Source organism: Mustela nigripes, chromosome 6, assembly GCF_022355385.1.
Source record: "Mustela nigripes isolate SB6536 chromosome 6, MUSNIG.SB6536, whole genome shotgun sequence".
Classification (NCBI taxonomy): domain Eukaryota; kingdom Metazoa; phylum Chordata; class Mammalia; order Carnivora; family Mustelidae; genus Mustela; species Mustela nigripes.
In genome coordinates, this window is record NC_081562.1 from 64069969 (window position 1) to 64142057 (window position 72089).

Here is a 72089-nt window from a genome sequence, read left to right on the forward strand (position 1 = left end):
AACAGTCCTCAACCCTTGGTGTGAACCAAAATGACCTCTGCAGGTTTTTAAATATTTGGCTAATCAGGCATTGACTGCAGAAATTCCAATTCCATCAGTTGAAGGTATGAACATTTTTTAAAAGTTCACAGGTATGTTGATACCAAAGTCAGGCAAAGGCACTATAAGTAAAGAAAACTATAGCACAGCATCCCTTATGAACATTGATGCAAAAATCCTCAACAAAATTATAGAAAACCGGGGCACCTGGGTGGCTCAGCGGGTTAAATCCTCTGCCTTCGGCTCAGGTAATGATCTCAGGGTGCTGAGATGGAGCCCTGCATCAGGCTTTCTGTTCAGCGGGGAGCCTGGTTCCCCCTCTCTCTCTGCCTGCCTCTCTGCCTACTTGTGATTTCTGTCTGTCAAATAAATAAATAAAATCTTTAAAAAAAATTATAGAAAACCAAATTCAGCAGCATATTAAAAAGTATTACACACCATGACCCAGGGGGAGTTATTCCTGGAATTCAAAGATAGTTCAACATTTTAAAAAACAAAACAATATACATGATTATCTCAATTGATGCACCAAAAGCATCTGATAAAATTCAACACTTTTTTATGATAAAAACAATCAATTAACTAGGAATAGAAGGAAACTACCTCAACATAATAAAAGTCATATATGAAAAACCCACAGTAAACATCATACTCAATGGTGAAAGACCGAAAGTTTTTCTTCTAAGATCAGGAATAAGGCAAGGATGCCTACTTTGCGATTTCCATTCAACATAGCACTGGAAGGTCTAACCAGAACAAAGGGGCAAGAGAAAGCAATAAAAAGTATCCATACTGGAAAGGAAGAAGTACAATTATCTCTATCTGCAAGATACAGGGGAGAAAAAGGTTTCCTTTTGGTCCTCTTAGGGTCCCTAGCGGCATCTGAAAATTAAAAGGACAAAGATTAAGGGGAGACAAATTTATTTAAGTCTTATGTAACATAAGAGTTTCATAAGAAGACTCAAACAGTTAAACCTGAGTATTTTTCTGCTAAAAAGTGTGAACAGTCTTGAAGATATAGGGTAGGTCAGAGAGTATGAAGTAAGTGTAATAAACTGAGGGAAACTTGTTATGGTCTGCTTGTTCAGATCCTTCTTAGCATCTCTTTATCTCTGAAAATAAGGGTGCTCCTTTCCTCTAGGTAAGGAAGGACATCTTTCACATGAGAGTTCTATGATCTGTTTCAGGGGAGAAGGATGAGAAGGTCAGAATAAACTTCCTGTTTCTGCCATTCTGTCAACCTCCTTTACCTTAAAATACTCAATATGCCAAAGTGCCATATTTGGGGTAGTATTCCTTAAATCTCATCATAGATGATATGAACTTTCAAGTAGAAAATTCTAAAGATTCCACGAAAAGAATTATTTGTTAGTTAGACTTAGGAAATGAACTTGGCAAAATAGCAGCATACAAAGTCAATGTGCAAAAATCAGTTGCATTTCTATACACTAACAATAAGCAATCTGAAAAGGAAATCATGAAAATAATTCTGTTTATAATAGCATCAAAAAGAATAAAATACTTATAAACTAAGTTAATCAGTGAAATGAAAAATCTGTACAATAAAAACTGTAGAATATTAGGGAAAAAATTAAGGAAAATATAAATAAATGGAAATACATCCCATGTACATGGATGTACGTTCATGGATATTCATGGATGGATAGTTGGTTGAGAGTCAAAGCCTTGGGTTTGGGCTCAGGTCATGATCTCATGGGCTGTGCGATCGAACCCCACCTCTGGCGCTCAGCAGGGAGATTGCTTGAGGATTCTATCCTTCTGCCACACCACCAACTCGTATGTGCATGTGTGTGCATGTGTGAGTGCACATTCTTTCTCTCTCTCAAATAAATCTTTAAAAAGATGCCAATACTATCCAAAGTGATCTACAAATTCAATAAATCCCTATTAAAATCCCAATTTTTCAGATATAGAAAACTTCATCCTAAAAATCATATGAAATCATAAAGGACACTGAATAGGTAAAATAATCTTGAAACAAAGCTGAAGGACTCATATTCCTTGATTCAAAAATTTACTACAAAACTCCAGTAATCAAAACAGTGCAACACTGGCATAAAAACAGACATATAGGGGCGCCTGGGTGGCTCAGTGGGTTAAGCCGCTGCCTTCGGCTCAGGTCATGATCTCAGGGTCCTGGGATCGAGTCCCGCATCGGGCTCTCTGCTCAGCAGGGAGCCTGTTTCCTCCTCTCTCTCTCTCTGCCTACTTGTGATCTCTCTCTGTCAAATAAATAAATAAAATCTTAAAAAAAAAAAAAAAAAAACCAGACATATAGACCAGTGAAATAGAACTGACAGCCCAGAAAATAAACCCTCACATATTTGGTCAAACGATTTTTGACAGCAGTGCCAAGACTATTCAAGGGAAAAGGACAATCTTTGTAACAAATGGTGCTTGGAAGACTCTGTATCCACATGCAAGAGAATGAAGTTGGTTCCTTTCCTAACACCATATGCAAAAAGTTAACTCAAAATGAATCAAGGACTTAAATGTAAGACTTACACTTATAGAACTCTTGCAATAAAACCAAGGACAAATCTTCACGATATTTGGTTTAGTAGTGATTTCTTGGATATGACAACAAAGACATAGTTAATAGAAGAAGACAGGCAAATTGGACTTCATAAAAATTTAAACACTTTCTATATCAAAAGACAATTTTTTAAAAAAAGATTTTATTTATTTATTTGACAGACAGAGATCACAAGTAGGCAGAGAGGCAGGCAGTGAGAGAGGAGGAAGCAGGATCCCTGCCAAGCAGAGAGTCTGATGCAGGGCTCGATCCCAGGGCCCTGGGATCATGACAGGAGCTGAAGGCAGAGGCTTTAACCCACTGAGCCACCCAGGCGCCCCTCAAAAGACAATTTCAACAGCAAAAGGCAACCTAAAGAATGGGAGAAAATATTTGCAAATCATATATCTAATAAAGAGTAATATCTATAATATATTAAGAATTTCTAAAACTCAGTAACAAACACCAAACAACCTGATTCAAAAATGGGTAAAGAACTTAAACAGTTATTTTTCCAAAGAAGATACACAAATGGCCAATAAGCACATGAAAAGATGCTTAGTCTTACAATTTTCAGGGAAATGCAAATCAAAACTACAATGAGATACCAGTTCACACCCATTACAATGGCTACTATCAAAAGACAGAAAATAGGGTGCCTGGGTGGCTCAGTTCATTGCCTGCCTTGGGCTCAGGTCATGATCCCAGGGTCCTGGGATCCAGCCCCAGTTGGGCCCCTACTCAATAAGGAGCCCTTCTTCTCCCTCTCCTCCTGGCTCATTCTCTCTGTGGCTATCTCTGTCTCTCTCAAATAAATAAATAAATAAATAAATAAATAAAATCTTTAAAAATAAAAAAAATTTAAAAACTGGATAATTAAAAAAGAAAGACAGAAGACAACAAATGTTGGTGAGGATGTAGAGAAATTGGAACCCTTGTGCACTGTTGTTGAGAATGCAAAATAATATAGTTCCTGTGGCTAACAGTATGGTAGTTCCTCAAAAAAATTAAAAATAGAATTACCACATGATCTAGCAATTCTACTTTTGAGTATATACCCCCCCAAAATTGAAAACAGTTTTTTTTAAAGATAGATTTATTTATTTATTTGACATATATATAGAGAGAGAGACAAGGAAAGAGGGAACACAAGCAGGGGGAGTGGGAGAGGGAGAAGCAGGCTTTCTGCTGAGCAGGAAGTGGGATGTAGGGCTGGATCCTAGGACTCTGGGATCATCACCTGAGCCAAAGGCAGATGCTTAATGACTAAGCCACCCAGGCACCCCCAAAAACAGGTTCTTTTTTTTTTTTTATTTATTTTTAAAGATTTTATTTATTTATTTGACAGAGAGAGATCACAAGTAGGCAGAGAGAGAGAGAGAGGAGGAAACAGGCTCCCTGCTGAGCAGAGAGCCCGATGCGGGACTCCATCCCAGGACCCTGAGATCATGACCTGAGCCGAAGGCAGCGGCTTAACCCACTGAGCCACGCAGGCGCCCCTGAAAACAGGTTCTTGAAGAGAGATTTGTATATCAGGCATCCATTATTCCCAATTACTAAAACATTGAAGTAATATGAATGTCAACTGATAAGCTAAATGTGGAATATACTACAATGGAATATTATTTGGCCTTAAAAAGGAAGAAAAACTTCATATATTCTATGACATGAATGAACCATGAGGATATTATGCATGTCAAATAAGCCAGCTGCAAAAAAAAAAATACTTCATGATTCCACTTATATGAGGTGGTTAGAGTAGTCAATATAGTAGAAACAGAAAATAGAATGGTGGTTGCCACGGCTGGGAGGAGGGGAGAATAGAATGTTATTTTTTAATGGGTAGAGTGTTAGTTTTACAAGATGAAAAGAATTATGGAGATACATGGTGATAATTTGCATAACATTATAAATGTATTTAAAATCACTGAATTTTACACTTAAAATCATTAGGATGATAAATTTTTTATGTCATATGTATTTTACCACACTAAAAAAGGTTGGAAAAAAGAAGTTCACAGATGATTTTCATGTCCTTCAAGGATTGAAACTATTAGGTTCTCATTGTCATATAGAGATACAAGGCTGCATATGAATAATTGAAATAAACTGAAACAAAGCAGAAATTGATGGGTGTCTTAAGATACACTGACAACATGTTAGAAGGGTTTGAGGGGAAGGAAACACTACTTTCTGTTTGAGAAGTCAGTGCAAAGTCCGTGTAAGAGTAAGGAGAATGAATCTGGAATTTGAACTCAAGAGACCTGGTTTCCCTGTACCTCTACCACTTCCTATGATACTGATTAAGCCCCATTAGGGCTAAGGACTATTATTTCTTATGTAAATGAGAAGGACTCACATCTATGTCACAGGATTATCACTAGGATTTTAAACAATGAAGAGAAGAAATAAAACATGTACATAGCATAATGCTATATCCAGAGCTGGAAATCAATAAATGATAAATATGTCTAAATCTGAACTGGCATTTGAGTCAAGCCTTGAAGCATGAGTAGGATTTAAACATTCAGGGATGAAGGGAAAGAGAATTCAGGTAGAAGAAAGGAGTGTTTATAGGTTGTATGGTTTTATACCTATTTATATGCACACATCATACAAAGTATTTTGGAAACTTTAAAGCCAAATTGGATATAGATCTTGGGTTCAAGAAGCTAATAGTTACCTCAGTGATTTGTCAAACTAATACAGACACTTTTCTTTTTTGTATTCCTAATATGCTCCGTGTGTTTTATTTATTTATTTTTTTTAAAAGATTTTATTCGGGGTGCCTGGGTGGCTCAGTGGGTTAAAGCCTCTGCCTTCGGCTCATGTCATGATCCCAGGGTCCTGGGATCGAGTCCCGCATCGGGCTCTCTGCTCAGCAGGGAGCCTGTTTCCTCCTCTCTCTCTCTCTCTGCCTGCCTCTCTGCCTACTTGTGATCTCTCTATCAAATAAATAAATAAAATCTTTTTTAAAAATTTAAAAAATAAAAAGATTTTATTCATTTATTCGACAGAGAGAGAGCGATCACAAATAGACAGAGAGGCAGGCAGAGAGAGAGGGGGAAGCAGGCTCCCTGCCGAGCAGAGAGCCCGATGTGAGGCTCAATCCCAGGACCCCGAGATCATGACCTGTGTGGAAGGTAGAGGCTTAAACCACTGAGCCACCCAGGCACCTCTTTCCATGTGTTTTATTTTTTATTTATTTTTTTATTTTTTTAAGATTTTATTTATTTATTTGACAGAGAGATCACAGGTAGGTAGAGAGGCTGGCAGAGAGAGAGAGAGAGAGAGAGAGAGAGAGAGAAGCAGGCTCTCCGCCAAGCAGAGAGCCCGATGCGGGACTCGATCCCAGGACCCTGAGATCATGACCTGAGCCGAAGGCAGCGGCTTAACCCACTGAGCCACCCAGGCGCCCCCTTCCATGTGTTTTAATAGATGTTTTTCTACTTTAACCTTTTATATTATAAAACTAATTGATGCTCATAAAAGTTCAAAGAGGAAAAATTATATAAAAATTATTTAAGGGGCATCTGGGTGGCTCAGTGGGTTGAGCTGCTGCCTTCGGCTCAGGTCATGATCTCAGGGTCCTGGGATCGAGTCCCGCATCGGGCTCTCTGCTCAGCAGGGAGCATGCTTCCTCCTCTCTCTGCCTGCCTCTCTGCCTACTTGTGATCTCTCTCTGTCAAATAAATAAATAAAATCTTAATACAAAAACAAAAACACCTGTTAAAAAAAATTATTTAAAATAAAAATCACTACTCCCACTTGCTTTCTGACTTCTATCCTCAGAGGTAATTGTGATTAACATAGTAGTAAGTCTCCTTGCAATCACTTTTTATGCACACACAAAAACATGTGAGATATATATATATATACGTATATATATACATAAATATGTACACTTTCTCCATATATTTTTCTTTTCTCCTCAAATGAAATCATACTTTACCTACTATTTTGAAAAGTTTCTTTTTCTCCACAAACCTGTGTGTCCTGTGTGAATATGTCTTAGGGAAAGTTCCTAGGAATGGAACCAAACAAAAGGTTTTATGTTTCAATAGATAATGTTTAAACTGGTGTCTTATTTTTATTTTATTTATTTATTTATTTTCTTTAAACTGGTGTCTTAATGGAATGAATATTTTATAGTCCCAATAAAAGAGTATGAAATTATTTTTTCCTACACAGTCATCAACCCTGGATATTATCAAACAAATTTGTTTACAGTCAAATCTAGATAAAAAATGGTAGATTCCATTTACATTAAAATTATTAATAAAGTTTTTATTATAAAATTTATTTTTAAAATAGTTTATTTATCTGAGAGAGAGAGAGCATGCACCAGAATGAGGGAGAGGTAGACGGAGAAGGAGAAGCAGGCTCCCCGCTGAGCAGGGAGACCTATATGGGGCTTCTCCCTCTCCCTTTGTTCCTCCCTGCCCTGCTCTTTCTCTCTCTCAAATAAATAAATAAAATCCTCCTTTTTAAAAGATATTATTTATTTATTTGAGAGAGAGAAGGAAATAGTAAGAGAGAGCATGAGTTCATGGCCTGAGCCTAAGGCAGATGCTTAACCAACTGAGCCACCCAGGCGTTCCATTGATACAAATTTTTAATTCCATCTTTTATTTGCAATATTCTTTCTTTTCTTCTTTTCTTTTTCTTTCTTTTTTTTTAGATTTTATTTAATTGATAGGGACACAGTAAGAGAGGGAACACAAGCAGCGTAAGTAGGAGAGGGAGAAGCAGGCTTCCTGCAGAGCAGGGAGCCTGATGCAGGGTTCAATCCCAGGACCCTGGGATCATGACCTGAGCTGAAGGCAGACACTTAACGACTAAGCCACCCAGGTGCCCTCCTCCTTTTTAAAGATTCTATTTATTAGCTTGAGAGAGAGACAGAGAGAATGAGCTGGGTGCAGGGGAGAAGGAGAAGCAGACTCCCCACAGAGCAAGGAGCCCAATGTGGAGCTTGATTCCAGGACCCCGAGATCATGACCCAAGCCGAAGGCAGATGCCCAACTGTCTGAGCCACCTGCAATATTCTTTTTTTTTTTTTTTCGTCAGAGAGAGAGGGAGAGAGGGCGAGCACAGGCGGACAGAATGGCAGGCAGAGGCAGAGGGAGAAGCAGGCTCCCTGCCGAGCAAGGAGCCCGATGTGGGACTCGATCCCAGGATGCTGGGATCATGACCTGAGCAGAAGGCAGCTGCTTAACCAACTGAGCCACCCAGACGTCCCTGCAATATCCTTTTAAAGTAATATTTATGACATGCCCAAAAGAGAAAAATGTTTATAAATTTTCTCTTTTGACATTATATCAGTGTAGAAGTTAATAGGAATACTTTTATTTTTTATTTTTTTTTTTAAAGATTTTATTTATTTATTTGACAGAGAGAAATTACAAGTACACTGAGAGGCAGGCAGAGAGAGAGAGGAAGGGAAGCAGGCTCCCTGCTGAGCAGAGAGCCCGATGCGGGACTCGATCCCAGGACCCTGAGATCATGACCTGAGCCGAAGGCAGCGGCTTAACCCACTGAGCCACCCAGGCGCCCCAGGAATACTTTTATTTTTAAGATTTTATTTACTCGACAGAGAGAGACCTAGCTAGGGAGGGAACACAGGAGGAGGGGTTGCGGAAGAGGGAGAAGCAGGCTTCCCAGTGTGGAGCAGGGAGTCCGATGCAGAGCTCAATTCCAGGACCCTGGGATCATGACCTGAGCTAAGGCAGATGCTTAAGGACTGAGCCACCCAGGGGCCCCACTGGATACTTGTGATGAGCACTGGGTGTGGCATGTAAATGATAAATCACAAAATTCTACTACTGAAACTAATATAACACTATTAGCTAATATAACACTGTTAGCTAACTGGAATTTAAATAAAAACTTAAAAAAGAAAAAAGTTCATAAGAATGTTTTGTTTATGTTCAGTTTTCCAAATCAAGAATTTGAATAAAAATTAATTAATTAATACCTGAAACTCATTCTAGCATAACTGGCCAATGTTCTGATTTGAAGAAATGAGAGGGGGCACTTGGGTGGCTTAGTCATTAAGTGTCTGCCTTCAGCTCAGGTCATGATCCCAGGGTCCTGGGATGGAGCCCTGCAAGGGGCTCCCTGCTCTGCAGGAAGCCTGCTTCTCCCTCTACCACTTCCCTTGCTTGTGTTCCCTCTCTCACCATGTCTCTGTCAAATAAATAAAATCTAAAAAAAAAAAAAAAGAATATTGCAAATAAAAGATGGGATTAAAAATTTATATCAATGGACCCCTGGGCTCCCTGCTCCGTGGGAAGCCTGCTCCCTCTCGCACTGTCCCTGCTTGTATTCCCTCTCTTGCTGTGTCTCTGACAAATGAACAAAATCTTAAAAAAAAAAAAAAAAAAAGAGGAAGGAAAGAAAAGAAAGAAGGAATGAGAGAAGGTAAAATTTTTAAAAATGAATTTTTTCAGAAAAAAATTTTTTTTAAAGTGGGCTCCACATGGAGCCCAGCATGTGCTTGAACTCACAACCCTGAGATCAAGAACTGGGCTGAAATAAACAGCTGCCCACTTAACCAACTGAGCCACCCAGGTCCCCCCAGCAATTACTTTATTTTTTATTTTTTAAAGTGTGTGGTTTTTTTTTTTTTTTTTTTTTTTTTAGTCAGAGAGAGAGTGAGAGAGCACAGGCAGGGTGAGCTACAAGCTGAGGGAGAAGCATTCTCCCTGCTGAGCAAGGAGCCTGATCTGGGGACTGGACACCAGGACTCCAGGATCATGACATGAGCGAAGGCCAAAGCTTCACTAACTGAGCCACCCAGGTGTCCAAATGGCTTTAAATATCTTAGAATTCTCTATTCTCCTCCATAAAATCTTATTTTTGTAAATTATTAGTTTAAGTGTAAATTACATTATTGACATTATATTAGCACTTAAGTTTTCAACAAACTGAGTACCGGTACCCTTCCCTATTTTTAACACACCCAAGGATGTTTCCCAATTTTATTCCTTAAAAAAATTTAAATTATGTTCATATACTAAATTTTGCCTGCTAAGAAGATAGTATGCAGTATGTTTTACTCTCTGATGATACCATCTTCTCTAATCACTGCCATAAGTGCAGTGTGGTACATTAATTACTTATTTCATCTGCTTTGTATTTCCATTTCTGGAACACTACAGCACTACTAAATTAACAATATATCTAGATAAACTATTTTTTAAGTTTGTTTTTTTTTTTAGTAATCTCTATACCCAACATGGGGCTTGAACTCACAACCCTGAGATCAAGAGTGATATGCTCTCACCACTGAGCCAGCCAGGAACCTCTAGATAAACTATTAATGTTTGTACCATCTAAGCTATGAGATTGCATTTTATTTTTTTAATTAATGTATAAGCATTCAAATTCTTAAAATATAGATTTATACATTTTTTAAAATAACTAGAAACAAAATATTAAATTCTTCTATATTCCTGGATATTTTATTCCCAAGGCTCTTAGAAATGGCAATCCAGCATGTTTCTTTGACTTTCTGCATCATGCGTCTGCTTGTTCACTTGTTTATCTGTTGATGGTGTGGAATGCTAACCTTCAGGAATGATTTGAATAATTAGAACAAGGATTCTTCCAGGAAATGGACTCTATGGGGGGGGGATCAATATCTTATTGACATTTAGAAAAATAAATTTTCATAGAAGAAAAATACAGTGATTAAACCAACTGTAATCCAATCATACAGGGTTTGATTCTAGAATACTTTTGCACGTATCTACTTCTGACTCAATGTACATACTTCCAAATGCAGAGGGCTTAAATCCTGATTTCTCTGGGTCTGCAACACCTGACACCAATTTTTCCCTGAAACAGGATTCATATATGACTTTTATCAATCACAGACATGAGTCTTCTTCTAGTCATATCTTTCCCACCACCCCAAGTACCATGGCTAAGAATTTGTTCTTGATGTTGCCACTTCAAATTCTCCATCTGCTCCTCCTAATAATTCAACTTTACTTTCTCTAAGATGATTTTTCTTACTTCCAATTTAGATCAGATTCCCTTGCTATCCATAATTAGGCTCACAGTACTTTTTTCCCCTTCTATTCTCACAGTTCATAATTATATTTGCATGGTGATTTGGAATGCCTGCGTCCCACAGTCCATAAGAGACTGTTTCTGTATTTCATATCATTTTATTGTCAGAGACTGGCAATTAGTAGAAACTCAGGAAGTATTTATTTAATGAATTAGTGAATGAATGAATGAAGTTCAAGCTCAAATCCCATCCTCTCTAAAAAGACATTCCTAACCTCTTCAGCCACAGTGATAAATCCCTCTCTTGAACTTTAGGCACTTATTGATGGTACCACTCGTTTATCCCATGGAATCATAGATCCATAGACTTCTATAGGAGTTTAGAGATAGCAGGCTTTATTTTGTAAATAATGTATGTAATTCACTGAAATAAAATTTTTGCTTTTACTTCTGTGAATACTGTCATTAGTGCTGGGGAGTTAACCTATGAAGTATTTTGAACAATCTTTGGACTATTTGTATGTGTGGAGATTTTTCTGATGTTTCATAGAAGTCTACATTCTTACGATTTTCAAAACAATTTGGTTCCTGGGCATAAAAGAATAAGCCTATTGGTTCTACTAATGATGGTCCCTCAGATTGTCAGATTATTCTCTTGCACAATCAAAACACAGTCCCTCCTTCAATTACTGCCTTTATGATGTGGTTTTCAGCTCTTTCATCATCCTGATTCATTCTCTTGTGAACTGACTCTAGTTTGCCAATGTTATTTTTAAAAAAATATTTTATTTATGTATTTGACAGAAAGAGAGAACACAAGCGGGGGGAGCTGGAGAGGGAGAAACAGGCTCCCCACTGAGCAGGGAGCCCCCCACTTGATCCCAGCATCCTGGGATCATGACCTGAGCCAATGGCAGATGCTTACTGACTGAGCCACCCAGGCACCCCTGTCAATGTCCTTCTTAAAATAAAATTACTTTTGTAACCAGTAATTTTATTTTTTAAATTATGCTATTCAAATGTCACAAGATAGTATAAGACTTAAAATTTCTATAAATTTAGAGGTTCCTCTAAGAATAAATTTGTGACAATTCTTCAAATATTTAAGTTCAAAAAATTTAAAAAGCTAACTTTAAGTAATAGCTATCTTTTTCTGGTAGCTGTCTAACCGTTGTTGGAGGATTGCTTAGATTACAAAGCCAATTCTATTCATTATATCTTAAAATTTTCTGGCTTGCTCTGACCACTTGCTATTTGAACTTCAAAAGGATTTGAACAAATAAGTAACAAAATACCATGCTTGTTTTGGTGTGAGAAAAAATTTTAGTTCTATGGCTATTACCTGCTAGGAACTAAACCAAATGTTTAATAATAATAATCAGCCCTTTCCTGGGCTCAACAAATTGTTTTGATGTGGTTGGTACCAGCGTCTGATGAGAGTATTAGCCTTCATTTAAAAAATGATCACTGGGGCGCCTGGGTGGCTCAGATGGTTAAGCGTCTGCCTTGGACTCAGGTCATGATCCCAGGGTCCTAGGATTGAGCCCTGTGTTGGGCTCCCTGCTTAATAAAGAGGCTGCTTCTCCTTCTCCCTCTGCCATTCTTTCCACTTGGGCTCTCTGGCTCTATCTCTCTCTCGAATAAATAAATAAGATTTTAAGAAATAACAAAAATAGCGGCGCCTGGGTGGCTCAGTGGGTTAAAGCCTCTGCCTTCGGCTCAGGTCATGATCCCAGGGTCCTGGGATAGAGCCCAGGGTCCTGGGATCCAGCCCCGCATCAGGTTCTCTGCTCAGCAGGGAGCCTGCTTCCTCCTCTCTCTTCTCTGCCTGCCTCTCTGCCTACTTGTGATGTCTGTCAAATAAATAAATAAATAAATTGTAAAAAAAAAAACCCAATAATAAAATAAATAAAAAATGATCATTAGTTTGAGTTGATATTACAAACATTACTAAATTGCTAATAATATAATATCCTTCATTACCAGGCAAGAATTGTCCTTTTCAGTCCTCTATATATAATTTACCATCCATGCCAAGAATGTTATAAGAAATTGTAAAGTAGTTTAATCGTTCAGTCTTAAAAGAAGGCAATGAATGCTACAGAAGAAAAAGTTAACAAATAAAATAGAATTATATAGAAATAAGTTAGAAGATGTAAGGAGGGCTTGAGCTCCTCTACTTCTGAAATAGTTTTACTATCTGACACATAGTTATGACCATTAAACGTTTGCTAAATGAATAAAAATGTTTAAGCACTAGGGATAATTCTACAGTGGGGAAAACAAATTATAAGAAGGTAGTTGGCTTAACCAGAATATCTTGTAATTTATTTTCAATTTCAATTTCTGTATTTTTTATTTTTTGCTGTATTTTTACACTGTATTTTTAACTTCAATATTTTTGAGAACTCAGTATGAGTTCAACATAGTATTATAGTCATTAAAAATACTCAAATAGTTTTTTTTTTTAAGATTTTATTTATTTATTTGACAGAGAGAGACACAGAGAGGGAGCACAAGCAGGGAGAGTGGGAGAGGGAGAAGAAGGCTTCCCACCAAGCAGGGAGCCAGACGTGGGGCTCCATCCCAGGACCCTAGGATCATGACTGGAGCCTAAGGCAGATGCCTAATGACTGAGCCACCCAGGTGCCCCAAAATACTCAAATAGTTTAAACATTGTGTAATTCAATCTCCTATTATCCAAATTTATGTATTATAAATTACTTCTTTCTTTCCCTTTCTTTCTTTCTCTTTCCCTTTCCTTTTCTCTCTCTCCCTTTCTCTCTCCCTCTCTCTTTCTCTTCCTTCTTCCTTCCTTCCTTCCTTCCTTCCTTCCTTCCTTCCTTCCTTCCTCTCTCTCTCCCCTCCTCCCTTCTCCTTCCCTCCCTCCTTCCCTTCCTTCCTTCCATGAAAAATTCACTTGGGATATTTAGGTAATAGTATTTTAAAGTAGCCCGTAAATGAGCTATAGCACCTGAATAGAGACGGCCATACAACATGTTAAAGAAACAGAATAAACAAAAGAACCTTTGGCATGCATCTAGTTGTTCAAAACTAGGAGGGTTTTTTTTTGTTGTTGTTTTTTGCTGTTTTTTTTTTTTTTTTTTAATGACTCTAAGAAACTCAAATTCCTCTTTAAGGATTTTGTTGCTACCTTTCCTACAAAAATTACCCAGATTACTTCTTGACTTCTACTTTGAGAGCACAGGAAGTCTTGCCATGCAATATTAGGTAACTCTAGCTCTGAAGCTTACAGGTACTTTTTTATCTGAACAGTATATCCTAAATACTATATGTAATTTCTACATAGCTTGTTCGTTGAACCTATTCCATCCTTGGATTACATTATATATATATTCTTTATATAAACTTTCTAGAGAAAAGGCATTCAAGGCACATTTTTATTTTTATATAATATATAATATGTAGATAGATAGATCCTGTAAGCAATAATTGAAGTTTGAAAAATATTATCACACTTGCAACTTTCATATTTGTAAAAGTATATGTCAATTTGAAATTATTTTTGGAAGATCTGTCATAAACCAAATAAGTACATGAGACAATCCAGGACAACTTATAAAAATTTTCTTCAAAAAGAAGGTAGGGGCGCCTGGGTGGCTCAGTGGGTTAAAGCCTCTGCTTTCCACTCAGGTCATGATCCCAGGGTCCTGGGATCGAGCCCCACATCGGGCTCTCTGCTTAGCAGGGAGCCTGCTTCCTCCTCTCTCTCTGCCTGCCTCTCTGCCTACTTGTGATTTCTGTCTGTCAAATAAATAAATAAAATCTTAAAAAAAACCCCAAAAAACCAAAAAGAAGGTAGGTGTTTGTTACCAATGAAAGTCCAGAAACAGCTAGGAAGCCTACTCCATCCACTTTATTATGCTAAGAACTGTTTGAGCATCATAGGCATCATATTAATTGAGGTGATCACTATAACTTCCAAAATCATTTTAGGTTACATACAAAAATTCTACACTAAAGTAAAGCTGCTGACTTGAGGTAAGTCTTATAAATAACTTTGAAAATGTCCATCAATTTATTATTTTACAAGCAATTTTTCAATTTTTCTGCTATGTACTATTTTAGGCACTGAAGTACAAAAATGAATACAATATAAAATTCTTGCCCTGAGGGAGTTCACATTTTAGTGAGAGGTGTCTTTTTTTTTCTCTTTTTTTGCGGGTATTTAATATGTGGTTTTCATATACAGTTAGGGAAACAGTATGTTATAGGATCCAAAGAAAAAAAGAAACATTACTTGAAAGAGGTTGGAAGTGGGTTTGTCTTGACTGTACTATGAATTGTTTGTTGAATTAAATTAGTGTTTCAGAAGTATCTATTTAATTCCATATTGTTGACATTACAGTGAAAGCAGTGAAACTTGTCAGCAGATGATTAAGTTTTATGGTTGATGTCCACACTTTTGTAGCTTGGGAACAATATCAAGTTTCTGGGAAAAACATCCTTCCTCTCTCCCCACCCTCCCTCTATCATTTCATCAGGGGCTCAATCTGCTGGTGTTAGGTGTGTTCTGCAAACAAAGGTGTATCACAGTTCTTCTTTTTTCATTTTTTACTTAACATGAGAAGAGTTACTGCAATTTTTCAGTTGTTTTTTTTTTTTTCTTTCCTCCTGGGACAGGAAGCTTTTAAATTGTTGGTTTATTATACATTAGGGAAAGTCTGCACTTGATGGCTACTTTTTCCATTACCAGGACCACCAGTTAGTGATATTAGTTCTGGGTGAGTCGAACACCATTTACAAGCAGCTGGAGGAGGTATGCATGTTTCTAGATTACTGACTTCCACCGACTAGTCGTTTAGGAAAGCTACACTGTTCCCACGGAAGTTAACTATTCAATCAGACAGGGTTGAAATCTTAAGGTCGAAGTGGGGGAAAAATTGGATAGTTATTGGTTGGGTTACTGCTTGAGGAAGGCGGGCGGGAGTTAATGAATGGATAGAGTGTCAAAATGGGACTTTATTAAACGACTCATTAAAACTGCACGAAAAACGAAAACGAATCTCTCCTGGTTCCAGAGGACTAAAAAAACAAAACAAAACAAAAAACCTTCAAAAACCCAACTCCAAACAAAATTTAGGAAATATAGGAGGGATAAGTCCAGTCTGGTTGTCTGGAAGACCACCCCTCCTGTCGCGTCCGGTCTGAACGTGGGCACAGGTGTGACAATTTTGCAAAAACATCTTCCAAAACTATCTTTCCACGAGAGAAGGTGCGCCCCAAGAACTTCAAGGTGGAAAGCACGTCACGCAGTCGAACGTCCGCCCTCCCTCGCTAACCTTTCCGCCTTTCCCACCCAGCCACTCCCTCTCCGCTGCAGCCTCCAGCCAGGGGGCGTTTGTTTACGTGACGTCAGCCGTAGTAAGCAGTCCCCGCCCCCGTTTCCCTCTGGCCGCCTCGTTTCCCGCGCCGCGGAGCTTCTCCCCTTAAAAGGACAATAGAGGCCTCGGGAGCGCGCGCGGCCGCCAGGCCTTCTCCCCTCCCAGCCCTCGACGCGCGCGCGCCCGTATGCAAATAAGTTCGATTCAGGAGAATTTTGTACCGGGAGACGCGCGTGCGCAGAGGGAAAGCGGAATCTACACCTTCCCGGCCAGCGGTAGCAACTGCAGAACTGCAGGAGACAATCTTTCTAGACAAGGCAGTTGAGGAGGAGGGAGCGATCGGAAGGGGGGGTTGCCTTGGTGTGCACTCCGCACCTCGGGAACGTTATTGCGCGTGGAACGGCTGCCTTTGGAAGGTGAGTGACTCTGACCATTACTCTGGTGCAAAACTCTCTCACGAGGCTTTGATTTTAGAGTGGGGTTTTTTTTTTTTTCATCTTTTCACCTCCCCCACCTCCCCCGGTCCATCCACACAAATACGCACGCACAGGAAGTTTTGTCTTGGAGATGGCATCGCTGGGAGCAGTGTTCTCGTAATCTTCAAGCCCCGGGCTCTTTTGTATACACATGTTTAGTGTGTCTTTTTTAATTGGGGAGGGTACTGGAGGCAAACCGAAAGTCTTGGGGTTGGGGGAAGTGAGTGGAGGCTGCAGACGACTGAGGAGTCGCCGGAGTTGAGGGATCCACGTTGAAGGTGACAATGACTTTTCTCAGCCGTAGTGTTGTGTGGCGGAAAGGAGCTGGTGGCTGGAAGGCCCGAGAGAAAAACGACTTGCTGGCAACTGCGGAGGGGCCCCGGGCTGGTGCATCCGCGTGGGCGCGCGCCCCGGGAGTGGTCGGGCGCCGCGGTTGAACCTCGTGGTTTAGTTTCGTTGCAGCCCCCGGCGAGTGTTTGAGAAGGGTGGACAATAAACGCCATTCGCTCGGAAACTTAAGTTGCCGTCTGCTTGCGAGCTGGCGGGCGTGAGGGGGTTTAAATCGGCCTTTTGGGTCAGCGCCCGGTGGCCGGAGTGCACGCGGCGTGGCGTTGTTTGCCGAACTCCGGAGGGATGCGGATGCGACAATGAGAGCAACACGCGGCCGCTTGAAGCAGCCCGGCTCCCCAACGCCTCTTCCCCCCGACCGCGCCCAGGCAGCGCGGGGGGCCATGTGTCTGTGGAGCCTCAAGTTTTGCTCGCAATTTATTCACCTGTAGCGTAGATGTGGGCGCCACGGCGAGGGCTTTCTGGGGCAGCCGAGTGCGGCTTAAGATGGCTAGTCAGAGCCAAGTTGACTTGGGGATGGAGGCAGCGGCGTTGTGTGCGCCGAAGGAGTGAGGGAACTCCGGAGGGCACTGCTTTTTGTGCTGAACATGACAGACCACGTGCTTGGGGCTGCGACCCCGATTTTCGCCGGAGGTCGGTGTGAGTGTCCGGCTCCGGGCCGGCAGTGAGATGCGGGTGCTGTTGGGGCCGGCCGGCCGGCAGGACAATGTGATTTGCTGATGATGGCGTCTTGCCAGTTTAAAAAGCAGAGTGAAAGTCGCCAAGTCTCCGCTGGTGCGGGGCGGGTAATCGGGCGTTTCTCATCAAGGGCACTGAAAAACTTTGATTAAATGGGCTTGCTGCTGAGGGGAGGACGGGGGGTACAGGCTCCGAGCTCTCGGGGCGCGGGGTCCGGACCCTAACTCGGGGTGATCGTCAAGTGTCTCTCGTCTCTGAGAAACAATCCGACATCTCTGATGCTGCACGTAGGCAGCGCCCGGCTGGACAGAAAACAAAGAGCTGCATGTGCCCGTGCGGGCCCCGCCGGCGCTGGGGCGGCCGCCCGGCGAAGGGCCGTGCGGGCCCGGCCCCCCGAACTTTGGGCGAGTTTCGAGAGGGGCTTTTGTCCCTCAGCTCCTCGCTGGGAAACTTTGGCGGCGCTGCTGGCGTGAGGTGCCATGCTGGTGCGCGGGGAGGCGGCGTGCTCCGCGCTCGGGGCGGGCAGAGAGGCGGCGGTCTCGGGGCCCCGGCGCTTCAGCACGGGCGCCGAGTGCCGCGACGGCCGAGGGGCCGGGAGAGCGTGGCCCCGAGTTCTTGGCCCGTTACCCGTGGCCCGGAGTCTGTGTCTGGGAGGTCTGTGGATTCGCCTTTGAAGTCGAACTGTTGCCATGTTTGAATTACGTCAGGGCAAAGCCATGAGGAGGAACAAGCCCCGGCAGCGCGGCGTGCGGGAGGCGCGGCCTGCGGGAGGCGCCGGGCGGGCGGGCGTGCGTGGGGGCCCGTTGTTCCGGCGCAGGTGAGGGAGGAGGCGGCAAGGGACGCGGGTCACCTCCTGCCGCCCTCGCCCCGGCGAGCAGCTTTCCGCAGGAACTTTCTTCCCGACCCAAGTTGTTCTATTTACCAACAAACCCACCGGGGAGCGTTTCTATTTGCTGCCCGGGTGCCTCTCTCTCGGCCGTCACCGCGTGCCCGAGGGGGAAGCGCGTTTGGAGGGGTGCCGAGGGCCACAGGAGGACTGGGGAGGCATCTTGCTGCTTTCTGGGAAGCGGGTACGTTGCGGCGAGCACCCCAACCCCCCCGCAGTCGAGTCGTGGCCCGCATGTTGAGGGCGCCCAGCCCCGACGACACCCGAAAAAACCACCGTGGGGAAGTTTCGGGGCTCCCCGTTGTCGTACAAAGGGAAGTGAGGACTGTGGCTGAATTGTGCGTGCCGCTGTTTTCTTTGTGTGTTTACGTGTGGGAGGGGGCTCCGGGAGGGGCGAGGTTTGTTTTGGTTGCGGGTGGGGTTGGTTTCTTGGGGTGGCAGGGCGGTGCAGTTTGTTCTGGTAACTAGACCTAGTAGGTTTCTTTGTTTTTATTTTCTTCGTCTAACCTTGGCTAACTACAGACACTGGGAAGACTAGGAACTACTGATTACGCCAATACTGACCCTGTGTGAGGGAGTTTTACCCAAGCAGTACTCCCCCAGTTCCCACGCCTCCCGTAGTCCTGAGGAAGGTTAAAAAAAACCCTTTATTCTTCTAGTAATTAAAAATATGAATTTGACCTTGTCATTAAAAGTACCTTGAAAGCACCTGTTTTTGAGCTGGAGTTTGCCAGACTTGGAAAGCCTTTTAATAATGTAGGTCGCAAAACCGAACACGTTTATTTAGGTGGTCAATCTAAATTAAATTAAAGTCTAGGAGTTTGTTTCTGATGGAATTGGAGAAAAGCCTGATGGCATCTAAAGTATTTATATAACGATTTGGGGAAGGGGGAAAGTCTCTCTTAGCCCTAAAGGTATGCGTGGCTCAATGTTTGGTGATTGTTCGTTGCGTTATCTTAGGATGACCTTGAAGAAGCTAGCTCCTGGTGTGTTGGGCCTTTCTTGGAGATTTTATGTGGTGGTTGGGGAGGAAGCTGCTAAGGGGGTTGACAGGGTAAAAGGCTATAGCTATCCCTGCTAGCTGCTTCCTAGTTCCTGTGAACTGGGTTTGACCTTTTGGTTACCCCTCTTAGATTTTCTTTTGGAGCCAACTTTTTTTTTTTTTTTTTTTTTTTTGTTATGTGGCCCCAGGCATAGCTCAAAAATTATGCTAGTTTGACACATGGATGCTTCTTTGGTATTTGGGGTTTGCCTGCAGTCTAGACAACCGATAAGCAGCACCGGATCTGCAGCTTCTTTCCTGATTTCTCCCACATTTGGATAATGTTTAAGGGTTAGGATCTAAAAGTGGTTGTTACCAAAAAATAATATCCTTAGATGCCACGCCCAAACAAAAAACCTACAAATTGCTCTTTTCATTGTTCTGATATTAAATAGACCTGTTTCTCCCAGGTTTTGGTTGACCAAACTACAAATACTTAAGGGCAGCCAATTAAGTAACAATACATTTCTGAAGTGGGTAGAAGGAACATGTCAAGAATATGAAAAACTTTGTATTTAGTAACTTTATGAGTTTCTTTTGTGCAGTTACTTCTTTGGGCTATTATTAAAATGTGTAAGATGTTTTTTAAGTACACTAAGATTCTTTGATTTGTTTATCTTCATTAGTATTTTATACCTGGGATGAAGCCAGAATTTCAGAGTTCTTGGAGATTTCAAGTACAATAGAGCTTAATAGTTTCTGTTTTAAGCATCACATCATATGTGCAGCAGATTTGATTTATCAAGGTGAATGAATGGAGAATGGGAAAGACCACCTTCCTTTTTGCACAACTTTTTTCAGGAGTTTGGAAATGAAAAGTTCAATAGGTTGTGTATTCTGGAACTTTGGTGGGCAGCAGGCCTTAAAGCTGCTGTCCCACAGTATTCTTAACTGGATGGTGAGTTTATTTTCCCACTTGTAATCAGGGCCTGGAAAAATCTGGCTCTTGCGGCTCAGACTCCTGCAGATTTATGTCAGAAAAGCAATTTGAGAATGATTTTCTATGTAAAATCAGTTTTTCACTGGGGCAAGTTAAGCTTATTTGAAATCTAGACCAACTTTGTATGCTGTGATGAGGACAAATTAATTTAACATGCTAACACGTAGTAGGTTGCTTTAAAAATGCAACATTTTTTTTTTCCACTTAAAGGGAATGTAATTGGCCGAGAGAGAAGGGAACCCATTTGTTGAGGCATTAGGTTTGTTGTTTGGAAGTCTCAGGTTAAAATGCCTAGGTTTCAAAGCTGTGCTCGTGTTAAATAAGTCACTTGGTTGTCCCAGTTTTCTCCTCTGCAAAACAGTAATAATAATACCTACTACTTCACAAGACTGTAAATAATTAAGCTAGTGATATGCTTGGTAAATACTGGCTGTTCTCACATATTTGGGAAGTAGACATTTTACAGGAGACAAAACTGAGGCCTGGGGCCAGTTACATTGCTGGAGGAAATAATTCAGTAAATGTTGAGTGGAAAGTATGAGTGTCTTTGGCCCTCTCCCCTACTTTCAGAAACTGGTTCTGGGAAGACACTGTCTTCTACACCAGGTTGCCTGTCCAATTTTGATTGAACCATTTTACAGCAAAAACTTGTGGGAATCGAGAAAACGCCATTCTCTTTCTTCCTGATTTCTCTTGTCCACAGAGTCTTGGATTTTCCACACTTAGTTTTGACTCTGGGAGGTTACAGATTGAAAACGTTTTGTTGTCTTTTGGCTCTTCAGTTTCTCTTTTAATTGAGTCTGTAACTAAGGTTTTCTGTATTATGGAAATGATCTGGAAATGCATCTAGTCTAAGAGAAGGCAGTTTGTTTTCACGGAAGGTTTTCTTTTTGCACCAGAAGTATGAGAGTTGCAACTGAACTAAAATAATTCATTTCTAGCTTTATATTGAGTTGTTTCCACCTATTACATAAGTTCGATTTGTCTTAATGTAATTTTAGTTTGGTTCATGTTAATATATGCTGAGTTTAAATAGCTCTCGTTTTGAGATTTCATTTTGTTCCACACTATTCTCCTAACCTTTCCTTCCTCCCCCATGCCTGCTTCAAATATGCAAGAAATATTTTTCTGATTATTATGAAAGCATTGAATTATTTTCTATTAGTCTTTTCTAATTAAAGTGATTCACTTGGTTTACATTCCCTGAAAATCTTTGAACCTTTTTTTCTACAAAAGTCTACAGACTAAATGTTAAAAATGACTCCATTCAAAGTATCAGTTTTTCAATACACCTTTTTGTTGTGGACCCCTTTCCCATTCTGTGCGCCTAAGTATACTGTTCAGATCTGTTTTGCCTATCCCATTCTTTAGGTGTTAGCAAATTCTGCATGTATCTGTGTATCATGTACAGGTAGCACCTGGTTGTAATATAAGACTGACAGTTCCTGCTCTGCAACAGTTTACTATTGAGAGGAGGAGGTATAGAGCAAACAAGTGTGTAAAAATCCCGTGTTAGGTATTACAATACAGGTATAGACAGCTTTTGTTTTAAAAAAAAAAAAAAAAAAATCATTCCCCAAGTTTAGAGGATGGAGGTAAAACCATCCCAAGACAGAGAGAACAACTTGGGTAGAGATGTAGCTGTTATTAAAGTTGGTTTGACACTCCTGGAATATCAGGATTCCAAGTTGGGAGCAGCTGGTAAGCAGGACCAGATCGTGAAAAGCTTTGCATTTCTTGCCAGGGAGTTTAGATATTATCCTGAAGTACATATTGATACCTTGAAAGAGATGATTAATGTTTGAGCTTTAGGAAGGGACCACCTGTTTGAAGATTCTAAGGAAATTATTTACAAGGCTCCAGCACCATAATGAGGAACAAATAGGCAGTGAGGACAGAAGGGACATGAACCAGACAAGTGAAGGAAGAAATAGAATCTTTAAGGACTTAATAGTAGAAACATGTTGGGGTCCATGCAGAGCCTGAGAAGGGAGAGCCCGGTTGACTTCCAGACTTTTTATGTGACTATATAGGTGATAACTAAGGTAGGTGAATACCAGAAGAACATGTTTGGAAGAGATTATAGAATTAGTGTAGAGTATTTAAAGGTTAGGGCTTTCCAGCCCTTGGTTGATGCTTTATAGGTACCATTCAGAAATGGAAGGGTCAGAGAGCTCAAAAAATTTTCCCAGGTTTGGGTCAGACCAGACATATGCTACCATATCCCATTTCTTAACATTTTTCATAAGTTTGGAAACACAACAGCTTCACAGAAAAGAATATGGTTTAGTTTCATGACTTAAAATCTCCCTGAAATGACCAGATTCTTCTTTTCCCACACACCTGGCCTTAAAACCGTCAGAAATCAGGGTTCTGTCCTCAGTTTAATCTGTTGTATATGTCCTGGGATAAATAGAGTTTATATTTCTATAATATGCAAGTCTTTTTTTTTTTTTAAGATTTTATTTATTTGACAGATCACAAGCAGGCAGAGAGAGAGAGAGATAGAGAGAGAGAGAAGGAGGAGGAAGCAGGCTCTCTGCTGAGCAGAGAGCCCGATGTGGGGCTCCATCCCAGGACCCTGAGATCATGACCTGAGCTGAAGGCAGAGGCTTTAACCCACTGAGCCACCCAGGCGCCCCTAATATGCAAGTCTTATAAATTTAAGGAAATAAATGGTATACAGACACTGGTATTTTCATACTCTTGCTTCCCCAGCATCCCTGGAAAGTAGAAAAAAGATTTCAGTCTAATATTGCTGAGGGCAAATGAAGTTAGAAGTGACTTCCCATTCAGTTGTAAAGAGAAAAGCAGAAATAGACTCCAACTTGACTATTACAGTGCCTTTTTTTTTTTTTTAAGCAGACTCAACGGTAGTTACATTTCTTAAATGATGATAATCACCCCTTAGAAGCAGATAAATCCTATCTCCCTAACCTTTATAATTTTCTCATCCACTGGAGTCAGTCCTAATCTAGAATTGGGATACCCAGTGTTTTTTCACACTGTTAAAAATGGGAGGACCTAGTATTTTCTTTTTTAATACTGTCTAAAACTCAGAGACCTGGATTTTTGATTTTTATTTTTAACTTAGGCTATTTCAGTTGAAGATTTTATTTCTGAGTTTGACCTCTTTCCTGTATGATGAGTTCTAGGTTCTTCTGCTAAGTGTGAATTTCACAGGCAACCATAATAAATACTTTACCACATAATTCAGAGACTGGGTACATGTGTGAAGAAGCCATTGGCAAAGAAGTGGGGTCCATAACCCTTCCTCGGTTTTTTTTCAGCCAAGTTAAAATTCGTCCCTTAAAAGTGAACAGGTAAAGTAAATTCAAAATTTTTGGTGTTGTTGCGATATGGATTGGTAACAAGGGGATAAGAGGGAATAATGTTCAATGGCTCCATGGCTTTCCTTAATCAAGGCTGATGAAACAGGTCTCATTGTGGGGGAACATTGCAACCAAGTGGCCTGGCAGCATGAGAACACAAAACACTCTTAGTCCTGTTTGACTCTGAAGTGTTGCTCCAGTTACGCTGTTAGTGTTTACTGGATCCTGTACTTAGGTGATTAAAGATAGCATACCACTGACTAAAAATGGTGTCGAGGGTGACATTAACAATTAATTACAGCAACTAAAGGTTGCTCATAACTTTTGATCACGGGTATTTTTTCAGTGTTTATATCTCTTCCTTTCCCATCATCCTGTCATTTTAAAGTTCAACTCTAAAGAAGTGCCATCTCCTTCACTTCAAAGTTGTCTTTGGTTGCTGGGTTCCCTTTGTCTTTATTCAACACTGCTTCCTTCCCACTTTACAAATCTTTTGCTTGTCTCTTCTCTGCAGCTTCCTTCCCATCCTGCTCCATGTCTGTTCTGTACTCTCTTTTCTGTGGAGTGTATTTCCTAATGTGTATCTCTCCATCTTGTGTCTTTGAGGAAGTTTGTTTAAGCTCTCTGGGCTCTCTCAGATCCCTCTTTAGTTAAGTCAAGGTGTATGATGAGAACTGAGGTTTTGGGGGCGTGGTGCTGGAAAGAGGAAAGTGAAAGTAAGCTTCCTTCATCCCTGCTCCCCTCAGAGGCACTAGTTTTTAGTTTTTAGAAAACGATTTTAAAAAGCCAGTTAAGGTCCCATTTCAAAAACACACAATGGGATTGTACTGTGTAACTGTTACTCAGTTTGTTTATTTTACAGAACAAGGTATCCTGGATAGTTCCACGCTGTACATGTCACAAATCTGCATTCTTTTTAGGGGCTAGAACTGTATCCTGTAGTATGAAGACATCATAATTTAACCAGTCTAAGAATCCATGGGCATATAGGATGCTTCTAGTGTCTTGTGTATTTTTTTTTTAGGTCTGTGTCAATTGGTTTTTAATAAAAGTGGTGATTAGAAGCTGTAGAATTTTGGTCTTTTGGAAATGAAAAACACGTTAGGAATATTTTTTTGGGAGGTTGCATTTGTAATTATAATTACATGTTGCAATTGTAATTGTAATCAGAATTTCATCTCCCAAAGTGGCATGGACAAATTGTAACATTAACTATAAAGCTGACTTATCACCTTGGCATACATACTTCTCTTTTAGTTTTCTTCTATCCAGTCCATCCAGTGGCATTTTGTAGTTCTGAAAGGTATTTTTGGAAATTAAAAAAACCCTTTACTTCCTAAAAGGAATCTAGAAAGTGGAATTGGGGAAGTTATATTTAGAGGAACTGTTGGTGTTCTTCAAAGTGTACCAAAAAAAGTGATCCTATTAGATGTTGCATTTATCATAAGAAGATAAATCTCTTTTCCTAAATGTTAAATTAATACCCTTGCAAGAGATAAAAGACAAGAATACTCTGTAGAATTAAGTTCTTCACCTCACTGTCTCCAATTCCATATTAAAAAGCATACTAAAAGCTTTGAAATTTGCATTTCACTATTCTTCATACTGTTTCCTGATTAAAGTCAAGTTTAAAATGAGTTTAGTATTGTTAAAAGACCCTCTTTAAGGCTTGAATTATTTATCAGAAAACTTTTTCTTAAATAGCATCCCTTCAGTATTAGCTGTTGTTGTAAAGCTTCCTTTTCTTTCCCATTTATATTGTGTTGTACTCAGTGTACTTACCTTCTGCATGTTGAATTAAGTACAAAATAGATACCATCCCTGCTCTTTGGCTTTGTAATCATGTTAGATTAGATTATAATTGGTCCTTTTGATGGGGCTCCAGGCTGACTCAGTCAGTTAGTTGAGTATTGGACTCTTGCTCTCTGGGTTGACTTTGGGCCCCAGGTAGGGCACAGAGATTACTTGATAAATAAAGAAAGAATAGAATTGGTTCTTTTGTATTCTTGACATGCAGCATTGACCCCGCCCTTTCCTTGTGTTAACACTAAGGTTACATTCCCCATCTTTTAATTAATTTGATCATTAGATTTATATGAATTGTGCAGCTTTAAAGTGGAAAAAAAAACCCAGAAATTAATCAGATGTTTAGAATTAATTGTTGCATTTTTAAAAATTCACTTTTTGTTGCCCATGATATTTTGCCTACATAGTTACACTTATTTCTCTTACGGTTTTTGCTGACTTAACTGATAACTTTAATCTTTTTAACTTTGGGAGATTGAATTAAGTTGGACAGAACAGTAAAAATTTGTGGCTGTTTGGCTGACAGCAGCCAAAGAAATAATGTTTATGAAAGTGCCTTATAAAACATGAGATGCTGTATAAACAACAACTTTAAAAAGAAACACTACAGGGGCGCCTGGGTGGCTCAGTGGGTTAAGCCGCTGCCTTCGGCTCAGGTCATGATCTCAGAGTCCTGGGATCGAGTCCCGCATCGGGCTCTCTGCTCAGCGGAGAGCCTGCTTCTCTCTCTCTCTCTCTCTCTGCCTGCCTCTCCATCTACTTGTGATTTCTCTCTGTCAAATAAATAAATAAAATCTTTAAAAAAAAAAAAATAAAAAATAAAAAGAAACACTACAACTTGTTAAAAAAGTTTAATCACATTTATTGAGTACCTATTAAGTGACGGGGATTATTTAATGGCTGAGGTTACAAAGATATACAAAGACAGAATTCCTAACCCAGTCTGTTTTCATTTTTAAAAAAAGCTTTTTGAGATATAATTCACACACCATAAAATTCACTCTTTAAAAGTGAACAAGTCAGTGGTTTTTAGTATGTTTACAGAGTTCTGCAACCATCACCACTGTTCTAATTTTAGAAGACAAATGGCAGCTTTTAATAAGCATTTTAAATCTTTCCTGATTTTTGGCTTTATCTCAAAGCTTAATTTTCTTCTGCTTTCCCCACACACTTAAGAGCAAGATTGTATGGTGTCCACTCTCTCCTGTAGTTATTCATCAATTAGGAAGCAGATGGTATTAGCTTCTGTCTGTGAAAACAGTGTGGAATGATGTGACTCCTGTGAGAATAGATGCAAAAGTCACAAATAGTTTAATAGCTTACAGTGTCATTTGAACAAAAAATAAATTGTTCTGGAGGAATCATTTAATATTGATTGCCCAAATGTGGGACTAGGAAAGAATATCCTAGGAAATTTCTAGGAATATTCTAGGAAATAAATACTCTAAAGAACCACCAGGTTTGTTGAAATAACAGAAATTCCAGGTTTAAAATCTGGTTGTGTTACACCTACCTATCACCTTCTCTATAAATACAAAAAATAAGTTGGTTTTAGAGCCATTTTGTGTCCTCTTCCTCCAGACAGTGGGTAGGTTTTATAGGATTGTTTTTTTGTTTTGTTCTTTTTTAAAATTTTTAAATTAATTAATTATTTTTAAAATATTTTATTTATTTATTTGACAGAGATCACAAGTAGGCAGAGAGGCAGGCAGAGAGAGAGGAGGAAGCAGGTTCCCTGCTGAGCAGAGAGCCCGATGTGGGGCTCGATCCCATGACCCTGGGATCATGACCTGAGCTGAAGGCAGGGGCTTTAACCCACTGAGCCACCCAGTCGCCCTGTTTTGTTTTTTAAAACATTAGTGGGTCTCTAGATTCTGTGAAAATGCTTTCATTAATTTTTGGGCTCCCCAAAGCGCAAAATGGTTAAACACCAACCACTGCTTAACTGAGTTGCTGTAAACAAAGCCCAAAATGAAACCCCTGTGTATTTGCTGCAGATTCCAGGTGCCTCCCAAGTGCAGGAATAAGCTCAGAAAAGGTTTAATAAGTTTAAGTAATCCATTAAAAGGTTCACACCTCTTGTGTGTTGCGGCAGGCGGGTACCTTGCACCTTACTGCATTTAGCACTGCCCAGAAAAGCAGGGACACCCCTCTCACACACTGAAGCAGAATTTTATCAGGATGAACATAAGATCTCAGAGCTGTGTAAAGGATTGTCAGTCAGAAGATATCAGGCTATTTCATTTTCCCCAATTCCTAAAAAAATTACTCAGTCTGAAGAATGGGATGTCTTGTGGGGACTGTTGGGTAAGTTTTGTGGAGATCCCCACCAACAAAAAAATCATATTGAAGATGAACACTTGATTCACAATAGCTGCTTATAAAACGGAAGGCCTCAGTATTTAGCTATAACCCTAACATTCCTTAAAAGCTTGCCCATGCAGTAACTGGCACAAACTGTGTTTCTTGGTTAAATCCAGCCTTGGTGAAGGTAGTTGCTATCTTGGAGATGATCCAAATGCTATATGGTTTTGATGGCATGTTTATTTGTGGAGAGGGAAGGGGATTGTGAGTGGAGAGATAGGAATCTGTCTGTTGTAATAGGATTTGGTCTGTGTATTAAGGGAATGAACTAGCCTTTCTTGCTGTACTTCCTTTGTCCTTGCTGAGAAGGGAGGCTGAAGTTTCCTAGAGCTATTGATGAAGCTGGCTACTGTAAGAGGAAGTGTGGACTTTTGACCTTCTTGATGGTAATGGAGAATGTTAGGGGAGTTTGGAGAGCCCCACAGGTTAGTTGTGAGAACTGGAAAGAGTCACGTAACATTTTTGTCTCAGAACCGAGGAATATACCATAATTTTCTTTAGGACATTTTATTTATTCATTTATTCTTTCTTTTCTTCTCTCTCTCTCTGTCTTTCCTTTTTTTTTTTTAAGAAAGATTTTTATTTATTTACAGATCACAAGTAGGCAGAGAGGCAGACAGAGAAAGAGAGAGGAGGAAGCAGGCTCCCCGCTGTGCAGAGAGCCCGATGCGGGGCTCGATCCCAGGACCCTGAGATCATGACCTGAGCCAAAGGCAGAGGCTCCAACCTGCTGAACCACCCAGGCGCCCCTCTCTCTTTCTTTTGACGGTTTTATTTATTTGACAGAGCAAGAGAGCACAAGCATGGGGAGTAAGAGAGGGAGAAAAAGGCTCTCCTCTGAGCTGAGCAGAGCAGAGAGCCCAGTGCTGGGCTCAATCCCAGGACCCTGGGAGGTGAAGGCAGAGCCTAACTGACAGCCACCCAGACACCCCTCAGGACATTTCTTTTCATTTATCATTTGGGCTTGTTATTTGGAGAAAAATCTGTATCTCATTTCACAGGCCTTACTACATACACTTCTTCCTACTGTGTAGAGTATTTTCCTCTAAAAAAAAAATTCCCAAGTGCTTCATTTAACAAAAATAATCAACTAAGAATATTTTGTTTTCTTGTTTTAATAATTCTTAAATTGAAATAATTGTGTTTTTTTTTTCCCAAAGATTTTATTTATTTATTTGATAGAGATCACAAGTAGGCAGAGAGGCAGGCAGAGAGAGGGGAGGAAGCAGGCTTTCTGCTGAGCAGAGAGCTCGATGTGGGGCTCTATCCCAGGACCCTGGGATCAGGACCCGAGCTGAAGGCAGAGGCTTTAACCCACTGAGCTACCCAGCCACCCTGAAATAACTCTTCAGGCTTAATTATTGAAGTGCATCAGTGGCCTTCCACCTGGCCTCCATCTCCCTTCTTTGCCTGCCTCCCCCACCAACAAAAACATTTCAGAAGAACACTTGATAAATGATAGACCCTTTTTAAAAGGAAAGCTTGAGTGTTTAGTTGTTTGCTAATAAAACTTTTTAAAAAAATAAATCCTAAATCCTCGGTCCATATTTCAGAATCCCTCAATCTCAGACACATAACACAGCTTGGGTATTTGGTTATTTCTGTGAATTGCTTTTGTAACTAACCAGAATTGAGATGGAATGGGGATCAGACAGATCATCCAAAGACATACCAAAGTTTTTGTTTACTCCTATTTATTTCAGTGTGTATCTAAAAGAGCTTTAAAAGGAGCTGGTTATGTGGTTATGACTCCTAAAACTATGGGTACCAGTCTACTTGGTATTAATAATGTTTTTCTTATTGATACTGTTTGTGATGCTTTTGTGATGATTTGTAGTTGGATTCTTAACACTTGCCCATTGGGATTTAGTTTCTATATTCATTGACTTTTTAGTCTCTCTCTAATGGGACACCATAAAAGAATACCAGATGTTCTGGTGAAACTGTCTCTTGGTTTGGATATTTTAAATTTCTTCTAAGGTGGGTATTTACTGCCAGCTACATTTTTGCTACATGTAAGCTCTAGAACTGTTCCTTTATTGAGATGTTTTTCATCATGAGAATCAAAATTTATCTCACCTGCATTTATTGGACTTCTGCCTCTCAGTATTTATTACTGCTCTCAGGGATGGGTCTTCATAGAAGAGCTGTCAGGAAATATGAGCTTGTTTTTAATTAATCTTAATGATTTACAAAATTATTATTCTTGAATCCTGACCCTGGATTTTTGTGAAATTTACATCTTCTTTGCAGTAGTTTGAATTCAAAGTCAACTTGCTGGCTTAGAACTTCCCATTTATCACAGAAGAAATCCCCTTTAACTTCCCATAGGGCAGAGTATTGTGGGTTGATGCATATTGAGCTACTTGTGTTCTTAGTATTAAATAGTGGTCATGGTAAATGCTCGAAACTTCCCCAGCAGGGAAACATATACCTGTAAAGGCGCAAAACAGAAGGGCGGGTGCCTTACCTTAAATTTTAGGATGTGTCCTTCATTGTGTAGGATTCCATCATTTTATAGTGGGGAGAGTTTGTTATATTTTCTACTTAAAAGTTGATTTAAAAAAAATGCTTCCCTCCCCTCAATTTTGGAATGAGTGTTGCCAAGAGGGTAAAAGGAGGTGTTGTAGAGGCCTTGTTAAATAACTGAGCTATTTTGTGTGTGTGTTTTTTTTTCCATTTTCTTTTTTCTAATTAACATATAATGTATTCTATGTGTTTTTTACACTTGAAATGCATGCTAGTGCCAAGAATGGAGGTAGATCGAGGAGGTCTTCCCCAGAGCCCTCCTGTCTGGCTTGATCATGTACTATCAAGTTGTTGGGGGTGGGGTGGAGCAGAGAATTCTGTTTTAATGGTTCCTTGTTACAGCCCTAAACAAAGCTGTGTCAATTCCCTTGGCTTTACAGACTATTGCCCAGAAGAAAAGATGTTTGGTTTTCACAAGCCAAAGATGTACCGAAGTATAGAGGGCTGCTGTATTTGCAGAGCGAAGTCCTCCAGTTCTCGATTCACTGACAGTAAACGCTATGAAAAGGACTTCCAGAGCTGTTTTGGGTAAGATCATCTGATGTTTTTACCATTCTTAAGTTGAAAAAGATAACAGCTTACGAAATATTTCCAAGCAAGGCAGGCAGTTGGAGTAATGTGCTAATAAATTAAATCACTGCATTCTCATCTAGGCTGTTTTAAGGTTCTTGCTTTGAAAACGGATCAAACAATACCACTTACTCTTTTCCAGATTATAAGGAACTACTAAATTGGAAGCCCCTTAGTTATACCAAACTAACTCTTGTATTTAACTTCAATATATAGAGAGAGACTTTAGTCTTATTTTCTCTTACTAGTGGTTGTTCTCCGAGTTTTCTGTTCTTTGCGTTGTTTTTCTAAATTATGGAAATGGATTTTAACTCAGCCTCCTGAGGATAATAATAGGACTTAATGTTCTGCCCTGAAGTCTGTCAGGGTATGTTTCATTTTATGATTCTGTTCTTCATTTATCTTTTTTTTTTTTTTTTTTTTTAAAGATTTCTTCATTTATTTTGAGGGAGGGTAAGAGAGGATCTCTCTAGGAGACTCCCCACTGAGCGCACGCAGTTGGTGGGACTCCCATCTTGCGGCCCTGAGATCATGACCTGAGCTGAAATTAAGAGTTGGATTTCAGGGGCGTCTGGATGGCTTAGTCATTAGGTATCTGCCTTCTGCTCAGGTCATGGTCCTGAGGTCCTGGGATTGAGCCCTGCATCAGGCTCTCTGCTCAGCATGGAGCCTGCTTCTCCCTCTCCTGTTCCCCCTGCCTGTATTCCCTCTCCCTCTCTCACTCCATCAAATAAATAAATAAAATCTTTAAAAAAAAAAAAAAAGAAGAAGAGTTGGATTTCAACTGACTGAGCCATTGGGGTGCCCCTCATTTATCTCTTGAAAATAAACCTCTGGTTAATAAAATGGAATTTACTTTCTGACAAGTGCTTGGATAAAATACTCACTGTTGAACCATTTCCCACGTTAGAAGTTATTTTTACCACTTCTCTTTTTTTATCAAAATATTTACTGAATTTTTATTTGTTAATCCTGAATTTTGTAATATTTTCAAGGTTGTCAAAGAGTTTCTCCTGACCTTGCCTTTTTAAATTACATTTTTCTCCTAATGTTTCTAACGGTATACAAGATAAACGTTACCGGTATTTTTTGGGTATGTATTTATAATAGTGCACTAAATGAAAGTTGTTCAAAGACAGAATTTTAAAAGAGCTTGGTGGCTAGTCCTATAGATTCCGCCCCCCTCATGCAGATACAGTCATTTTTGAAAAAATTACAGTGCCTCCAGTTATGTGTCTAAAACTAGAATATCGTGATACATTAGTTTACTTAAAAGGTGGCATTTTGTTTTTTCTGGAAGTACCTACACACTTGAAAAAGATTAATTGGACTACATTGTTTGAAGCCATGGTGACCAGGATCTCCTCTAGGTCTTAAATTTTACTATTACTTAACTATTAAAATGTTATTTTAGAATGACTAAATTGCAGTACATAGAATGAATGGTTCCTTGGATCAAGGAGTTAATTATATTTATACAATGTAACAATGGAACTGGATCACCCAGGACAATTAGAAATTACATCTGTAAAGTATAATTTGGTGTATTTTTTTCTAAAAGAAGTGTAATTGCATGTATTCTTCCTTCCCTCCCCAACATTTTGTTTTTTAAGTAATCTCTCTACCCATTGTGGGGCTCGAACTTATAACCTTGAGAGCAAAAGTTCTGTGCTCTACCAACTGAGCCAGCCAGGTGCTCCTGCATGACTTCTTTAATGTAAATGATGAAATTAACAAAGGTTTGGTTGTTTTCTTATCAGGTTGCATGAGACTCGTTCAGGAGACATCTGTAATGCCTGTGTCCTGCTTGTGAAAAGATGGAAGAAATTGCCAGCAGGATCAAAAAAAAACTGGAATCATGTTAGTTCATCTTTTCTCTTTCTGTTATACCTTTAAAGTAACATTAGTTTTTCCCCAATTTAGGAAATAGTATGTCCCTCAGATGGAAAGTGGAAAAACTAAAGAAAAACACCAGTTACTGCTCAGATATAATTACTTAACATTTTGTCATTTTTAGAAGCAGAATAGCTTGGTGTAACATTTCTCTAAGGCTATATCCAGTATCCTCATTTTGGACATTCGCTGTGTACGTTCTCGTGTTTTAGGTTTAATACATTCCTCCAGTTAATTAGACACAGGTTGTTTTTTAAACTCTTAGGATAACATTTATCCTAACTCACTGTGGTACCATCATGAGCACAGTAGGGTTTAGAATTACTGGATTTGAATCCTGCCATTACCACTTACTAATTGTGAACTCTGGGCAAGTTACATTTACTTATAAAGTGCAAGGATAATAGCTATCTTATAGCTCTTGTGAGAACCGAATGAGATTATATGTATAAAGTCTAACACATAGTGATTAATTATGGGGAAGCTGTTATTCTCTGTACTTAGATCTGGTTGAGATCATACTGGTATGTAAATGTGTGTTGTATTTGCTCATTGTCACTGGTTTTCAATGACCAGAACGACACTGTTAAGTCTTATTTAATTCTCTCTCTTTTTAAAAAAATATTTTATCTATTTATTTGACACAGAGAGAGAGAGAGATCACAAGTAGGCAGAGAGGCGCAGGCAGTGGGATGGGGAGAAGCAGGCTCCTCGCTGAGCAGAGAGCCCGATGTGGGGCTTCATTCCAGGACCCTGAGACCATGATCTGAGCTGAAGGCAAAGGCTTAACCCACTGAGCCACCCAGGTGCCCCTAATTCTTCTATATGCTAGCTTTCAGAACATTTATGGCATTTATACAAAATCTTTTTTTAAGGAGGCGTTTATTCTTTATCTTTTTTCCTGACACTAGCCTTACATTGTCGTTTGGTGACCATGTTACATTATTAGGTTTTTGTGAGTCTTAAATTTTATAAAAAAGTGAGTTTTCTTTAGCTTTATTTAGAGATGATCCAAATTGTGATTTTGAAGGTGATGGCAAACTTTTTAAGGGTAGAAATGTGCAAATAGCAAGTGTGACTCAATTCATGAGAAGTGATACCATGCAGGGCTGAACCAGCGACCGTGCTAGGTGGTGTAAGAATATACCATTGCCATCCTGTAAGTGACCTCAGGGATTAAAGCATGTAATGGAAAAAAGGATAAAGCATAGGTGTGAAAACCTTGATTTGAGTCTTGTACCCCTCCTTACCCATTTTTTTCCCATTTACTTACTAGCTTAGTGAAATATAAGAAAAGATAATTTCTCCTGTTTTCCTTCACCCTAAATTGGAGTAACAAAAATAGTCCCCTTACTACTATGTAGTGAGGGTAAAATCAAAAGTGTATGAAAGTTTTTTAAACCATAAAACACTGTCTCATAGGAATGTTAGTTGTTACTAGGCTTGATTTTCTTTAACCTCCTAGGTCATTCTTGCTGTATATAAATCTATTTCAATTTTTTGTACATGGTATTTTTTAATACCATGTGATGATTAAAAATCCATGTGGACTCTCAAATACTCTGAATAGAAAGCTGGTTCTCAATTTTGGCTCCTTCAAATAGGCATTTATCTGAACTGAAGGAATAAAAGAGGTATCGTTTTTTTTAAATGGTATTAAATATTCAGTATTTTCTTCCAGGTGGTAGATGCAAGGGCAGGACCCAGTCTGAAGACTACATTGAAACCAAAGAAAGTGAAAACTCTATCTGGAAACAGGATAAAAAGCAACCAGATCAGTAAACTACAGAAGGAATTTAAACGTCACAGTAAGTTTGATATTGAAATATAGGTACTTATGAATCGTTGTTTTTTATTTTTGTCTGGGGGTGGCATATGGTATGTATAGGTTTGCTAAATTTATTTTAAAAACGTGTTTGAGGGTGTTGTGTACTATAGAGCTATTTCTGTGGACTTGTGGAACTCAAATTTTGATGTCATCAAAGTACTTTGACCAGCTACTTCTTCAGAATGTGTGGAGACCCCTCTGACCACTCAGATCTCATTATTACTATCTGACACTTTCTAGAAAGTGGTTTTTCAAGCTTGTTCGCTTGTTTTTTATGCATAAAGAAATTGAGTTCTAGAGATGTGCAGAAAAGGTATGTAAATAATTAGTGGACGATATGACACTAAGGCCCAGGTTTTAGGAAGGTAACTTCAGAAATCATAACTCACAGATTGCAGTAAAGCTAGCCTTAGGACTTGAGGTTTCTGGGGCAGTGTGTGTTATGTGTGATGGAATAGGAAAGGAATGACAAACTAATATGGGCTTATACACTTTTTTTTTTTAAGAGATAGGGAGACAGCAAGAGAGGGAACACAAGCAGGGAGAGTAGGAGAGGGAAAAGCAGGGTCCCTGCTGAGCAAGAATCTCCATGTGGGACTCTGTCCCAAGGCCCCAGGATCATGACCTCAGCTGAAGACAGATGCTTAACTGACTGAGCCACCCAGGTGCTCCAGTGCTTGTTCTAGAATAATGGTAAAAGATAGTTAAATATACTGATAAGGTAGAGTAAGGAAAAGAGAACTGTCATCTCTTGGACATTTTGGTGTATGTACCAAGCATTTTACATACATAGCCATCTCAATGATTTGTTTTAGAGATTAGAATATGAAGTAGAGTGGTGATTTAACCTTAACCCAGGTCACTTAGTAACAATGATAGAGATGAATTCAACCTCTGGTTTGTCTTGACTTCAAAGCCCTGTGATCTTTGAGTAATACCACCCTGCTCTCTAGGGTGGTATAATCAATACTCACAACTTTGAAGTCTTTGCAGTTCTTCTGCTGACTCTCTGCTTTTTTTAAGTAGGTGTTACTAGCCTATAGTTACTCTGATGATAGATTTATTTAATCTTCAACTAAAATATTGTAATACTTTGTAGTAAAATATTTAGGTATTATCAGATATGTGTATATTTAAATTATCTGTGTTCTTTTCTTTTATTTAAAACATTTTTTCCTCTAAGTTTTGACTTAAATTCCAGTTAACATACAGTGTAATATTCGTTTCAGGAGTAGAATTTTGTGATTTATTACTTACATATGATACATACGTACATATGATAAAGAACAATGCTCTGTCCAATACCTGCCCTCCTGAATACCCATCTCCCATTTAGCCCATTCTCCCCCCCCAACCACCACCCTTAAGTAATGCCTAGTTTGTTACTTAGGTTAAGAGTTAAGAGTCTTTTTTCTGGTTTGCCTCACTCCCACCCCCATGTTCATCTCTTTTATTTCTTAAGTTCCACATATAAGTGAAATCATATGGTATTTGTCTTTCTCTGACTAACCTATTTTGGTTAGCATAATGCTCTACTATAGCTCTATCCACATGATTGCAAACCTTCTTTTGAAAGTCTCGTTCTTTAGGGTTGTGTAATATTCCTGCACATTTTGAGTGCACGCACATACACGCACACCCACCACCCCCCATCTTTATTCATTTATTTATATAGATGGACACTTGGGTTGCTTCCGTATCTTGGCCATTGTGTATAATGCTACAGTAAACATAGGGATGCGTACATCTTTTCAAATTAGTGTTTTCATTTTCATTTGGTAAAAACGCAGTAGTGGAATTACTGGATCACATATTTCTATTTTTAAATTTTTGAGGGAACCTCCATACTGTTTTCTGCAGTGGTTGTACCAGTTTGCATTCCCATCAACAGTGCACAAGGGTTCCCTTTTTCTTCACAGCCTTATGAACACTTGTTATTTTTTGTCCTTTTCCTCTTTCTTTTGGAAAAATGTCTATTAAGGTCCTCTGTCCATTTTGTAACTGGATTGTTTGTTTATGTATGTTCCCTTCTTAATCAGCTATCACCTGGGGAAAAGCAAAAGACTGACTCTACCCTCCATTCTTACTAAGTTTTAATGAACATTTGGGACATAGCTATTTTCTTCTACCACTTGAAGGTTAAAGGAATTGATTATTCATATGTATATTCTTAGCTCCTCCCTTTAATTATGGGGAAAGTGATACCTGACTCAGTTTTGCCTTACCTAAGGGAATATGTCCGTTGTAATTTTAGATTTATATTATAAAGCTGTGTTGTGGAGGGAGGGATTGAAGACTGAAAATAAGTCCCTTTGAAAAAGGTGTGTGGGCTTTGTAGGCTTAGACTGAAATGGGGTTTTCTCATGTGCATTGTGAATTGTCAGCACCTGTGTGCAACATCACAGTTTTGAGTTACTTGAATTTATATACATCACCCACTAAATGGTGTTCCCACCTCTGGTTATATATTGCTTCCATGCATCTTGCATGTGCCTGACCTTTATTTTTCTTTCTGAGATAGGCTTTCTTTTGTGTGGTATACTGGAAAGACATTAGACCTAGAGCTTGAAGATCTGGATTTGAGTTACTATTCTTGAAACTTAACAAATATGTGACCCTTGTGGTACTTAACATTGAACTATATTGTTCTAATCTGAGAAATGGGGATAATCAAGTTAAAAGGGGTTTTATAAAACAAAACAAATTCCTATATAATTGTTATTCCTTTTTTTTTTTAAATCCTTAAAATCTACAGTGAATTCTGGTTGCTGTGGAATAAAGTTGAAAATCCCTAGTGAGCCTCTTGGAAGTCTTATTTTAGGCAAAGAATATTTGGGCTGAATCAGTTCCCTTTCTGTGCATAGTGTGTTCTGCTTCTACTACTTTGCTCATCATCCCTACCTACCCCATGCTAACTAATTACTCCTTTGTGCCTTTTCAAATCCCACAATTTTTAAGATTTTAAAAATTGTAATTTCTTTGAAGAATTTCCAGCCCTGCATTCTAGAAGAGAATTTTCTTCCTTACAGCATTTTTATATAGTTAGTTGTATCCTAGTATCCCAAGTGGTAGATTAAACCATATGAAATTGCCATTTTTCTGGGTAGAAAATGATCTAATAAACTGCAGCTTCAAATGTTTGTTAGATATTAAGTACTTCCTAGGATGTGAGTTTTCTTCGCCAGCGTTGAGCTGATTGCTGCTGCTAATTGTTTGGGAAGCCTTTTAAAAACATTCCAGGAGACTTATTTCTTAAAGCCTGCTGTTCTTGAGGATTTTGTAGGTAAACTTTTGTTAATACAAAGCACCGTAAGCTCTAGTCATAGGTTTTTTTTCAGTCTTTCTTGCCATGTAGGAAACGAGATGGGGTTTGATATGTAATATATACATCCTTAATAAATATTGATTGGGTAGGGCACCTGGGTGGTGCAGTGGGATATGTGTCAGACTCTTGGTTTTTCCTTGGGTTGTGATCTCAGGGTCAGGAGATGGAGGCTCCAGTTGGAGTCTGCTTGAGACCCTTTCTCCCTCCCCCCATCCCCCATCCCCTACTTGCATGCTCTCATTCTCTCACATAAATAAATAAATCTTTAAAAACGATTAATTTGAAATGAAACAAGATGGGATCGGGAGGGAGACAAACCATAAGAGACTCTTAATCTCACAAAACAAACTGAGGGTTGCCTGGTGGAGGGAGAGGGTGGTGGGGTTATGGACACTGGGGAGGGTAGTTGCTATAATGAGTGCTGTGAAATGTATAAACTTGGCAATTCACAGACCTGTACCCCTGGGGCTAATAATACATTATATGTTAATAAAAAAATTTAAGAAATTAAAAAAAAAGATTTATTTGGTTCTTTGAATTAGATGAGTGCTCTATCCACCTTTATGGGGAGTGGGGAATGTGGTAAGCTCAACCCTTATTTGTAAAATTGTTGTCACTGGAGAATAGCAATATGAAAGCCTTAGAGCATGGTGATCATCAATCAAAAGGTTTACTTTCTGGCTTGTAAATTTGACTTGTCTTTTAAGGGCAAAAATAATAAGTCATGTTTAGCTTGTATCTGATGAATTGCCTTTTGAAATTAAGATCTGTTGTGGGGCGCCTGGGTGGCTCAGTGGGTTAAAGCCTCTGCCTTCGACTCGGGTCATGATCTCAGTGTTCCGGGATCGAGCCCCACATCGGGCTCTCTGCTCCGCGGGGAGCCTGCTTCCTCTCCTCTCTCTGCCTGCCTCTCTGCCTACTTGTGATCTCTGCCTGTCAAATAACTAAATAAAATCTTTAAAAAAAAAAAAAAAAAAAAAAAAAAGAAATTAAGATCTGTTGTTTTTCCTTTATAGGTAAGGTATTTTCCTTTGGTTGCTTTTAAGATTTTTTTCCTCTGTCTTAAGCTTTAAGAAATTAAATTCTTGGGACGCCTGGGTGGCTCAGTAGGTTAAAGCCTCTGCTTTCCCCTCAGGTCATGATCCCAGGGTCCTGGGATCGAGCCCCGAATTGGGCTCTCTGCTCCGCAGGGAGCCTGCTTCCTCCTCTCTCTCTCTGTCTGCCTCTCTGCCTACATGTGATTTCTGTCAAATAAATAAATAAAATCTTTAAAAAAAAAAAGAAATTAAATTCTTAGTATTGATTGCTTTGAGTACATCCTGTTTGGAGTTTTTTTCAGCTTCTTGGAATATATTGGTTTATGTCTCTTGCCAAATTTGGCAAATTCTCAGCCTTTATATATCTTTGAGTACATTTTCACCTCCGCCCTCTCTCTCTTTCCAGGACTACAGTGACACAAATGCAGATTTTTGGTTATAGTCCCAGAGGTCTCTTAAGTCTCTATTCAGTTTTGTCTGTGTTGTTCAGGTTGGGTAATTTCTGGTGTTCTTTCTTCCAGTTCATTGATTGTTTCCTCTCTCCCCTCCATTCTGCTGTTAAGCACATCCACTGAGTTTTTTATTTCATTTGTTGCCCCCCCCAGGTCAAATTTCAGTTCCACTTCGTTCTTCTTTGTAGCTTTTGTTTATTTTTTAAACTGAGATCTATTCACAGAGACTCTTTTTTTCATTTGTTTCAGTCATGTTCATGATGGCTTACTGAAGCATTTTTGTCAATAGTTGTTAAAATCTTGGTTAGTTAATTCTAACATCTCTGTCATTTTGGTGCTAGTATATGCTTACCTTTTCTTTAAGTTTGAGATCTTGGTTCTAGATATGGGGGCTTTTAAAGATTTTATTTATTTATTTGAGACAGAAATCACAAGTAGAGAGGCAGGCAGAGAGAGAGAGGGGAAGCAGGCTCCCCGCTGAGCAGAGAGCCTGATGCGGGGCTCGATCCATGACCCGAGCTGAAGGCAGAGGCTTTAACCCACTGAGCCACCCAGGTGCCCCTGGGGGCTTTTAAATTACTAAATTATTTCATTCATTCTTTCTTTTTTTCTTAATTAATTAATTATTATTTTTTATTTTTTAAAGTAAACTGTGCCGTGGGTATAGAACTTAGAAGTCATGACCCCAGGATCAAGAATAGAGTGCTCTACTAACTAAGCTCTACCAAAGGTGCCCCTGTAAGGGATTTTTTTTTTTTTAAAGATTTATTTATTTGAGAGAGAGAGAGAGTGCACACAAGCAGGGGAAAGGGCAGAGAGAAAGAGAGAGAGAAATCCTCACGTAGACTGCCTGCTGAGCACAAAGCCTGACATGGGGCTTGATCGCAGGACCCTGAAATCATGACCTGAGCTGGAATCAAGAGACACTTAACTGATTGAGCCACCTGATGTCCCTCTTTTTTTCTCTTTCTTTTCTTTTCTTTCCTTTTCATTTCCTTTTCTTTCTTTCTTTTTTTCCTTCCTTCTTTCTTTCTTTCTTTCTTTCTCTCTTTCTCTCTTTCTCTCTTTCTCTCGTAGTTTCCATGCCTGGGATGGAGCCCAAAATGGGATCCAGACCCATGGCCCTGAGATCAAGACCTGAGCAGAAATCATAAGTTGGGCACTTAACCGGCAGAGCTGCCCAGGCACCCCTGAGACATTTTTTAAAAATTGAAACCTGTGGAATTTAAGAAACAAAACAGAGAACATAGAGGAAGGAAAGGAAAAATAAAATCAGATGAAAATAGAGAGTGAGGCAAACCATTAATAGACTTTTAACTCTAGGGAACAAACTTGTGGGGGAAGGTGGGGAGGTGGGTGGGAGGATGGGTAACTGGGTGATGGGGCATTAATAAGGAGGGCACTTAAATGAGCACTGGGTGTTATATTCACCTGATAAATCACTGAATTCTACCTCAGAAACTAATAATACAGTATATGTTAATTGAATTTAAATAAAAATAAATTGAAACCTGGACATTTAAAAATTATGTTATGGATCTTCTTATTTAAACCTTTGATTTTACTGGCTTTTTTGGACACCCCTATAGCAGAAGTGTTAAAAGTTACTGCCTAGTGGTGTTAAAAGCCAGCCCCCCCGCCCCCAGCTCCACTGACACCTGAGGTGGAAGGAGCTCCTTATTGCAATGGGATGGGGGTGGAAGTTAAAGCTCCCAAATGGTAGGGGTATTCATTCCTGGTGGTCCATGGTGAAAGTCCTGACTCTTAACATGCTTCCCTTTGACAGTGCGGTAGAGTTGTAGGTTTCATACCAATCTTAATGAAGATAGAAATTTTAGGCTTCCTACTTGGCCTGTGCTGGGGTGGGTGCAATTGGGCCTCTTTTTTCTGTGGTGCTTGAATAGAGTGATTATTGTCTAATAAAAGTTTCCTGTCTTTATTAGGCTGCCACTTCCTCCTGACCTTTTGTTTAAAGAGCAGGGTTTTGTTGGCACTTTTTTTTGAGGGGGGTAGTCTATACCTATTGGCATTCCTGGGTTGCTGGCTTTTCTGTCTTCAAGACTGTGATTTATGAGGCAAAAAGAAAACCCATGAAAACTAGGGAACTCACTACTACATCTTTCCTTGGGTTAAGCTCTCTAACTGTTGTCAGCTTTCAGAGTCTTTAGGTTTGTTTTGTATGTAATATCCAGGGTTTTTAGTTGTACTTTATTAGTAGGAAGAATGGGGCAAGGTGTCTATTCTTATCTTCCTGGAGGCTTATGTCCTCATTTTCTTTCAAAAACACTTTAGTACAAATGTCTTCAAATACTAGTAGTAAATAGAAAATAAATTCTTTTTTTCTTTTTTACTAATTCATTCACAGTTTTTATGCTGAACCTTAGTTGCATATAATGAAATTATACTTTTTTTTTTTTTTTTTGTCTTTATTACAGATTCTGATGCTCACAGTACCACCTCAAGTGCCTCCCCAGCTCAGTCTCCTTGCTATAGTAACCAGTCAGATGATGGCTCAGATACAGAGATGGCCTCTGGCTCTAATAGAACGCCAGTTTTTTCCTTTTTAGATCTCACATACTGGAAAAGGTAAAAGCAACAAAATATCTCTATAACCAGCATACCTTCTTAATTACAGGCAATGGTTTCCCACTTCCTTAGCAATTAAATGGCATTTGGCAAACAGCTGGTAGCACACATGGTTGGAGGTGGATTAAGCAAGAATAGAGCTGAGAGTTGGGATTTTGTGTGCTTTCCTATTAAAATTGATGTAAAATAAAAATCACATTAGGGAACCTAAATTTCCTATAATGGAATAGACTAGTGTGACTGCTCTCTGACTAGTTCTCTCACTGAAAAAAGTAAAAGCTAGAAACACATGTTCTTTTTAAGTCTTTAAAAATAGCATTCATAAGTAAATTAATAGGAATAATCAGAGACCAAACTGCTAAGTGTATGTGGGACCCCCGAAGTCAAGGAAGAGAGAATAGACCAGGAAAGAATAGTCAAAGAGAAAGTGATTAAGGATTTTTCTTTTTCACAGATTTGGGAAGACTAACGAAAGTGAGATAATAAGCGTTTATCTCATGATAGAGAAAATTCTCGCATAGATGGCTTATTATTACAGTGAAACTATGGAACATAACAAAACATCTTTAAGCAGTGAGGGGGAAAAAAGACATTATTTTCAAAGGAACAGCAAACATGCAAAGCTGAGTTCTCAGCATGAACAAAGGAAATAAAAAAAACAATAGATTAATATCCTTAATGGACCAAGGGTTAGTAACTCTCAACCTAGAATTATATGTATCAAAAGTTTCCTTTGTGTGGGGCACCTGGATGGTTCAGTTGGAAGAGCATGGGACTCTTGATCTTGAGGGTATGAGTTTGAGCCCTATGTTGGATATGGAGATTACTTAAAATAAATGAACTTTTAAAAAAAACTATCTTCTATGAATAAGGGCATAAGACTTTTTTTTTTTTTTTTAAAGATTTTATTTATTTATTTGACAGAGATCACAGGTAGGTAGAGAGGCAGGCACGTGGGGATGGGAAGCAGGCTCCCCACCTAGCAGAGAGCCCGATGTGGGCCAGGACCCTGAGATCATGACCTGAGCTGAAGGGAGAGGTTCAACCCACTGAGTTACCCAGGTGCTCCAAGACTTTTTGACTGGGAAAAAAAATTTGAGAATTAGCTGCCAAGTTGACCTTAAACATGGGAGTTCTACAGGTAGAAAAAGATCCAAGATTAAAATTCTGAGGGTAGATAAAGTAGCAAACATTTAGGTAGATTTAAACAAACACTGACTGCTTGAAATAAGAGTAGTTGTGGGAGTGAAAAGAGAGAAAGAATTACAAGACAACTGTATCATTTAAGTCTAGACAATAAAAGTGATAGGAGTTAAGGTATCCTAGCATCCTTTGCAATGTTAAGAATAAATACATTGAATAACTTTGTGACTAGATGAACCATGTCACCACTAAAAGAATAGGTAGAGTGAAAACCTCCATAGTCAAAAAGGGGAGGGCAGAATGCTTAAAAATTACTGAAATATACCTAACAAAACAAGATGAAAGTAGGAAACCTCTATATATTTGTAAATTAAGAAACCATGAGTCCAAAGGAGAAAGTATGATATAAATGAGAAAATTTTTATAAATAAAGAGTAACTGAAAAATAACACGAATCAGAACATATGGTATGAAGTTTAAAAGAGTTGGAGGGAAAGTTAATGCCTTTATTTATTTATTTATTTATTTATTTATTTTAGATTTTATTTATTTATTTGACAGAGACCTTGTGTAAGAGAGCACAGAGCACGTGCACAAGCAGGGAGAGCAGGAGGGGGAGAAGCAGGTCTTCCTCCTGAGCTGAGACCCTGATGTGGGGCTGGATCCCAGGACCCTAGGATCATGACGTGAGCTGAAGATGCTTAGCTGACTGAGCCACCCAGGCGCCCCAAGTTAATGTCTTTAATGCTTAGAAAAGAAAGACTAAAAATAAGTGAAATGATATGTATCCAGTTTAAAGATTAATGAAGCCCACTACAAAGAAAAATAAAAGCAAGGAGGTCTTGAAGATAAGAGTAGAAACGGAATAGAAAACCAGTATGCAGTGAATAGGATCAGTAAGGATAAGAGTTGGATCTTGAAAAAGACTTGACCAAAAAAAAAACTGCTAGAGATGAAACACATAAAGAAAAGAAAGATAATACACATAAGTATCTTGGATAAAAAAAGGGAGATTAGCTATAAATAAAACAAATTTTAGGGACTCTTGGGTAGTTCAGTCTGTTAAGCATCTGCCTTCAGCTCAGGTCCCAGGGTCCTGGGATCAAGTCCCCACATTGGGCTCCTTGCTCAGCAGGGAGCCTGCTTCTCCCTCTTCCTGCTATTCCCCCTGCTTGTGTTCTCTCTCTGTTCCTCACTCTGACAAATAAATTAAAAAAAAATCTAAAAGTCAGTAGGACATTACAAATATCTGTATGCCATTAAATTGAACATATAGGTGAAGTGGATACATTAATAGAAAAAGTATACCTAAATTGTCTCAAGAAAAAAATAGAAAACCTGTATAGTCTTAAAATAAGTTGATTGATTGGTCAGTCTTCCCTTCATAAACCCCAGGTACATTTAGGCAAGTTCTGCCAGACATTCTAGAAACAAATGATTCTGATCTTGCATTGGCTTTTTTAGATTATGAGTAAAAGAGAGCATAGGCTCCAAGCATTCTATGAAGCTGACATAACTTCAAAACCAAAAGAGTATATCATGACCAGAGTAGATTTATTCTAGGGATATAAGATTTAAACATTAAAAATCAACTGATAGAAATTTGTCACATTGACAGTTTATAAAGGAGGGGGAAAATGCTTATCATCTTAGCAGTACTTTGAAGATGCTTGATAAATTTGAATGTTTCTTCAAAGTTTAGAAGAAAACCCTAAGTAAATAGGAATACAAGGGAACCACATGGATAGATAATTGTCATTTATAGGTCAACATGAACATGTTTCCATTTCTGTATCCCAGTAGCATAATATAGAAAACATTTAGGTACGCATTGATGCGTGTAGCATATTTGTAGTAGAGGAAGTTACAGAAAAGCAGAGTGGATAAATAAGTTGTGGTATGTTTAACTGGTAGAATACTATACATAAAATACAATAAAAGCTATAACAATAGGTATGAACCTCAATGTTGAGCAAAAAAAATTGTGTCATAGAGTGTGATTCCATATATGTGTTTCTTTTAAATAGGAGATAACCAAGCAGTATATGTTGAGATGCAGTTGTGGTAAAACTATGAAGTGTAAAGGAAAAAGGCAGTGATAAGCTTAAAATGAGGGCGGAGAGAATGAGATGGGGTAGGGTGGGATTGGAGAGGGACATACAGGGGTACGTCATTATTTTTTTCCATAGATTATGTGATCCATGGATGTTTTGTTGTACTGTCTTTTTTTTTTTAAGATTTTATTTACTTATTTGACAGACAGAGATCACAAGTAGGCAGAGAGGCAGGCAGAGAGAGAGAGAGGAGAAAGCAGGCTCCCTGCTGAGCAGAGAGCCCGATGTGGGGCTCGATCCCAGGCCCCTGGGATCATGACCTGAGCCGAAGGCGGAGGCTTTAACCCACTGAGCCACCCAGGCGCCCCTGTACTGTCATTTTTTTATGGTTTATGTATATTTGATTATATTTACCAGTTGTATTTTGATTATATTTACCAGTTGTATCCGCCTGTTTATGATGGCTGTTTGTTTTTTTTCCCCTCCAAGAGTCAGTGATTTTTAAAGGAAACAGTTCGTAATGTTAGGAGCAGCTTCTGAACCTGACTGCTGTCTCTAAGAATGACTCCCGACCCCCTTAATATTTAATAAGCTTCCAGTGTGACATTTAAGGGGCCTGGGTAATTCACATAACTTAGCTAATGGGGGGGGGGGTCTCTCTAGGAGCCTTTCAGTTGGAAAGTTCGCTCTCATCCTGTACTTATAAGGATGTTATAAGGATGTAGATTTTTTTCCCCTTTGTTTTCTTGTACTAATAGTTTTCTACCTTATTAATCTATTTCTCTCCCATTTTTTTCTTTTAGACAGAAAATATGTTGTGGGATTATCTATAAAGGCCGTTTTGGGGAAGTCCTCATCGACACGCACCTATTCAAGCCTTGCTGCAGCAATAAGAAAACAGCTGCTGAGAAGCCGGAGGAGCAGGGGCCAGAGCCTCTGCCCATCTCCACTCAGGAGTGGTGACTGAGGATTAGGTAGAAGGGGAACAAAAGTGATTTAAATTTTGCAAAGAAAACAAAGCAACAAAACCCTCCTATTTTTAACTTGGATACCTGCTATTCTGCCAAAAGACAATTTCTAGAGTAGTTTTGAATGGGTTGTTACTTCTCCAGTTCCACAAACTCTGAAGCCAGTGTCTAGCTTACTAAAAGAAAAAAAAAGTGTACATAATATTTAAGATGCTGAGTATCTCATAGGAAAGCTGAATGCTGCTGTAAAGTGCTCTTTAAGTCTTTTTTTTTTTTTCTTAATCCCCTTCTAATGAATGAAACTAGGGGAATTTCAGGGGACAGAGATGGGATTTGTTGTATGATAAACGTATGTAGTTTTAGTCTTTCTATATTGAGAAGCAGTGGTTGGGGCATTTTTTAAGATGGCTGGCTATACTTGTTTCCTACATGATAATAAATTTGTCATAACTCAGTAACATGGACTTGCCCCTAGAGGTAGTTGTTAATAATTTTGCAATAATAAGGTCTTGCCAAGGTTCTGATGATTCAAACCTGTACTACTGAATATGAAGCAGGACAGACTGAGCTCTCTGGTGCAAATACCTTGAAGGAGTAATTTCTAAATATACAGAGAGGTAATTTGACTGTATATGTTGCATCCTCTGTCACCTCCCTCCATATTGATATTTGATAAAGATTTTAATCTATACTGAAACTTCTAAAACAGAATCAAAGCTCCTCTGGGGAAATGTCAAGTTTTAGGATGAGCAATCCTAAAGGAATAGTACCAAAGCATTACCACATGGTAGAGATCACATTCTATTAAAAAGGTTAAATTATCTGAAAAAATGTGCAAGTCTTCAGGATGGCACACACAAATAAACAAAGGTTAATGCTTCTTGGGGCACATTTCTTAGAGGGCTTGCCTAGTGTGTAAATAATTGACTTTTGTTTGTGTTACATGACTGGTGACTTCATTGAAAATCTGCACAATTCAGTTTTAGCTCTGGATTACTTCAGTTGACCTTTGTGAAGGTTTTATCTGTGTAGAGTGGTTGTTTGACTTGTTTTAATCTATTAGGGTTTTGGGTTTCTTTTCACTATATTAAAGTAAAATTCTACTAAAAGAAAAGAGGTGTGTGTTAATGCTGAGTGGGTTGGTTTAGGTTTGGCTTCTTGTAGTCAGGCATTGTGAACCTTGAGATACTCAATGATAAATCCTGAACATGGAGCTCTTCAGTTCTAAAGTCTTCTTTTGAAAGCCTTTTATTTGAACCCAAACCAAAGTACTCTCATTGCCTCTTTTCTAAATGTTCAGGAAGAACATACCACCAGTTCAGACTTTTCATCATAAGGGAGGATCATTTGCCTGCCTTATAGTAACATAACTCAGTGCTTATTTTTAAAACTGGATTTTTAAAATTGGATAGTATAAATAACAGTAAGGAGTGAGCCACTTTTCATGGGCACCCTATAGTTTTATAGTTCTTAATCTAAACTTAAAATTTTATATTTCTTCCTTATGGCAAAAACTATAAGCCACCATATGCACAGACTACACAGTGAGTTGGGTTGGCTCTCCCACAGCCTTTGAGGTGTATTACAAGAGTCCCAGCCATTATCATCTTCCTCCTGTTATTTTGAAATGGTTTTTTTTTTTTTTTGTACATTTTGGCTACAGTGTTGGTGGTAGAATATACTATAATATGGATCATCTCTACTTCTGTATTTATTTATTTATTACTAGACCTCAACCACAGTCTTCTTTTTCCCCTTCCACCTCTTTGCCTGTAGGATGTACTGTATGTAGTCATGCACTTTGTATTAATATATTAGAAATCTACAAATCTGTTTTGTACTTTTTATACTGTTGGATACTTATAATCAAAACTTTTACTTAGGGTATTGAATAAATCTAGTCTTACTAGAAAATAAAAGAAGCTGTTTCGTGGCTTTGTTCTTAGTTAAGAAAAACTAATGTTTTTGGCCTTCCCAGATACTCAGTTTAACTCTGTAAGTTTTTATAATAAGCCATGAAGAAAAAACTCCTCTTTACTGAGAGATACTTTAAAATACAAGACATTGTAACTGACATGATCAATAATTAACTTTAGTAGGTAAGATGATTTTAATAATGAAGAACGAAATTTCTCCAGTGGTTGGTTTATTCCTTTTTTTTCCTTATTTCTTTTCTGCGCTTCTGTTTTGTATTTTATTTTTATTTTGTCATACTATTTTTTTTTAAATGTCTCCAATGTTTTAATGTCTATGATGTGGTTTTACTGTTAACTGTCTGTTGGCATAGTGGGAATCCTCATTGAGACTTTAAAGAAATTATAACAACTCATTATAGGGAAAGGTGGATTTTGGCATTGGAGTCAGATAATGGTCTCTAATTTCTGGCTTTGCCTCTTTATTAGCCATTTGAGTCACTTGGCCTTTGTGAGCCTCCAGACTTCCTGTAAAATAATTTACAGAATTATTTACTTAACAGAATTAATGAGGGATCTAAGGGTTGTGATACATATCAACTTTTTTTTTTTTTAATGATTTTATTTATTTGAGGGGCACCTAGGTGGCTCAGTGGGTTAAGCCTCTGCCTTCAGCTCAGGTCATGATCTCAGGGTCCTGGGATCGAGCCCCGCATCTTGTTTCTGCTCAGCGGAAACGAGCCTGCTTCCTCCTCTCTCTCTGCTTGCCGCTCTGCCTACTTGTGATCTCTCTCTGTCAAATAGATAAATCTTTTAAAAAATAGATTTTATTTACTTGAGAGAGCAGGGGTATGGCGGGGGTGCAGAGGGAGAGGGGGAAGCAGACTCCTGCTGAGCAGGGAACCCTATGCGGGGGCTCTCCATGGGACCCGATCCAAGGATCCTGAGGTCATGAAGCCGAAGGCAGGTGCTCAACTAACTTGAGCCACTCAGGTGCTGCCATATCAAAGTTTTAAGAACAGGTGATTAGTTGGGAAAGATGAATCCTGTGGGCCAAACTTTCTAAGCTACAGTTAAGGGTTTTTTTGTTTTGTTTTGTTTTGTTTTTAAGATTTTATGTGCTCATTTGAGAGGGGGAGAGAGAGAGAGAGCACGCAGAATGGAGAGGGAGAAATTGACTCCCTGCTGAGCCGGGAGCTCGACTGTGGGGTTTAATTCCAGGACTCTGAGATCACAACCCCAGTGGAAGGCAGATACCTGACCATCGGAGCCATCTAGGCACCCCGTACAGTTAAGGTTTAAATTTGATTTAGAGTGGTCCAGATGATTTGCCAACACCTAATCTAATACTGTGATGTTACCAAGTTAACCTGAAATTAAACTCGAGTTGTTGGCAGAAATCATTTCCTGTGACTTCAGGATGGAGAATCCAGATTCCTTAACTGGCTGCAGGGCTTCTGGGTTCCTTGCCACCCAGTTCTTGTGATGTGGCTGCTTGCTGCATCAAGCCCACAGGTCTCCAGAGCCAGTTTGTTAGTGAGTCCAAGTCTCCTCGGGTCCTGCCAACATTCAGATGAAGATGACACAATGAACACCACGAGGTGGGGTGTGGGGCTCATGTGGGACATCTTAGAAGTGTTTGCCGCGGCACCTCATTTTCTTTTCTGACTGAATCACTTGAAATTAGGCCTCTTTGCCCTACATTACAAGTGCTTTCTGTAGCAAGTTAAAAAAGTTCCCCCACTGTGGGTCAGGCACTTTTAAACATTGTTTAAACAACTTTGCAAAGTTAACAACAACAACAAAAACCTGTTCACAGGTGAGTGGAGGTGCCAGGAGGTCTTTTGTAACTTAAATGAAACCAACTTTGCTGATTCCAAAGTCTTTCCTCACTGAATTGGCCCCGTCCCTGCTATAGCAATGGTATTGTCTTAACCTGTCTTTGGAGGTGGTCACCTTGTTCTGTTTTGAAGGCTGAAATGAGAGGCAAGTGTTACCCTTGCTGAGAGGTTGGCTGATGCAGTCTAAATCAGTTGATCAAGTTTTGTTTCTCAGTTGTGGTGTACCTATTCATATACTGTCTTTCTGTGTAGTGAAACAACTGGATATTCTAAAAATAAATGAAGGTAGCAAGAGCCCATGGCTTGCTCTGCAGTGAAGGATGGAAGATGTCTGGGGATCCTCTTGACTCAGCGTTCCTGTAACAGTTTCCTACTGCTCCAGATTAGCATTGGGGTACTCTGGCAATCATTTCTGTGTGATGTTCAGTGAACTGAGAAGGGAGGAAAATGCCAAATTGGATCAAAGATAATTTCACAGGCTTATATTCTCAAAGAAAGGGATCTGAGGGTTCTAACAATTTCTCGAGCTGTAGAGTTTGGTTACTCATTGTGATCATGAGAATGCTTTAGGTTTCAGATATCTTGCACCCTAGTTAGAAGCTGCTTTTTATTGTATGTCGAGTTAGGGGGTCTTGGACATACTTAGTTGCAGGCTTCAGTGTAAAAGAGCTTAATCTTGTAGTTTAGAGAACTGGAAAGATTTTGGCAAAACCTGTCCTTTGTTTCAGTCTTGAAAGGGGGGGGGGATAATTTGCTCCATTTTAGAACTTCAGTTGTCTAAGCTCAGCTTACATTAGCTTTAACATTGCCTGGGGTTTTTGTTTTTGCTTTTTTATAGTTATAAGAAAGAGCAGTTGTTTTAAATATCAAAAATTAAGACTCAAAATTCTCAAGATTATTCAGCAAGTCATCGATCAGTAGGATTAAAATAGGAACCTGAACAATTATGTCTTCCCCACACATAACCTTTTTAAGATAACAAGTGTATTCTTTGCCTCCAACCACCTTTACGATCCACCCCGATGTTGATTCTGTGCCTATCCAGGGACCACTGATAGCTTTCTTATGGGGCATTCCAAAGCCCTCAGTTTTTTCATTCAGCCCCTCAGTTGCACTTGATACAATGGATAGTATCTTCAAATATTCTTGGCTGATAACACTGCAACTTCTAGGTTTTCCCGCCTCAGATGCCCTCTGGTCCAGGGTCATCTTCGGCCCTCTTCCTGGGTCATCTCCACTTCCCACCACCCCAGATACTATCTAAAAATATGTTGGCATCTCTCAAGTCTATCTCCAGAGCTTTTTATCAGGGTGCTGGCAGGAAGTAGATGACTTACTGAAAATGTATAATTTGAGGAAAACTTAATAAAGGGACTTAAGCGGTGCACAGGGTGTAGGGAAACCTGAGTAGAATGCAGTTCTCAGGCCCGGTAACACTAGGACTAGTAATCTTGGGGTGCTGTTACCACCTTTAGGTCTGAAAGTTTGAAGGGAGGAAGTGGTTAATGGAACCAGGAGGCCCACTGTAGAAAGGGTGGGAGATTGCGGGAAACAGCAGGAATATACATTCCTGTCACTCTCCAGATTGACCAACTCCATCATTAGTGCCTTAACACATACTGTTTGTCCCCTGACCCATTTCTCCACCACCTTCCAGCTCTTCCAGCTAGGCATCACCTACTCTCACTTCAGGTTTTCGCTCAGGCACTACATGGAGAAGCCTTCGAGTCCAGCCACCGTACCGCCGCATCACTCATAATTAAATGCTGAGTAGGTTCTGTGAAAGCTGGAACTATGGCTTTTCTCACCACTATCGCTTCCAGAGTCTAGCACAGTGATTACTATTGTGTCAATATCACAATACATATTTATATTATAATTGTGTATTTTCAGAAGTTCATAGGAGAGTTGAATATATGCTAATGGTCTGTATTTAAAAAATATTTTAGGGGTGCCTGGGTGGCTCAGTGGGTTGGGCCTCTGCCTTTAGCTCGTGGCATGATCTTCGGGTCTTGGGAACGAGCCCTGCTTCGGGCTCTCTGCTCAGCGGGGAGCCTCCTTCCTCCTCTCTCTCTGCCTGCCTCTCTGCCTACTTGTGATCTCTCTCTGTGTCAAATAAATAAAATCTTAAAAAAAAAATTTATTTTAGACCCTAAGTGGGGAAGGGGGAGGGATGGAAGGTGAGGGAGAAACAGACCGAATAGGGAGGCTGATGCCTGATGCAGGGCTGGATCCTAGCACCTGGAAATCATGACCCAAGTCCAAGGCAGAGGCCCAACCCACTGAGCCACCCAGGTGCTCTTATGCTAATGATCTTGATGAATTTCAAGAATTTAAAATACATTTGGGTGTCTGGGTGGCTCACTGGGTTGGACCTCTGCCTTCAGCTTGGGTCATGATCCCAGGGTCCGGGGATTGAGTTCTGTATCGGGCTCTCTGCTCAGCAGGGAACCTGCTTCATCCTCTGCTTGCTTCTCTGCCTACTTGTGATCTCTGTCTGTCAAATAAATAAATAAAATCTTAAAAAAAAAAAAAGAATTTAAAATACATTTAAAAGTGGAAGGAAGGGACGCCTGGGTGGCTCAGTGGGTTAAAGCCTCTGCTTTCGGCTCAGGTCATCATCTCAGGATCCTGGGATCGAGCCCCGCATCGGGCTCTCTGCTCAGCAGAGAGCCTGCTTCCTCCTCTCTCTCTCTCTGCCTACTTGTGATCTGTCTGTCAAATAAATAAATAAAATATTTAAAAAAAAAAAAAAGTGGAAGGAAAAGAGGCGCCTGGGTGGCTCAGTGGGTTAAGCCACTGCCTTTGGCTCAGGTCATGATCTCAGGGTCCTGGGATCGAGTCCCGCATCGGGCTCTCTGCTCAGCAGGGAGCCTGCTTCCCTCTCTCTCTCTCTGCCTGCCTCTCCATCTACTTGTGATTTCTCTCTGTCAAATAAGTAAATAAAATCTTAAAAAAAAAAAAATGGAAGGAAAGTACAACCACTTTTCCCTAGATCTACCAACTGTTAAAGTTTTACCACATGTACTTTGTCTAATTTTTTTTGGTGAATCATTTGAAAGTCAGTTTTTTAAGATTTTATTTATTTGTCGGAGAGAGAGCATGCTTACGAGGAGGGGGAGAGGAGAGGCAGGCAGTGGGATCATGACAGGAACCAAAGGCAGCTGCTTAACCAACTGAGCCACCCAGGCATCCCACCACACATGAGATAATTAAGAATAACTCAATAACATCTAATACAATCTGCACGGGAAAATTTGCCCTATTATCCCAAAATGTCTTTTATTTATTTATTTATTTTTAAAGATTTTGTTTATTTGACAGCAACAGAGAAAGAGAGAGAGAGAGGGAAATACAGGGGAAGAGGGAGGAGCAGGCTTCCCACTGAGCAGGGAGCTGGATTTGGGGCTTGATCCAGGACCCTGGGATCATGACCTGAGCTGAAGGGATACGCTTAGCGACTGAGCCACCCAAGCGCCTCCCAAAATGTTTTTAAAAATCTTTTCCTGTGGGCGCCTGAGTGGCTCAGTTGGTTAAGTGTCTGACCAGATTTCAACTCAGTCATGATCCTAGGATCCTCGATCAAGTCCTGTGTTGGGCTCCACTCAGTGGGGTATCTGCTTGAGATTTTCTCTCACCCCTCCCTCTGTCCACTATCCTCCCAGGTTTTCTCTCTCTCTCAAATAAAAAATCTTAGAACTTTCTCCTCATCCAGGATGTAATCAAGGTTTTTGCATACATTTTATTCTGGAGTAGTCCTCCCTGCCTTTTTTCCCCCCATGATGTTGAGTTTTGAAGTGTCCCAGTCAGTTGTACAATGTCCCACATACTGGATTTTTTCTGGTTTTCTTAGTAGATTTGGAGTATACTTTTTGGTAAGAATATAACAAGCTATGTGGTTCATCTCTTATTGTATCACATCAAATGCACACAATGTCAAGTTGCCCCACTGGCTAATGCTAGGATTGATAAGTTGGTTAAGATGCTGGCGGCCTTTCCTTTCCATTTTAAAGGACATTTTTTCCTTTTATAAATGAATAATCTGTGGGGTGGTAAGTACTGTGAGACATTTTGAACTTCCAAGTATTCATTGAGCATCTGTGTCCAACACCCTATTACATGTTCTAAATAGTCCCTTACACTTGAGAAATTGTGTCATTGTTGACTCCTTTGAGGATCTTGGCTCACTTAGGGTGTTGTACTTATTATTCTTGTCCTTTCTTGGCCCTTGACTCATAATGAAGATTTCCGCATTGGGCATCAGAAGTAAGGTGGTTGTGGATAAGGTGTAGGAGTTACGTTTGGCACATGAGCTTGTGAGTAAATATCGCCAGGGCAAAGATGAATAAACAATGGAATTAGAGTCAGAAGACTTGAGTTCAAATCTTAATTTTGGTACTTTTTGGCTTTATGATCTCTGGTAATTTCTCTGAGCTCATTTCCCCCTCTGTAAATAGGAGGAACTATAGCAGAGCTGTAGTAAGAAGAAAATGACGTGCCTGGGTGGCTCGGTCGGTTAAGCATCTGCCTTCAGCTCAGGTCCTGATTCCAGGGTCCTGAGCAGAGAACTCTCTTCTCTCCTGCTCCCCATGCTTCTACTCTCTCTCTCTCTGTCAAATAAATAAATAAAATCTAAAAAGCAAAAAAACCCAAAAAGAATAAATGAGAGAATGCATCATAAAGGGCCTGGCCTAAAATAGGTGTGCACTGAAAGGTGTGTGCCGTCATTTGTTCTCGTCTTCATGAGGTCTAAGTGGTTACAATAGGAATGAAAACTTTTATTATCTGTAGTTAGGGTGAACACAGGAAAGGTCTTCAGTATCGCACATCAAGTCACCTACCCCCTCAAAAAAGAGCTCTACAGCTTAAGTTTCCGAGCCTAAAGGAGAAAATGTTTTCACTACAAAATGATTGTGCTTTGGCAACACATGAATCCCAGGATTGGGAAAGTGTATAAAGGGCATGAGGTGGTGCCAGATATACTGTAATTAAGCTGCACAAAAGTGTCCTGAAATGCAGGGAGTGGCCAAGATAGGCTCTTGGGATGGTTTTTGAAGGGTAAAATTTGGGTGTGTTGTAACAGTGGAATCAATTCATCAAACATGCCGAAATAGTACAGAATACCTTTTAGCCTCCAGGTCGAAATCTCTGAACATTGTAAGCCCGGCCCACTTCCACCAGCCTGGCCTCCTGGAATAGCTCCAAGGGAGCACCGTTCATGGTGTAACCAAAATGCTGCCCCCTTCTCCCCATTGGGCTGGTGCCAAAGACAGTGACACTGGAGTGCAGAGTTTCAGAGGTGTTTTGGCCCTTGTAGCTTATTCTTAAACTCTCCATTAGACAGATTTCAGGTTTCTTTGTGATGTTTTTTTCTTTTCCAAATAAGCCAGGGATGAGGGAGGAGTGCGGTAGGGATAGGTTTGGCTATTTCTAGAGCATCCTGGGTATGTCTGTCTGTCAGGTGTTATGAGGAAGAAATGTGATAGTTCTTTTCTTTTCTTTTTTCTGAAAAAACGAAAACCATTTTGCATGTTCCCAGTGAACTATGGATTATTGAGGCGGCTGCCAGAAAGACCTGAGCGACTGAGACCTTTACTGCTCTTTTAATCAGCAGCTTTTCTACCCTGGCCATTAACTTCCCTTAACATGTCTTTTTTTCTTTCTTCCTTTTCTTTCTTTGTTTCTTTGTTTCTTTCTTTCAGATTTTATTCATTTGACAGAGAGAGAGAGAGATCACAAGTAGGCAGAGAAGCAGGGGGAGGGGGCAGCAGGCTCCCCGCTGAGCAGAGAGCCCCATGCGGTGCTTGATCTGAGGACTCTGAGATCATGACCTGAGCTGAAGGCAGAGGCTTAAACCCCCTGAGCCACTCAGGTGGCCCAGCATGTGTTTCTAAAGGAATGTCCACAAGGTGGTGCTAGTCACGCATCACACTCTTGAGAAGCTTTGGGCCTCATCCAGGTGAGCATGCCCATTTTACAAATGAAATTTACCTAGCCGTTACATAGGTAGGTAGATGTAGAGCTAAAATGAGCTAATCCATTGCTTCATTCATAGCTAAGTAGTCATTTAGCTTAAATGTAAGCCTTGGAAACATTTAAAATGTTTGGAGAGTTTAGTTCCTTTTGGAAAAAACAGTTTTACTGATACTGCTTCTTGGCCTTTTGGCTAAGATCAAGTGTGGAAAAAACAGTTTTACTCTTTAAAAAGAACTAAAAACCAGCCCTTAACTATTTTCAGGGATTAACTTTAAATTATTACAAAGGAGAAGGAAGGTGTTCTCTTAATGGCCTTATCCCAGAAGACTGCCATTTCTGTTTATTTTTTTCTCATTCTTTTTTCTCCTTTTTTATTGAGGTATAGTTGACATGTAATATATTCAGGTATACAACACAGTGATTTGATATCTGTATATATTGCAAAGTGATCACCACAGTAAGTCTAGGGTAACATCTTTCCTCATACATAGTTCCAAAAATTTTATCTTATGATACATTTTAAGATCTTCTTACACATTATTTTATGTTTTATAGTGTATATAATATAAGCACAGTGCTACAATTGCATAATATGTAAAAAAATGGGTACATATTCATTTTTTTCTTAATGAAAAGTAGAGAAGGGCACCTAGGTGGCTCAGTTGGTTAAGTGTCTGCCTTTGTCTCGGGTCATGATCCCAGGGTCCTGGGATAGAGCCCCACATCGGGCTCCCTGCCCAGTGGAGAGCCTGCTTCTCCCTCTCCCTCTGACATTCACTCTGCTTGTGCTCACTGGCTCTGTCAAATAAATAAATAAAATGTTAAAAAAAATAAAGTAAGGAGAGATCAGAAAGGTTTGGAGAGTTTTGTACCTCTCTTATGTGTGTATGACATGTCAATAAGATGAAAAGTATTTGAAGGAAACCATAGAGCCATGGAAGGCTGGGGGTGGGAGCTGTCTAATTTCAAGCCCAAGAGATGATTTTGATGAAAGTAGGTTTATGAACCTCCTAGATTTGAGGGAGAAGGAGTGACAGCAGCCAGAACTGTTTTATATTATATGTTTACCAAGCAGTTGTTTCCTCTCCCTTGCCTTGATCACATAGTGTGCTTTTCGGAATGGGATATCCTCCCTCAGGAGTAAAGTTATTAAGCATGTCATGTCATCCGTGGAAAGCAAACAAAAAACTGGCTTTAGTTGGGGATTTCTGGTTTCTTCCTTTATCTTCCATTCAGTTGGATAACCACGGTTCTTAGCCCCAGATTATTTTCTCTTAATCATGTTGAAATGTTGTAGAAATTATAACATTTGGAATGGCCAAACCAGTTTATTTATCAAAAATAAGTCTACATTTGGCCCAGAGTGGAAAAATTATGACTTGAAAGGCTTTTTAAAGAAGGTTGAGTGGGGGGTAGAAATGAAGTTATTTAGATTTAGCAGTTGTAAAATTGAAGTTCTACAGCTGCCCTAACAAGACAAGTAATGAAGAATATGAGGGGAGGGTAGAAAGGATATTTGGGGGGAAATTATTAGTGGATGAAAGAAACCAAGAAAACTTGTTTCAGGGAAAATGAATGCGATTACATAATTTAGCAATAAAATATACTGCAAACTTACTTATTCAGTCATCTACTTAATAAATACCAAGTTCTTATTCTATGCCGGATGCTGAACTAGACTCTGGGAATATTGTATACTACACACTATCTCAGCTGTCCAGTGCCTCACAGTCTTGGAAAATCGTCAGTAAGAAATGCTAAGACAGGGGTTAGTGCAGGATGCTATATGAGCCACATGGGAAGTCCCATAGGTTTAGAGAAAAGCATTAAATTATCACTGAACATTTGTGCCAAGCAACGTGCTAAGCACTTTAAAAAAATCACACTGGCTTTTATTTCCTTTTTTAAGTTTACTTACCTGTTTTAGTAATCTCTACATACAACATGGGGCGTGAGTTTACAGCCCCAGGATCCAGTGTTGCATCTTCTGGCTGAGTCAGCCAGGAACCCCTAAAAATCACACTGACTTTTAAATTCTACTGTTGTCCTCATTTCACAGATGAGAAAACAGAGGTTCAGAAAGGCCAACTGGTAAGAAACAATTTGATGCTAGTACCAAAAATTCCATAAGTAGAAATCTGAAAAACTAAATAATTTGAAAAGTATTTGCAGATAAGAGAAACATTTAGCCACTAAAAATTTAAGCTTCCCTGGGTACATTTATTTTCAAACTTTTCATCAAAGTGTAAAACATAAAAAGAAGGACATTATCGGGGCTCTTGGCTGGCTCCGTCAGTAGAGCATGTGACTCTTGATCTCCAGATCTTAAGTTCAAGCCTCACACTGGGTGTGGAGCTTACTTGAAAAAAAAAAAAAAAAAAAAAAAAAGCGCATTATCATAAATGTATAGCTCAATGACTTTTGCTAACAGCATGCCCATGTAACTTGCATCCAGTTCAAGAAATGCAACATTACTAGTTTTTTTCAGAAGCTCCCCCCACCCATGTTCCTTTCCAGTCACTACCTTTTCCCTGACTTCCAATAATGTAGATTAATTTTGCCTGTGTTTATACTTTATATAAATGGAATTGGATAGCATGTATTCTTTTCTATCCTTTTCTTTTTTTTTGCTATACCATGTTTTAAGATTCATCTGTATTATTGTATATGGTTCTAGAGCACTCCTTTTCCTTACAATATAACTTTCATCATTTGAGTGTCCCATAATTTTTTCATAGATACTTTGGTGGCTTTGATGAACCTTATAGTACATGTCTTCTGGTGAACATATGGATACATTTTTGTTGGGTATATAAAGTAGGGGTAGAATTATTGTATCATAGAATAATGCATATGTTCACTTTTTAGAGATATTGGCAAATGATTTTCCTAAGTGTTCGTACCACTTTGTACTCTACCGGTAGTGTATGAGAGTTCTATTTGTTCCATATCCTTGCCAATAATTGGTATTCAGGATTTTTTCATTTTAGTCATTCTGGTCACATTTTTAGCTTTAATCCACATATCCTTAATGACTGATAAGTTGAGCACATTTTCAGGTGCTTATTGGCCTTTTGTGAAATGTCTGGAGTCTTGTATTTTCCTACTTGACTCTCTTTTTTTTCTTACCGATTCATAAGCGTTTTATACGTATTCTGGATATGAATCCTTTGAGGGCTGTGTGTGTATGTGTGTGCATAATATATGTGTACATAAATGTATTGCAAATATCTATTCCCACCCTGTAGGTTACCTTGTAGATCTCTTTTTTTTTTTGCCTTTTAGATCTCTTAGTGTGATCTTTCAAATGTTCTTAATTTAATTTAATTTGTGTAGGGAGGTGTGCCTGGTGTGTTCAATTCCAGGTTTGAAGGAATATTTGATAATATTTAGTAATTTATTATTAAATAATAATTATTAAGTATTTAATCATATTAAGTAAAACAAATATTTAAAATATAAATACATGAAATATAAATAATAATAAAATCCAAATACTTTAAAATAGATAATTATTGTTTTTTTTTCCCCCAGCTTTGAGGTATAATTGACAAGTAACATTGTAAGATATTTATAGCAAACAATGTTATTTTATATTTATACACACACATACTGGAAGTATTTCCCAGTCAATTAATTAACATAAATGCTCTTCATTTTAATACAGACTGATTTATCATCTTTTTCTTTCCTTTTTTTTTTTTTAAGATTTTATTTATTTAGGGGTTCCTGGATGGCTCAATTGGTTAAGCATCTACCTTTGGCTCAGGTCTTGGTCCCAAGGTCCTGGAATCAAGCACCGAGTTGGGCTCCCTGCTCCTCCTCTCCCTCTGCTGCTCCCCCTGCTTGTGCTCTCTCTCTCTCTGTGTGTCAAATAAATAAATAAATAAATAAGATATTTTATTTTATTTTATTTTAGAGTTTATTTGAGAGAGAGTGAGAGAAAGAGAGTGAGCATGAGAGGGGGAAGGGCAGAGGGAGAAGCAGACCCCCTGCTGAGCAGGGACCTGATGCAGGACTCCAAGTTTATGACCCCAGGGGAAGGCAGTCACTCAACCAACTGAGCCCACCCAGGCACCCTGTTTTATTCTATTTTTTTTTTTAAAGATTATTTATTTATTTATTTATTTACAGAGAGACACAGTGAGAGAGAGAACATAAGCAGGGGGAGTGGGAGAGGGAGAAGCAGGCTCCCTGGGAACAGGGATCCCCATGTGGGGCTCGACTCCAGTGAGATTGTGACCCGAGCTGAATGCAGACACTCAACGAGTGAGCCACCCAGATGCCCCAAGATATTTTATTTATTTATTTGAATGAGAGGGAGAGAGAGAAGCAGGGAGGAGCAGAGGGAGAGGGACAAACAGACTCTATGCTGAGTGCGGAGCGCGGAGCCCTATATGGAGCTCTACTTCACTACATGGAGACCCATGACCTGAGGCCTGATCGAGAGGTGGAAGCTTAACTGACTGAGCCACCAGGTGCCCGCATGGTTATGTTTTTATATCTTCTCTAAGAAATCTTTACTGCAAGGTATCTAGTGAAATGGACATTGTATGAAATGGAAAAGGAGACTTAATGTTGATAGGAAGCATGGGAAAAATAGCATTGTATGGAATGGTCTCTCTCCAATCAAAGGAGCTCAGAAAACAGCATTGCTAGGGATTTAAGTATGAAGTGAAACTGCACAGTGTGCTCTGTGCAGAAAATACCACCAACTTGAGCTTATTGTGGTGCATATTCCTTGAATCAGCTATGCCAGACAGCTTAGAGGACCAGGCTGCCAGATTCTTTACTCACCTGAAGGAGAGAACTTTTAGACCTTAACTATGTTTAAAGCCCACATTTTAGTTATTTTTTCACATTGTGAGAGAACTCACTACTTGGCTCAATATAGGATTCTTCTTTTTCTGATTAAAAAAAAAAAATACACACACACACACACACACACACATACATTAGGGGAGCAAGTTCACGCAGTTTTCCTTGGCTGCAGATCCCTCATGGTACATAGGGTGTAATGGGCACATTAAACATGGTCATCTTTGCGTCAGAACAATAACCATAGCCATGAAGCCAAGCTGTCTGGCTTTAGAAAAATGTATTCTCATTGTAAAGATAATGGAGCAACATTGTTTTAAAAAAAGATTTTATTTATTTATTTGCCAGAAAGAGAGAGAGAGTGCACAGGGAGTGGCAGTTACAGGCAGAAGCAGGCTCTTAGGAGCCTGATGCAGGACTTGATCCCAGAACTCTAGGATCATGATCTGAGCCAAAGGCAGATGCTTAACCAACAGAGCTACCCAGGCACCCAATGGAACAACATTTTTAAGAACAAAGCAAAAAAATCACTTGTAAATCCAAGTTTCCTTTCCCCACCCCCAGTGTACTAATAGCCTTGTCTTTGTCCTTGGCTGTGGAGCTCACTCTCTAGCCCTGCTCTTTCCTAGGGGCTGTTCCTGCGCCTCTGCCATATAAGCAGGTTTCCACATCAGCATATGGCAGAAGAGTCACAGAGATGGTTCCCTAGTTGTTTCTGTTTTTAAGAATTTTATTCATTTATTTGAGAGAGAGTTGGAGACAGTGCATACAAGCTGGGAAAGGGGCAAAGGGAGAGGGTGAAGCAGACTCTTTGCTGAGTAAAGAACCCCCCCACCACTGCAGGATTGATCCCAGCACCCTGAAACCATGACCTGAGCAGAAGGTAGACGCTTAACTGACTGAGCCACCCAGGCGCCCGTTTCCCTAGTTTTGTCAGCACAACCCAAACATCAGCCAAACATTCAGCCGTTAAAAGGAATGAGGCACTGATTCCTGTGGCACCAAAGTGCCACAACATGGATGAATCTTGAAACATGTTAAGTGAAAGAAGCCAGGCATAAAAAGCTAGACATAGTATCCTTCTATTCGTATGAAACATCCAGGAGAGGTAAACCCATAGGCCAGAAAGTAGATAAGTGGTTGCCAGGGGGTTGAGAAGAGAGAACTTGGGTGTGATTGCTAATAGTATGGGGAGTCTTTTGAGGGTGATGGAAATGCTCTGGAGCTAGATGGCAGTGATGGTTGCCCAATCTTGTGACTATACAAGCAACTTCTGAATTGTACATTTTAACACTGTTAAAATGGTAAATTTTGTTTTGTGAATTTTATTTTAAAAACTTACAAAAATATTTGGCTTACATGGATGTTCACTATATATATATATATATATATTTTTTACTTTTTAAAAAGGATTATTTTGAGAGAGAGAGCACACTCGTATGTGAGATAGAGTACACATGACTGGGGGGAGGAGCGGAGGGGAGAGAATCTTTCACATAAAGACTCCCTGCTGAGCACAGGCCCAAGGTGGAGCTCAGTCTCACAACCCTGAGATCATGATGTGAGCTGAAACCCAAAAGTCGGTCGCTTAACTGATGGAGCCACCCAGATGCCCCTAATGGTTATTTTTAATTTAAAAAAAGAAGAAAAAGAAAAAATTTTACATGTTCCATGATGAGATAGTCTTCGAATACATTGTGTTACAGACATGTACAAATTTATAGAAATTAATTTACTGACATAAAAAGAAGTTTATGATGGGTAAAGAAGAACTGGTTACAAAATACTAGTTAAGGAGTAACAACAAAATAACACCGGAGTGAGAGACTGGAAGGACATGCACCAACCTGTCAGGGAGCTCTGGGTGGCGATTTTCTTCCTTTCTTCCTGTCCCCTCCCTCCCTCCCTCCCTCCTTCCCTCTCTTCCTTCTTTCCTTCCTTTCCTCTCTCCTTCCTTCTGGTGCTTCATTTCCTTCCCTCCCTCCCTCCCTCCCTCCCTCTTTCTTAACTTCTTTCTCTCTTTCTCCTCTCTGATTGTTCTACAATAAACTTAGGCTGTGTTCTTCAAAAGTTATGTTAAAAACAAAGCTAAAGGAGCACCTGGGTGGCTCAGTGGGTTAAGCCGCTGCCTTCGGCTCAGGTCATGATCTCAGGGTCCTGGGATCGAACCCCGCATTGGGCTCTCTGCTCAGCGGGGAGCCTGCTTCCTCCTCTCTCTCTCTCTGCCTGCCTCTCTGCCTACTTGTGATCTCTGTCAAAAAAATAAATAAAATCTTAAAAAAAACAAAACAAAGCTAAAGAGCCAGAAGAATTACATTTCATGCAAAGGTGATCCCAACTCTGGCTCTAAAATTTTCTCCTCTAGGTTTCCCTCTGCTTGTTTCCCTTGACAGATTATGGTGAAAGAATTAGCAAGAATGGAGGAGTCTAGAGTTCTTAAGGCCTAGGCCACCTGGGCTCTCAGGCTTGCCCAAAGCAGTGTTTTCCTCAGAGTCAGGAAAACATGACAACTGAAGAGGAAGGAGAAGGAGAAGGGTCTCTAGGTAATAAAGAAATTGATTTAGAAAATGTCATTAGGCAAACGGTGTCTCTAACCGCTGGACTGCCTGCTGCTTGACGGTTTCCTCTGGCCCTTCATACCTCCCTAGTGTAGGAGGTAAAAGAGAGCAGTGTGTTGGCAATAAAATTGTTATAGCAACACCTGGGAGTGCTCCTGTAATTATGGGTCTCTGAGCACTTTCCTGCGATTCCAGTTTTCAGATGTTTAGAACTACGGTTGTAAACTCTTCATCCGCCTTGAAACCTAGCACCTTTGACTGAAGCCCAGAGATTTAATTGTTAAAAACAACACCACCTTTTGCCTGGAAGGAAAAGACAAGTAGGACTGAACATTGCTGGAGCTTGGAATAGATTCTCCCACATCATTTTGCTTTTCGAAAATGAAAACTTTCACACAGTCGTCTTTAATTATTTGTTTGTTTTTGGCATGGTTGTCTTTTTGTATGCTTGGCAGATTTAAAAACAACATGAAACAGTTGATGTTTTAAAGAAGGCATTTTTAAATGACTTATTGATAAACGTTGAGCATTTCTAAAAACTCCAATAAATTATAGAATAAGTTTTACTATCGACCACAAGGAACAGAGGAGACATTTATTAGCTCTTTTACTGGCTGTGTAACGTCAGGAAATTTACATAACCTCTGTGCTTCATTTTACTTTCTGAAAAGCCGGGATCATCATAAAACCTTTTTCACTGTGGCGGCCATAAGGTATACCGTGCAGAGCTCCCTGCAGGAAGGAACTAGCTAGCTCTTTGGCTCTGAGGAGTGCTTTTGCTCTTAGGACCTTCAGGAGTCATCCCAGATTTTGAGGCGAGATCATGATCCTCCTAGTAGCCCCCCCAGCTAGTGACTGAGCTCAGGGGGGTGTGGGCATAGTCATTTCAGCCCAAGACAACACTCCTCCATGGGCAAATGTTCTCCAGTGTTCCTGATGGCCAAGGCTTTGTCGGACAGCAGTGAGGTCTCAGTGAGACTCTCCCTGTCCAACCTGACATTTAATCAATGTCAAACCTTCAGTGTGTTCTGAAGATGTCCTGCCCAATCCTACTTTTTCCACCCTTTTATCTTTCACAGGCATTGTCCCCCAGGAAAGCTCCATCTGCTTTCCAGAGGATCCAGCTGACACAGTCAGCTTGGTTGTAAACAGTGGGATTGTATATGACAAATGGTAGATGTTGTCTGGCACATAGTAGGCCCTCTCAATAAAGGTTTAATATTACTGGCACTGTGTGATTGATTTTAAAAATGGGTTTTTATTTTTGGTCTCTACTGTTTTCTCATTCCTGATTTGGTTTTCTCCATCCTTTTCTACTGGTATATAAATGTGATTGCATATACATTGATTATGATTTAAAAAAGTTTTTTTTAAATTTTATTTTTTAAAAAATCTTTTTTACTTATTTATTTGGGAGAGAGAGACAGATAGACACATGGAGAGCACAGAGGGAGAAGCACACTCCCCGCCAAGCAGAGCCTGATGCGGGACTTGATGCCAGGACCCTGAGATGACCTGAGAGTGGAACGCAGATGCTCAACTTACTGAGCCACCCAGGCTCACCCTTGTTGTTGTTGTTGCTGTTTTTAAATAATAGTTCTTTGTGCTTTCTTCTATGAAGAAAGAATTTAAATACTGGCTACCATTTGGCAAAGAAGTTAAAGACAATAGAACAAAGAGGAGAATAAATTGTGCATGAAGTGAATATAATAGATTCTGTGAAGGCAAAAAATTTTATTTGATATTTTTAAAATGTTACATGTTGTATTCTCTCAACCACTCACTTGCTTCCTCCGCTCTCTCCATAAGAATTCTTCGTCAGTGAGATTCTTGGGTCCGTAGCTTAAATCTATCACCATCTTTTGCTAAGCTAGGCATTTTTATTTCCCAAAAGATTTTCCAGAACTATTGCCTTCATTAGTTTGTCCAATTCAAATTTAGGCTTCTTCAGCTTTTTTATCTTTTTCTAGTAGATTTAGATCAGTAAGATTTTTCTATGTCATTCCCAAGGTTATTGAGCATTTATTTGAAGTCATTTTAAAAATATCTTCTAACATGATTTCCATCATTTTCCGTATGGAAACACCTACTGGATACTGATGAGTGCAGCTGGCCTTCAGAGATTTTAGAAATCTTGTGTGGTTTTTGGTAAACCCAATATGCAAATCCAACATCTAAAGAAGGTAAATACCAACTGCTTGTTTAACATGAATGTGTGCATCAGAGTTTGTCCCTTTTTTTTTTTAAAATAATTTTTTTAAAGATTTCATTTATTTATTTATTTATTTATTTTTTCATTTATTTATTTGACAAGAGATCACAAGTAGGCAGAGAGGCAGGCAGAGAGAAGAGGAAGCAGGCTCCCTGCCAAGCAGAGAGCTCGATGCGGGGCTCAATCCCAGGGCCCTGAGATCATGACCTGAGCTGAAGGCACAAGCTCCAACCCACTGAGCCACCCAAACGCCCTGAGTTTGTCCCTTTTGATGGTAGTATACACTTTATGAATAAGATCTACCATATAAGTTGGTCAGGCAGGTTTTTGCCCTGAACATCCTTGGTAATTCTTTGGAACATCAGTAATGTAACTTTGTCAGAAATAGTCTCTCCAAAAATATAACTGTAAAGGCCATCAGATAGAATTTTGGCTCCTTGAGCTTTCGTGACCAATATTAAACGTGGCTAGCATTTCCACATTATTTGTCAATCTAAAAAGAGTGTTGACTGTTTTATTGTTTTATTATTTATTTTTAAAAAAAGATTTATTTGAGAGAGAGGGAGAGAGTATATATGCATGTGGGGGTGCTCTAGCAGGGAGAGAGGGAGAGAGAGAGAATCTCAAGCAGACTCCCTACTGACCATGGAGCCCATTTTGAGACTTGATCCCACAGCCCGAGATCACCACCTGAGCCAAAATCAAGAGTTGAGTGTTCAACCAACTGAGCCACCAAGTACCCCTCTATGATCTTAAACATAGTAAACTCCTGGCTCTTTTGGTATTATGTGGTTCATAATTTTTATGAAATCTCCAGTCTTGTTAACCAAGTGTTTTCCAAGCTATTAGAATGTTGCCTTTGGCAACTAGCATCATTAAAGATGGCACCATTTGCCTTACAGAGAAGTGAACACCCGTTCCTTCAGGTCTTCTTACATAAGAAACTGGAAGATATATATAATATGTGCTACAGTCGTTGTTCCCTGCAACCCCCCCCCCCCGCCCCATGGAGAATTACTTAGTTCCTGCAATAAAACATGCATGCTTAAAAATTTGGCTAGAAATAATGAAAATATACCCTTCCACAAAATTCTGCTGGGGACACCCGAAGAGCAGTGGTTAAGATACTTAGCTATGAAAATTCAACCATTAACTTTCTAATTCAACTGTGCACATCTTGCAATGTGACCCTACTGACCTGAAAGAATGAGTGATGAGTGCATCTTTAAAGAACGAGATTACTTGCTTCCCATCAGCAGACTTAAAAGCTCAGTATTTTCATGGCTGTGTAATAAAGCTTTCAAAGGAGCACAGTTAAAGTAACCATTTAGCCAGAGGAGGAAAAATTCAATTCAAACATACTTCAGTTCTCTTGAACGAATTCAGCCTGTGGTGTGCACACATACAGTTGCTTGCTTTCCTCAGTGAAGGTTGTACAACCACGTGTCCTAGAACAATCTGGCTGTGTTCAGTTCTGATGAACAAAGCGCATTTTTCAAACACCTCAGGAGTGGTCTAAGCTGTTGGGAAGGGTGTTAATTGCAGAAGTAAGCTGGCTTATCAAGTGAAGATGTAAATGAGCTTTGTAAACTCCACAAAACGCTCTAAAAATACCTGTGGTCATTCTTTCTGTATTTGTGTACACAATACACTCACATAGGCTAATACAATCCACCTTCCACAAAATGATTTTGCAGTGTGTTGGGCTGAAAATGAAATCGTTTTGGTAACGCTCTTCCAAAATCAATGAGTTTTTAAAAATTGTGCTTTCTTGCTTCTAGAATCTAGGCACAGTGTCCCAGCAGTATTTGTAGGTCCTTGGAAGTGTTATTTCTGGTAATCTGTGTAGTAGACACCCATGTTAGAAAATTTTGAAAATGGGGGTGCCTGGGTGGCTCAGTGGGTTAAAGCCTCTGTCTTCGGCTTGGGTCATGATCCCGGAGTCCTGGGATCGAGCCCCACATGGGGACCCTGCTTCCTCTTCTCTCTCTGCCTGCTTCTCTGTCTACTTGTGATCTCCATCTGTCAAGTAAATAAATAAAATCTTAAAAAAAATTTTTTTTGAAAATGATGGGGCACCTGGGTGGCTCAGTGGGTTAAAGCCTCCACCTTTGGCTCAGGTCACGATCCCAGCATCCTGGGATTGAGCCCCACATCAGGCTCTCTGCTCAGCAGGGAGCCTGCTTCCCCCTCTCTCTCTGCCTGCCTCTCTGCCTACTTGTGATCTCTGTCTGTCAAATAAATAAATAAAATCTTAAAAAAAAAATTTTGAAAATGAAGTACAAAAGATAAAGTAAATAATCACTCACAATCCCATCATCCAGAGGTAGTAAGCATTAATATTTTGGGGTGTTTTCTTCTTGTCCTTTTGCTATACAAATAAGTATATACAGAAATATGAAAATGATATATTTTATATGATACTATGATACTTTATATAAGCTAATATAGTATAGTGGTTAACAGTGTCAGATAACTTAGGTTTGAATTCTGGCTTTTCCACTTTCTACTTACGGTAATCTGGGCAATTTACTTACTATCAGTGGTAACTGAGTTTCCTTAGCTATAATATGGAATGAGGTAGTGATCTACTTTGTAGAGCTATAGTGAGGATTAAGTTAATACATGTTAACACTGTTCTTAGCACATCATAAACACTCAGTATTATATGTAAGGTTTAAATAATTTTTGCCACAAAACACCAGAGAGTAGCATTTTCCAAAAACAATTTAAAACCTTTATTTAATGAATGTATGACCAAATATAATATTCCATTGGATAACTATGCCATAATTTACTTGAACAGCTCTGTTGCTGAATATTGTGATTCCAAATTGTTACTATGATCAATGTTATTTTGATGACTTTTTTTTTTAGATTTTATTTATTTATTTGACAGAGAGAGAGAGATCACAAGTAGGCAGAGAGGCAGACAGTGAGAGAGCGGGAAGCAGGCTAGGGAGCCCAGCAGAGAGCCCAATGTGGGGTTCGATCCCAGGACCCTAAGATCATGACCTGAGCCAAAGGCAGAGGCTTAATGCACTGAGCCACCCAGGTGCCCCTATTTTGATGACTACCTTAATGCCTAAAGTCTTCTCTGCATTTTAGATTATTTGATTAAAGTAGATTAAGTAGATTCCTGCAAGTAGACTGTGGTGATGAGCCTCCAATAGGGCTCCCAATGATCTGCTTCTTCTGGTATTCTTGCCCTTGTCTAAGTCTCCCTACCTCCAACCCACACTAAATAGAGTTTTTTTGTTTAACCAATAGGATATTGGTTAAGGGTGAAGGGTGACTTCTGAGGCTAGGTCATGAAAGTCATTGTGGCCTCTTTTCTCTCTCTGTGGGATCACTCACACTGGCAGAAGAAAGCTGACATGTTGTGAAGACGCTTGAGCATCTCTATGAGGGGCCCTTGTGGTAAAGAACTGAGGCACCTGCCAACAGCTATGTGAATGAAATGTCCTGGGAGCAGATCATTTGGCCTCAGTCAGGCCTTCAGATAACTGCAGACCTGGCCAACAGCTTGAAAAATCCTGGCCAGAACCATCTAGCCCAAACTCCTCCCAGATTCCTGACCTGTGGAAACTGTGTAAGATAAATGTTATTGTCTATAGTGAATATAGACAACAATATTGTATTATAATCCTCAAACCTGTAAGAGACTAGAATTTAGTTATTCCAACCACTAAAAAGAAATGATGATTATGGAACGTGATACAGGAGCTAATTATCACCGCAATGGTAATCACATTACAATGTATAAATGTCAAATTTACATGTTGAACACCTTAGATTTACGCAATATTATATGTTAAATATATCTCAATAGAAAATGTGCTATAAGATGCTAAATTTGGGAGTACTTTGTTATTCACAGTAGATTAGTAATAGATAGACAAACTGGATTAAAAGGTGGAACATTTAAACATGGTTGATAGTGTTAAATGACTTTCAAGAAATGTTAGATTGATTAATTCTCATCAGAAGTATGAGTGCTTATATTATTATAACTTCATCACTAGTGACTGTTCAATTTTGTAATCTTTGTTAATTTCATAGAAAAAAGTGAGCATTTTGCCACTTAAAATTTTAGCTTTTATTTGATCTCTAGTGAGGTTAATTTTTTTTTATAGTCTTTCTTTAGCCTTCTTTTTTTAAAAAGATTTTCTTTATTTATTTGACAGAGAGAGATCACAAGTAGGCAGAGAGGCAGGCAGAGAGGAAGGGAAGCAGGCTCCCCCTGAGCAGAGAGCCCAAAGCTGGGCTGGATCGCAGGACCCTGAGATCATGACCTGAGCTGAAGGCAGAGGCTTAACCCACTGAGCCACCCAGGCGCCCCAATTTGCTGTTTGGTTTTATGTTTAATGACACCCTGAGGTTTAAAATTTTTATGCAGTCAAATGGAATGTGATGTTTTCTTTTGTGTGTAAGTTTAGAAAGTCTTTTCCTATTCAAGGTAAAGGTAAATATTCATGTTATAGTATAGTTTTTGTTTTTATTATGCTTGGATCTCCAAATCATTGAAATTTATAATTTTTTGTATCACCAAATAGCTAGCTATCTTTACGACACTATTGCAACACTATTTTATGCAATAAATAGAACAATTTCCCCATGTTTCCTGTTGATAGTGATTTTTACATATTAAGTTCTGTTAAAGTCTAGTGTCTGTTTCTGTGCTCTCTATTTTGTTTCAGTGAAAAACTCTTCTTGTATCAGTATCACTCTGCTTTAATTATTGTGGTTTAGAATGTTTTAGTAAATGGAGGGACTAGTCAGTAGGATGTCTTTAAGAAGTATGATCTCATGGTCTCACAAAGCTGCAGAGCTTTCCAAAATGCTATCAGATACCATTCAAAAATGTTGAAGAGTTGGGTGGCCCTTCACCTGAGAGTATGAAAGCAGGCAAAATTTCATAAGGATCAGAGGTCTGTGGACCTGGCCAGAAAAACATTTTAACATTCTAAGAGCCACAGAAATGAAAAGTGCAATCAAGTGTTTTAGCAGCCTGGGTGAGAGTCGTGGACATCCATGAGCAAATGGAAGAAAGAAGTCATGATATTCAAACCCAGAGATGTAGATGAGTTCTGCTGCATAAACAAAGTTTGGCCAATAAATTAGTTTTCATATTTTTGTGCCTGTTTGTCAGACTGTGGAAAGTAAAATTCCACTGCAAAACTAACTGAGCTTGGAAAGCTTCTGTGGACATTCCTTGGATAACTTAAACAATATTTCTGTTATAAGTTTCAGGTTTTCAACTTTTGAGTCAATTCTGGCCAATTTTTCCATTAATCATTCAATGGGTATTCTGTCAATACTGAGATTTCTGTTTATCTCCGTATACTGATGTTCATCATTTTGTAATAAAACATTCCTAGTATATTGCCCATTTCTTATTTTATTTATGTTTTTCTTTCCTTTGTGTGTGCCTATCAAATTTGACATGTTTATTTTGTTTGTTTTCTTTTTCCCCAAAAAACACCTGTTGGAGGGGCGCCTGGGTGGCTCAGTGGGTTAAAGCCTCTGCCTTCAGCTCAGGTCATGATCCCAGGGTTCTGGGATTGAGCCCTGCATCGGGCTCTCTGCTCAGTGGGGAGCCTGCTTCCTCCTCTCTCTCTCTGCCTGCCTCTCTGCCTACTTGTGATTTCTGTCTGTCAAATAAATGAATAAAATCTTTAAAAAACAAAACAAAACAAAACAAAAAACACCTGTTGGATATATTTGTTTTATTGGTTACATTTTCTTTTGATTTAATTCTATTTTCTTTCTTAATATATTAACTACTCTAATTTTGTTTGTTGAATAGTTTGAATTTTTTTTTTAAAGATTTTATTTATTTATTTGACAGAGAGAAATCACAAATAGATGGAGAGGCAGGCAGAGAGAGAGAGAGAGAGGGAAGCAGGCTCCCTGGTGAGCAGAGAGCCCGATGCGGGACTCGATCCCAGGACCCTGAGATCATGACCTGAGCTGAAGGCAGCGGCTTAACCCACTGAGCCACCCAGGCGCCCAATAGTTTGAATTTTTTAAAAATATTTTATTTATTTATTGATTTGAGAGAGAATGAATGAGAGCGAGAGTACAAGAGAGGTGGACAGGCAAAGGGAGAGAGAAGCAAACTCCTCGCTGAGCAGGGAACCCTGAGATCATGACCATACCCAAAGGCAAATGCTTAACCGACCGAGCCACCCAGGCAACCCCCAATTTTTTTTTTTTATTTTTAAGAAAGAAAGCATTTCAAGTTTAAGGTCATTTACCACTCAGTACAGATTGGTTACATCTCCTAAACTAAGTCTTCTATATATTATTCTTATTTTCATTATTTTGCAAATAATTTAATATTATATTTGTTTTTCTCTTTGCCTCAATATTATTTTACTAAAAAAATGAAGCCCTGACTAAGCATATCACTTCTCTCTCTTTACATTCTTAAAAAGTGGAACAACTCTTTTCGTTCCATTCTTCTCTAAAAATAGTTTCTCAAAATTATGCCAGAGAAGAATGTTGGGAAAACCAGTAGATGTCATTGCATTTGAGTCATTTCGTTCCCTTATTTGATGCTATTTCCATATGTC

At 39.4% G+C, this 72089-nt stretch overlaps 1 protein-coding gene across 6 annotated transcripts; it reads left to right on the forward strand.

The window, feature by feature from the left end:
• Positions 1-16027: 16027 nt before the first annotated feature.
• On the forward strand, positions 16028-48330 carry SINHCAF (SIN3-HDAC complex associated factor). Of its 6 annotated transcripts, none has more exons than XM_059402706.1 (6): positions 16028-16352; positions 30718-30865; positions 32668-32767; positions 34482-34608; positions 41878-42028; positions 46029-48330. In XM_059402706.1, exons 2-6 carry the CDS (start codon positions 30738-30740, stop codon positions 46186-46188), a joined length of 666 nt encoding a protein of 221 aa, XP_059258689.1. In that variant the 5' UTR covers positions 16028-16352; positions 30718-30737; the 3' UTR covers positions 46189-48330. The 6 variants fall into 6 exon arrangements, with proteins under 6 accessions (XP_059258689.1, XP_059258687.1, XP_059258686.1 ...); XM_059402704.1 differs by lacking the exon at positions 16028-16352 and adding an exon at positions 16534-16690; XM_059402703.1 differs by lacking the exon at positions 16028-16352 and adding an exon at positions 17060-17393.
• Positions 48331-72089: the final 23759 nt, after the last annotated feature.

Coding starts and splice junctions, on each gene's coding strand:
- SINHCAF (XM_059402702.1), top strand. CDS start 17,480: ATGATGGCGTCTTGCCAGTTTAAAAAGCAGAGTGAAAGTCGCCAAGTC. Junction 17,535..30,717: donor AAGTCGCCAAGTCTCCGCTG/GTGCGGGGCGGG, acceptor TTGGCTTTACAG/ACTATTGCCCAGAAGAAAAG. Junction 34,609..41,877: donor GAAGGAATTTAAACGTCACA/GTAAGTTTGATA, acceptor TCTTTATTACAG/ATTCTGATGCTCACAGTACC.